This window comes from Prunus mume, linkage group LG1 (assembly GCF_029339155.1).
Source record: "Prunus mume cultivar Tortuosa linkage group LG1, ASM2933915v1, whole genome shotgun sequence".
In the NCBI taxonomy this organism is placed as follows: Eukaryota; Viridiplantae; Streptophyta; class Magnoliopsida; order Rosales; family Rosaceae; genus Prunus; species Prunus mume.
In genome coordinates, this window is record NC_142698.1 from 9,688,000 (window position 1) to 9,760,088 (window position 72,089).

A 72,089-nucleotide genomic window follows, 5' to 3' on the forward strand; every position below is an offset into this window, starting at 1 on the left:
CATGAAATTCACAAGATTAGTTTAGTTTAATTGTAATTAAAGATGAAAGAATTGTTCTTTTGGAATAGAGATGTTACCGAGGTTGAGTACTTAAGTAGTATTCTTGAATTCTATCCCTATCCTCTTTCGGAATTTTCTTGCAAACCTTCTTTTGACCCCATCCTAGTTTTTGCTTTGTTGGCTTTTTTTTGTGTCTTTTTTCGCCTTTCATCTTCATCATCTGATTCTTGCAGACCTACAAGTATGGAATCATGAAGGCTCATTCCTTTTGGGGGATCAGGAATTGGATTTGTGGCATCGGGCTGAGATGCCTCTTTTGTTGACTGCATATTGAAAGGAAACTAATTAGAAACTCCATTTGATAAAACAGAAACTGCAATGCGTTTCCGTTCTGTAAAGCAGATAACAAGTCGCATTGCATATAAAAGCAGCAGCTTGAACTGCAGTAATTGCATACCTCCTTCTGATTTTGAGGATGCTCTTATGTTGATTGCTCCTCGGAAGAGATAAGCTTGAATTGTGGTAGTTCTTCATCATCCTTTTTTGCCTCATTTTTTGGTTTCTTATTTTTTTCATACACATAGCAAGATGCATGAAGCCTCTTTCTTTCTCTGTTCTTCAACCTTTGTACTCTTGAAGGAACATTAGGTGTTGGAGATGTTGCTTCTCTTCTTCTTTCTCCTCTGCTGTCTCTTCTTCTTTCTCTTCAATTGGATGTGTTGGTTGTGTTGTTGGCAAATCCGTCTCCATTTCAAAGATTGTTGGGTCTGCTGACAACAAGCTTTCAATTTCTACCTTGTACTTTTCTTCAACCTCTTTTTTCTTGGCACTTTGCTCCATGTCAATACGAGTTTCCTTGGCTTCCAATTCTGCAATCCTCATTTTTAGATTCTGTATTTCATGAAGCTGAACTGTAGATTCCAATGTCATGGTGGCAGTCACACATTCTTCATTATCTAATTTCTCTATGCATGTTGCCAACTTCGCTTCCAGCTCCTTTGCTCTCTTTTCTGCTTGGATAAATATATCCCACAATTCCTTCATTTTCTTCTCATTGTCTTCATTTATTTCATCCTTCCACAGTTGTAACCTTTCCGGGCAAACGAAGCTAGGATCTTGACGTTGGTGGTACTTGATTTGGTCATCTCGACGTAGTAATATATTCAAACGACATAATAAATAAAACACTGACGTCTTATGGTATAATTACAAAGACAGAGTAGTGATTCCAAATTCAGACCTGTAACGACGTTTTTTAAAACATATCGACGTAGTAATATCATTCACACGACGCAAAATATAACATAAGACGTAATAAGAATTATCAGGGCAATACAGAGTTTAATAAAAATTTAAAACAGAGTGAGTAGGCTTATAATTAATTTTGCTTTGTCTGCCACTTTTGGATCAGGGATGTTACCATCTTTGTCTTGTCTAGCTTTCTTCCATAAGGTAGATCGATCAATTTCTACCCCAGGCATGGTTTCCTCCAATTGATCCTCCAAACCAGCAAATCCTTTTCGAGACAATCGATGATTGTACTCAAGTTTCTCCTTAATATTTGCATGTTGAGAATGCACAGACACAAATTCTTAGGATAACCTTGAAGCCACAAAGGCATCCCATTCTGTTTTCTCTATGATTTTATATAGTTCAGGGGGTTGGCTTAATTTCTCCATCTCTTTGATGTATGGAAGGATATAATGCCTCGTTAGTGTAGACTTGAAATCCTTCCATTTCTTGGCAGCAGAAGATAACACCAGGTTCTTGCCCCCTTGACCTACCACAAAAGCCATGTCAACGGCTTCCCAAATCTGCTCCTTTATATAATTGGGGATTTCAGTCCATTTCTTGTCCACAAGTGGGACTCTGGAGCGTGCCAACACACCAATGTAAGACTGCATCTCAGTATGTGCAGGGCCACATCCTTTCCCCCTTTTATTGTACTCAACAACTGGCTTGATTTTCTGAAATTTTCTCTTCACAACACGAGGCATTGTGCTTATACCTTGACCTGACTTTGAATCCTCAAAAATTGTTGTCGTGCTGGCTGGTCCTGTCTCAGCAAATGAAACAAACTTCATATTCTTCAAGGACTTGTCTTGAGGAGTTACCATTCCAAGCTCCTTACCTCCATTTTTTTTTCGAGCCAGAGTCCTTACTTTGGTCTTGAGAAACCATGGTTACAGACAAATCAAACCTGCAAGTGAAAATATTTCAGGAAAAAATTAAGAACACAAACGACGATTATTCATAAAACACGACGTTTGATAAGATTTTACACGACGCAATAACATAACATCAAACGTAATAAATTTTTAAAACGATGGTACTTAAACAACGACGAAACAATATATAAGATGATGTAATAAGAACTTATTACGGCGATATTTACACTCCGTCGTGATATTTAAATTCAAACGACGTTAAATTAATATAACGTCGTGGTATTAACATTCACACGACGTGAATAATAAGATGTCGTCGTCTATATAAGATTCCAAACCCTTCTTTATTTGTCTGTGAATGTTTGATTGCAGGTTTGATTTCTCTGAACCATGATTTTTGTTTTTCCTAATTTGATAAAATAAAAAGACAAAGAAAGAAGGTTTTGGAATCTTATATAGACGACGGTGCCTTAATATAACGTCGTGGTATTAACATTCACACGACGTGAATAATAAGTTACCGTCGTCTATATAAGATCTCAAACCCTACTTTCTTTTTCTTTGTATTTTATCAAATTAGGAAAAATAAAAACCATGGTTCAAAGAAATCAAACCTGCAATCAAACAAGCAAATAAAAAAACGATGGTCATTTTAAAAACAACTTAGATCAATTTTCAGACGACGCTAGGACGACTGACGAACCGTCATGGTCAACATATTTAACCATGTAAATAAGAAGCTACTGTCGTCTTATTTAGTTGAAGTAGTTGTGTTCAAAGTTGGAAACTTTCCCTCTTTGTCTGTATATTTTATCAAACTTGGAAAGAATTAAAATGATTTTGGCCAGAAAAAAGGTAAAAAGATTTTCAAAACAAAAACCGTATGAGCATGCAAAACAGCAACAAAAATAGTGAGAAATGGAATCTTATCTTTTGCGTGCAATGAAAGCTTCCTCTCGGAGTTTGGTGTTTAAGTTCAGAGAAGACGACGAAGACGAGAAAAGATGATGAGATACACGATTTTCGACAAGGAAAAAGACGAAAAGTTTTCTCTAGAGATTGAAATTTTTATCGGGTTTGGAAACAGTGCATGTGTAAGTCGGTAGACGAAAAGTTGAATATATACACAAATCGTTTCATAAAAATAAGACGGCGGTTTACAGAGAACGATGACGTATAAATAAAAAAACTATGACGATAATTTGGACTTAGGATGTGGTAAATAAATACGACAGTAGTGTTATAGGTACCGTCAGAGTAAACTCCAAAATAAAAGTCGATAAATTAATATCTCGCGTCATGGTACAAGGATTTAACACGTCGTTTTTTATAATATACCGACGTGGATATTTATAATATACAACGTATATTAAATAATAACCAACGTTGATTTTACAATTAAACGGCGGTTTGTGCGTAATGACCGCCGTGGGTTTTAAAAATTTATTGTATAAATTTGTTGCTTTCTTTCAATTTCAGTTTTCATTTATTGTTCCAAGTTCTTCCTCTCTGACAGACACTCTCTCTCACCTCTCAAAGACAATAATTTGGATGTCTTTCTCAAAGAGAAATGGAGCTTACTCTCAAACAAATCTATGTCCACAAGAAGAAGCTTGTCATCTAGCCTTCTCACTTCCGTGATCAGGCCTGATAGGAGACTTAGTGCTTCTGAATACTCCTTGCTTTCCATCAAAAGAGATGCAAGCCGGCCTCCACTACGAAGGAAAGTTCGCTTCTCAAGACGGGTCCACTGTGCCATTTCTTTGCAAAGGGAAATTTGAAGATCAGATGTGCCTGATCCTCTGCTCGATTTTCTTGGCTAAGAAGATCAATCAGATTTGTGATAGCCTGTTCCTTATCCGTAGAGGTTCAGAAGAAGAAGATGGGTTTTCAAGAATGCAATAAAGAATAGAAATGGCTTCAGATGGCCTCTAAAGCTTGAGCAATCGAATTTGTAAAGACATTGTCAATGCTTTGAACTATCCAAGTCCTGCAGAAAGAGAACAGACCAAACTATTAAAATTGAAACAACGACGGTTTTTTGTTCTACCATCGTCTTTTTTGGTCGTCTTTTTTGGTCGTCTTTTTTGTCGTCATAGTATATTAAAGTAAGATGGCGGTAGGTTTATAATTACCGATGTAGATTATTTTTGTTAAACGTCGTTAAGTGTAATATAATCGACGTGGATTTTATTTTTTAATTATAAATAGAGTTTTTTTTCCCGAGTTCTTTTAGTTTTAGTTTTCAATTACAGTGCGTTATAAATAGAGTTTTTTTTCCCGAGGAAATTTAAAATGACGGAAATTAATGTTCTAGAATTTGTAAAGTTTCTTGTTTGGGAGACTGATTTAAATCAAATACGAATATAAAAACAACGACGGTTTTTTGTTCTACTGTCGTCTTTTTTCACAAAGACGACGCAATGTTTGTTTCTCAACGTGGATTCGTTTTGTTAAACGTAGTTAGGTGTAATTTAACCGACGTGGATTCGTTTTGTTAAACGTCGTTAAGTGTAATTTAACCGACGTGGATTTGATTTTTTAATTATAAATAGAGTTTTTTTTTCACGAGTTCTTTCAGTTTTAGTTTTCAATTAGGGTTTCAACTTCTTCTTGCCATTTTCTCTATCTCACCTCACCTTTTAGGAGGCAATTGTTTGGATGTTGGTGTGTGTGTATGTTTTGTGTATCTGATTCGCAAACATACACACATCACCAATTTTCAAAAAATTGTCTATCTGATTGCAAATCTGTGGCTGCTGTCATGAAATTTTAGGAGGCAATTGTTTGGATGTTGATGTGTGTGTGTGTTTGTGTAGATACACAAATGCACACACATCATCAACTTCCAAAAAATTGTCTCTCTGATTGCAAATCTGAGGCTGCCGTCGTCAAATTTCAGAGGCAATTTTTTGGATGTTAATGTGTATGTGCGTTTGTGTATCTCAAAGACACAAATACACATACATCATTAACCTCTAAAATATTGTCTTTCTGGTAAGATTATGATGAGGAACAGAGTTCCATATGGTAAGATTTCGTAACCCTTGGGATCTCAGAAAAATCTGATTATGTCGGCGGTTTTCTATATAAATCGTCGTGGTTATTTCAATTATTGTCATTAAGTTGATCTACCGACGTAGGATAACAAGATCCAAGAAATAAATTGTTAACAAAAATTCTTATTAAGACGACGGTTTAAATATAAGGTATGACGTATAAAGTGAATAAATACGACGTTAAATTTTATAATATGTCGTTAAATGAAAAACCCAACGTGGTGAGAGTTAAAGATACCGTCGTAGAACTATATGAGAAAGACGTCGATATATTTATCTTTGCGTAGTTGTACATTAATTTAATATGGCGGTATTTTGTATTACACCGCTGTGGATTTATTTGTAATTATACGGCTCCTTATACGAAAACTTGGTCGTGTTAATTTCTAAGTAAAAACGGCGGCTTTTTTTGATATCGTCGTCTTTACTTTCTACGTCGGTCTATTCATAACTTTTGCTGTTCTTTGTTGGTTTAGATTTTACTCTTTGGAAATACAATTTCAATAAGACGTCGGTTTTTTAATTAGGTGCGTCGTTTTTTAGGAACAAACATTGGAATCTCCATTTTTTAGGTGTCTAAGGTGTTATTACACGGCGGTTTTATAGAACCGTCGTCTTTTAAAAAAACAACGACTGTTTTCCCTTAGACCGTCGTTTTTTTTAGTCGTCTTTGTCACTTTTTGTAGTAGTGTAGATACACAATTTGTGTTGCCATGTTTGCCAAAATATAAGGGTCATCATCATACCAAGTTCTGTTAATGTTCACAGATAGTAAGCCATGATCGATTTTAACACTTCCCGGCCTATTTGGGTTGGTGTCAAACCATCGACACTTAAACATGATCACTTGGTATCGATCTTTGTAAAGCAATTGCATGACAGTTGTGAGTTTGCCATAGAAATCAATGTCCATACTTTCGCCTCCACCTGGGACATGGACACCGCTGTTTTGCGTACACAACTTGTCATCTCGTGCAACCCCCAAAAATTTGATGCTGTTAACATTACAACCTGAGAACAATTTAGTGCGAATCGGGCCGAACACCAAGTTATATAACTCATCACTGTAAGTGGGGGAATTCGATGATTTCAACTTATTCACCTAATATTATACAAAACCATTCACATGTTAGTATGACAAAATTAAATACAACAATTTATATTTCTCAAATAACAAACACTTATAACTTACAGAATCCAAAAACCATTGTGGAAATAATTCACGGTGTTTCTGGGCAACCAAATCTGATGGATGTTCTCGCTTCATCATCTCTTCATGCTCATATAAGTATGCCATGATCTCATCACAATTGTTCAGTACGAACCAATGCGCTACCTCCATGTCATTTTTAGAAAACGACTCTCCTCGTCTAGGATCTCCAAAGGGTCGTGCGCTTTGGGTAAAAACAGAAAGTTTTTCATTTCTCATACCTCCATCATTATTGCGCTGAGGACGAGTGAAAGCCGTCTCCACATCTTTTAAATACATTCCACAGAAAGTAAGCGACTCATATTGAACCCAAGCCTCTATAATTGATCCTTCGGGTTTCGCGCTGTTGCGTACACTTTTTTTAGCTCTCCGAGAAGCCTGCCAAAATAAAATGATATGATACAAATTAGCAAGCATGTGATAATGATGCATACACAAACAATAAGGATTATATACCTTTCTATTGGATACATCTAGCGATAGTTGACAGGACTAGCAAGCAATGCCTCTTCTGGCAAGTGAACCATCACGTGCATCATACTTGTGAAGAAAGTTGGAGGAAATATCATCTCAAACTTGCATAGGACTTGGACAATGTCATGGGGCAACTGAAACATGTCCGTCTTTCGCAATGTTTTTGCCGTCAGTTGGGAAAAAAATCTGGACAACAAAATGATTGGCTTCACTACATCTTCCGGCAATAGGTGTCAAATACACACAGGAAGTAGGCGTTGCATAAACACATGGCAGTCATGGCTCTTAAGTTCAGTAAATTTACCCCCGTCAACATTCACGCAACTTGCGATATTAGAAGCATACCCATCGGGAAACTTTACAGACGATACAAACTTTAGAAACTCTTTCTTGTCATTCGGTTTCATAGAAAAGAATGCAAGATCCTTTCTAGGTTTATCACTGTCCCTATTCATTTATAAACCCCTTCGTATGCCCATTCTTTCCAAATCAAGACGAGCTTTGATCGTGTCCTTTGTCTTGCCCTCGATATCTAGAATCGTGCCCACTAATGTGTCGAATACATTTTTCTCAACATGCATCACATCTATATTGTGCCTCAATTTGAGTTTTGACCAATATGGGAGCTCAAAAAACATAGGCTTGTGCGTCCAGTTCATATGTGTAGAAGGTCTGATCCGACTCACCGCACCGGACCATTCTCTAGGTCTAAGGCGGCGCTCTGTGTTCCCGTCGAACTTTTTATCTTTTTCCCTCTACTCATGGTCCCATGACAACCATCTCCAATGACTAAGGTAACAAACTTTTCCAGCGTGCCAACCAGAAGTTACATCTTCCTTGCATACAGGACATGCCATATAACCCTTTATGCTTCACCCAGAAACCATTGCATATGTTGGGAAATCATTCACAGTCCACATAACTGCTGCCCGCAAAATGAACATCTTCCCAGTTGATTTATCGTACGTGCGAACACCGTTTGTCCATAAATCCTTCACTCATCAACCAGTGGCCTTAAGTAAACATCGATTGACCTGCCAGGATCCTCGCTATCAAAACAGTCATCATCATGTATTCTTTTTTCATGCATTTCCAAGGCGGAAAATTATATGGGAATACGAAAATCGGCCAAGTGTTGTGGTGTTGGTTTAGAACCCCATACGGATTGAATCCGTCAGCTGGCAAGTCTCAATCTAACATTTCGGGATCAGCAGCAAACTCGGGAACGCTTCGATCGAACTCTTTCCATGCCTCCCCCTCTGCAGGATGCCGCATCACACCATCGTCTACCCATTTTTCCTTATGTCATCTCATGTCTGTGGCAGTATGCGTCCACATATACAATCGCTGCAACCTAGGTTTCAGCGAGATAACGCATGACTTTTTGAGGGATCTTAGTCGTTCTATTCTGAGATGTCATTTTGAACCTCGACTCATTGCATATAGGGCATGTATTCAATGTTTCATGGTCTTTGTAGAATAACATGCAATTATTTTTGCAAGCGTGAATTTTTTTATAACCCAATCCCAGATCATTCAACACCTTCTGTGCGTGTTTATAGTCTTTCGGCAAACAATTGTTCGTTGGAAGCATTCTCTTGAAAACCCCCAAAAAGTAATCGAAACACAAGTTCGGCATACGATACTTTATTTTTTCGCGCATTAGCTCCACAATAGCCGTGAGAACGGAAAAGCTCTCACACCCCGGGTATAACTCTTAGTTGGCATTTTTTAATAATTTTTCATATTGTTCAAACTCCGTACTGTCTATTGGTGTAGGCACGTCATCTTCCTCTTCTTGATTGATGTTGGTCGATGCAAATGGAAACACATCCTGTATATAATATCCATGACTTGATCATTAGAATCCACAATAGGTTCAACATTGTCCACTCTTGTGGCATTTAAAGACGAAGCATGGTCTAATTGTTCCCCGTGAAGGTTCCAAATGCTATATGTCTCAATCATTCCATTCCTTACTAAATGAAATCCAACATTTTCAATTGTCTCCCACAACGTGTTGTTACACCTCCTACAAGGACAACGGATTCTAGTTGCACCCGGGTTGTGTCTATGTGCAAACTCAATAAAATCCTCAATTCCATCCAAGTATTCGTCTGTGTATTTGTTCGAGATCTGTATCCATCTTCTGTTCATAATTCCTGAAACCAGAATCACAACACAACAATCACAACAACTTCATACGAAGTTATAATGTCACCTTATGCCTCCGGTAAGGGCCTTATCCCATTCTGGAATGCATAGTCCTGCCACGTAACCTACGGCTACATGAGATTAGATTTCGACGTGAATGAATTTCACCAGCATCTCGATACAGTTCTTGAGGTGGCCATAGATATAAATACCTACGTACCACCCGAAGAACGTACAGAGATGACAACGAAATCTCCACAATCGAAACCTAATCATGTAGTCGTAGATTACGTGACAAACCACAATCGAAACCTAATCCTGTAGCCGTAGATTACGTGACAACACTATGCATTACCAAACTATCCAAATAATGGGACAATTCAAGAATTAATTGGACCGCAGTCATGCTTTATGTATCCATGCACGAAATCCAACTAATCTCGAACGGGAAACTAAGTGTTACTAAAAAATAATAATAAAAGTACGAAGTTAATTTCAATTAACTTCATACATCACAACACATTGTGCTATGACACACACAATTTAACAACATAATATAAATATAATTTCACAACAAAAAATATAAATATAACAAACTAAGTTCAACATAATGTAAATAATTTAATATAAAATGAATAACATACCTTCTCAATCGTTCTCCACAATTGCAAATTACAAATGTTTATAATGAGAACAAAATTAATACCGTTAGTACAAATTTACATTAATACTTTTAAACAAACGACAAATAATACTTACCCAATGAGCGTATTGAATTCCCAGCAAAGACAAAGACGCATGATTTCTAAAAATTTCTTTGCATTCTGACTCTGCAATGGCGGAATGCAGATATGTAGAATAAGGAGTTTGCGCGACGAAGTATCATTTTTGTCGCGCAAAATATCATCGCGCAAAACAACTTTTTCGTCTCATAAAATAACTTTTTTCGTCGCAAAGACTCAACATCAGAATTTTGCGCGACGAAAGATATCATTCGTTGCGCAAATCTCGTTGCGCAAACCCTAAACGGCGACACGCATACGCAAATCTCCGTCGCTCGAGAACTTGCCGACATCACACTTTGCGCGACGAACCCTATGTATGTCGCGTAATCATTTGCCGCCAAAAAATAACCTTTTTTCGTCGCCCAAAGACCTGTCAACATCGGAATTTTGAGCGACAATAAAATATCGTTCGTCGGGCAAATATCCGTCGCGCAAACCTTTAATGGCGTCGCGCATACGCAAATTTCCGTCGCCCGAGAACTTGCCGACATCACAGTTTGCGCGACGAACCCTATGTCCATCGCGCAAGCATTTGCCGCGAAAAATCCGTATCACGCTTTTTCCCGCCCACTTTACGCGACGAAATTTATAACCGTTGCGCCAGGATTTCTTGCGCGACAAACTATATCGTCGCGCAAATGTATGGCGCCAAAAAAAATAACCCGGTTTTTCTTCCCACTTTGCGCGACAATTCGTTTGTTTGTCGTGCTAAGCATCTTTGCGTGACTAAATATTTCGTCACGCAAGATTTTGTAGTTTTGCACGACGAATTTGTTATTCCGTCGTATCAGTGATTTTTGCGCAACGAATTTGGCTTCGTCGCGCAAAGTCTCGTCGCGCAAATAGTAAAATGTAGTAGTGGTTATAATCAGAGAATCTAAAAGAGTAAAAGTCTTTTTTGTCACTCAACTACTCCCCACATGCCCTAAATTTAACGAAAAAATTGACAGAAGTAACGGTGGGACTAGTTATTCAAACAAAACTAAAGTTAAAAGACCACGGGTACCATTTTGGAAAGGGTAAACAACCGAAAATCCCCCTGAACTATAACGCTTTTCGAAATGTCCACCATGAATTATTTTTTTAGCCAATTTAACTATCAGACTATTTTAAATGGTCAATTTACCCCCTACCGTTAGTTTTCATCCATTTTTCTGTTTAAATGTCACATATTAGGCACGTGACTCGCGATTCAATTAAAATTTAAAAATTTTAAGTTTAAAATAATTAAATTGTTAAAACTACAAAACTTTAAAAAAATAAAAAATAAAAAATAAAAGAGAAAGGGGTAGAGCTTGATCGACATTGGGGCTTTTTGAGAATCGACTATTACGGTGTGAAAACGCTCCGTTTCGTCGGTGTATGGGGCTAGAGGGCTTGGCGGAGAGGACTTTTCGGATTTGTATATGGGAGTATGATGGGGAGGCTTCGATGTTCTACTGAAACGGCAAAGGTTTCGATCGAGATAGGATTGGCGAAGTTCGCGAAGTCCTGTTGTTTTTCTGGCGAGCCCAAGAAGCCGGGCCAGACCATATCAAACGGGTATAAGAACTAAGATTTGATGCTCAATCTTCAACTGGGTATTAGGTACTTTTTTTTATTTTTCTGATTTTTCGATTTTACAAGTCGTGGAGTGATTTTTTGCTTATGGGTTTTCTGTATCAATAGAGGCTGGTGTTTGATGTTGTGGTGTTTTTGGTTCTTCTTATTTGATTGTGAGTGTTGTTTGGGCTTTGTTATAAACATCTGCTGTGCAGACACAGCTTTACCGTATGACTGAGCACTTCTTAAGGAAAGCAAATCTTCCTGTGATCCGTAGAACTGTAAATACGGAGTTAGTTGTTGCAGATGCAATTCTGTCACGTCTCACAGCTTCCACAAAGGCTTCATGAAGTTCTTGTGTCCATCTCATTTTGGTGGTTGGGGCAGACCTGGAGAGAGAGAGGGAGAGAAGAAAGAAAAGAGAGAGAGGAAGAAGGAAAAGGAAAAAGAACGAAGAAAAAGAAAGAGAGAAGAAATCATTATTTTACATTTTCTTTATTATTTTTTGGTATTGTTCTTGTAAAATGATGAACTTACCCTTCAAAATTTAACGGCAGGGGTTAAGTTGACCATTTCAAATAATTTGAAGGTTAAATTGGCTGAAAAAATAATTCGGGATGGACATTTCGACAAGGGTTATAGTTCAGGGAGGGTTTTTGGCCGTTTACCTTTTTAGAAATTGAGGTACTCAAATGCAAATCGGGTCAAAATTGGATGACTAATAAAACGATTAACCCTATTGGTATCGATTGCTTTGGCTTCTCCAATAATATATATAATTAGTAGTTTAAACATTTCACTCAAACAAACCCTACTATTCTAATTCAAAACTTTAAAATAAAGAAAAATAAATCAGTTTTCCAATCTCTGCACTCACAGCCGTCGGCTAAAAAAACACCAATGGAAACCCAAGGGGGATTAGCCTATTGCACAAATGCAAAGCAACCCAGCCAAACTTCGACAATTAGGTTTGTGAAAAACACCAAGTGAAACATATAATAAAACCAATACTATATAATTAGGAACAAATTACCGATAACTATTTTATTGGTCTAAATAAGGGTTCTATTATCATAAATAACTAGCTATATGCTCCCTAAATTTGTTAAATTCTCATTGTAGTTGAGAATATAAAGCCAAAGAAAACAAACCCAGAACGTATGAACAAAGAATTAAGGAACTTAATCCTAATCATATCACTTTAAGCTGTTCCAACTTCAACTAAGGCCTACGTCAACCCTTTTTTTCTTCAAATCTAATCCAAAAAACCCATAAGTTCTCAACAAAAAAAGAAGAAAAAAGTTGAATTTAAATTGTGGGCATTGATTCATACCACTTGAGAATTAAGCAACAACATAGAAAAAAAAAAAAATCCATTGAGATTAATTGATAAATCCCATCGATTGGAGAAGTTCATCGAAACTAAAATAATTTCGAGAATCTTATTTGAAACCTTAATAAAACGTTTGAGATTACCTACCCAAACTTTGAGGAATTTGGTTTTTAATATTTTTTTTTTCCTTTTATCGAGTAAGAAATAATTAACATTGTTGAAAATGGAGTGCAAGTTAGAAAATTAAGTATAAAGAAAAAGAAATAATATAAAAGTAAAGTAAAAAGAAATTAATATAAAGTAAGAGTAGAATAGGAAAGAGAAAGAAAAAAAAGAATAAAATTGATAAAAAAAATATTTTTTTTAAAAAATGTAAGTGAACAAAAGAGCAGTAGGAAAATGAAAAAAAAAAAAACCTCTAGAAACTATATTTGGAGTAACATACAAAAAATTGTGAATGTTATGTAGATATATATATATATATATATATATATATAAATTCAAAAATAAAATAAAATAGAACATACAAAATTCAAAAATAAAAAATAAAAAAAGAAAGGAAACACATGCACTAATATCATTAAGTGGGGTCCAATGTATGCGTGGATAAGGTTTGTGTATGAGAGAGGTAGCAAAATTGTGTGTTGTGGAGAAACGAAAAAAAGTCGTGTCATGATTACAAGGGTATTAGAGATAATTTTAGAAATAAATAACCATGATTCAGCTTTATTGAAAAAAGGACCGTGAAGTAAAATTTCAAAAGTACTGTCCTTAATCAAGTGGGGTCTCATTTTGGAGTTATTAATCATTTTCTCACTTTATATTCAGGCATTTTATTTGTTTACAACAAAAAGATGCAAAAAAGATCCTTTCAAAATTCAAACCTAGGGGCAAAATCATCCAAGTAAGCTAAAATTTCTCAATCCAGAAGAAATTTCGGTGAGGTTTGTCTAAGATCATTATATTTTACGTGTAGTTAAGATCGTTCGGTGAGGTTTGTCTAACCTGCCAGTGCACGTTTTTTGACTCTATAACAGTTCCTATTAGCGCCTGAGTGCCCATCATCACAGCTCCAATTGGCGTCTTTTTACACATTATAAAGTATAATTATCCTTAAGTAATAGCACATCATGGACAAACATAAAACATTTGCTCAATTAGATCTGCACTTCCAAGTGCCCAAAGTTTTTTTTTTATTTTTATTTTTTTATTTTTTTATTTTTAAATAAGTAAGTACCTATTCATGAAAGGGGAAAAAAACAATATTGCATCATGTGCATCTTGCACGTATAGAAATACCACTGTCATTGTGTTTTTGATGTTTTAAGTTTTTAATGCACACAACAAAGAAAGTTTGCATTAAAATATTTTAGTGTTTATTGTCAAAATGTGGGCCTTGTATTGTTAGTTTAGTTGAATTAAATTACTATATTTAAGCAAAAAATCATGTGCAGAAAAATTAATTTTTACATTTGGTTAAAATAAATAAAAACACATCAGATGGGAGAGGGCTGAGTATAGTTATACCATCCCTGTCCTCGTCCTCACTCCCCATCCTCGTCCTCGTCCTCGTCCCCAGTATGAAATTTCAGGGAATCCGTCCCCGTCCTCATCGGGGGATTATATCCCAAATCCGGCCCGAATCTCCGATTATATATTTAAACAAATATAAAAAATGTACATATTACACTTCAATTTCACCTTAAACTATCATTTAACTTAAATTAAATTCAATTGAACTATAAAATTTCACTCAACTACTCAAATTCATTTCAATTCAATTTGAGAAAAATAATAAAATAATATATTTTTTTTAGAGAAAACGGGGTAAAAATTAATGAAACTAATACAACATAGTGTTTTCATCAACAATTCATCATCAAGATGAATGTCCACACTCAATTGGAAAACCCAAAAAACTTGCGCAAGAGAGGGATATGTGGCTGTACATACAGCTACTAAATTACAACTGCCATGCTACTTTAATAGACTAATCTAACTTAACTTAATATTATTTAATTAGTTATTTATACATTAAAACTTTTTAATTGTTATATTATATTATGTTATATATTTATTAATTTAAAATAAATATATCATTTATTCAATAAATTTTATTGAGTCGAATCTAGAGATGCGGATAACAATACCATCATGTCCTAACTAGATATTTTTTTAACTGAGATCCCCGTGCCCCCTCCCATTTTGCCCGTGCCCCCTCCCATTTTCCCCGTGCCCACTTTTTCAGCAATAAACAGACCCATAGCAAGATGGAATCTACTTTTTCGAGATTTCAGAGCAATAACCATAGCAAGATTTCTAAGCAATAATTTATCATCTCTCTCTCTTCTAGTACATCTGAGCTGAGCCCCAACCCACCACCACACAATCGAATTAATTCTAGATGTGTTGTTTTGATTAAGCTAGCATATACCAAAATAAGGCCATTATGGCGTCAGTTTCAGCAGACCTCTTCATTGGCAAATTTGTAGCAATTCTCGACAGTGAAGCAGCCTCCATAGCGGGTGTTGCTGATCAAGTTGATGAGATTAAGCGGGAGCTGGAATTCATGAAAGCCTTCTTAGCGGATGCTGACGGGCGCAACAAAGCACACACACAAGTAGAGGAGGTGTGGATCAGAAGCGTTCGAGACTTGGCCAATGATGTTAAAAACATCATTGATGAATTCATGTATCACGTGTACGAGCAGCAAATTGGCGGTCGATTTGCCCCGTGGATCCACAAAACCATTCAGTTTCCAAAGCACCTTTGGTATAAGCGTAAAATAGTCAAAAAGTTGCAGAAAATTGCGATTGCAATTAGAGCTATTCCAGAGAGAAATCAAAGATATGGTGGTGGTGCAGCTGTAGAAGGAAAAAGTACTTCTTCTGAGGATATTCTCAGATGGGTGCAGAATCAAGCGGAGTCTTCTCTTTATCAGAAGGAGGATGAACTTGTCGGGATTGGAGGCCATAAGAACATGTTACTGGGATGGCTGAGGGATGAAGCCAAGCACCAAACTGTTGTGTCCGTGGTCGGGATGGGAGGATCAGGGAAGACAACTCTAGTTGCAAGGACCTTCACCGACGACGTTGTGAAGAGCCATTTCGAATGCTATGCGTGGATTACTGTTTCCCAGTCTTATGTGATTGAAGACTTACTTAGAAGATTGATCAAAGAATTCCACAAAGCAAAGAAGGAAGCGGTCCCTGCAGACATGAATGCCATGAGTTATAACGAATTGCTGGAGATTTTGGTGAACTACTTGGAGACTAAAAGGTACCTAGTTGTATTGGATGACGTGTGGGATGTCCACCTTTGGGACAAAATAAGGTTTTCATTTCCAGATAAACAACTTGGAAGTCGAGTCATGCTTACAACTCGAAGAGAAGACATAGCATTCTCTTCTTTTGGAGTTGAAAGCTGTGTTCACAAGATTCAACCGCTGGAAAAAGGTGATTCGTGGGAGCTCTTCAGCATGAAAGCATTCTCAAGTTATCCAAACAAATCTTGTTCACCTGAACTTCTGCCTTTAGCTCGGGAACTTGTGGAGAAGTGTGAAGGCCTACCTCTTGCGATCGTAGCCTTGAGTGGTCTTATGTCTTCTAAGAAGTCACTTACAGAGTGGAGCACAGTCTACAACAGCTTAAATTGGCATTTAACAAACAATCCTTTGCTAGAACCTATGAAAAGCATCTTGTTGTTTAGTTTTAATGATTTGCCATACCGATTGAAGCAATGCTTTCTATATTGTTCCCTTTTCCCTGAAGATCATGTGATCGTAAATAATAGGCTCATCTCATTGTGGATCGCTGAAGGATTTGTTGAACATGTCGAAGGGCTCACGCCAGAAAAAGTTGCAAATGGCTATCTTATGGAACTCATTTTTCGTAACATGCTACAGCAAAGGTTTCGAGGACCCCTCCCAGCATGTAAGATGCATGATCTTTTGAGGGAGATTGCTCTGTCAATAGCAAAACAAGAAAAGTTTTGCGCTGTACATGACGGCGGGAGTGAAACAACAGAAGAAACTGGGGCACTCCGTTTGTCAATTCAAACAACTAATGGAGAAATTGGATCATGCACAGGTATATCACGGCTTCGTTCGTTTCTCGTCTTTGCCACTGCCGTATCCTCATTCTCTTTCCCAAATAAATTACCTTTTGACCTTAAATTGTTGACGGTTCTAGATTTGGAGGATGTCCCAATTGATAATTTGCCAGACAATCTAACGTCCTTATTTAATTTAAAATTTTTAAATTTGAGTAGAACTCCAATTAGGGAGCTTCCAGAATCCATTGGAAAGCTCCGCAACCTTCAGACCTTGAACATCACGCTGACAAAAATAGTTGCACTTCCAAGAGGGATTTCCAAGTTGATAAACTTGCGCCATTTACTTGTGGGCAGGTTCATTTTCGGAAATTTTATTGGGGTAAGAATACCATCAAGTATTAGTAAGATGAAGAAATTGCAATCTTTGGCATATATTGAATCAGAAGGAAATAGTATTAGACTTGTTGGAAAGATGACCCAGCTTAAGAACCTTGGCATTACAAATGTGAAAGAAAGAGACGCGGAGGACCTATGTGCCTCAATTCAAGAGATGAAGGTGCTTTCCTCCTTGGGTTTAATTGTAGCAGAGGGAGAGGAATTTCTTCGAGTTGACGCATTGTCTTCACCGCCTCCCTACCTTGATGTACTTGACTTGGTCGGCAAACTGGAAAAGGTACCACATTGGTTTTGTTCTCTCCAGTCTCTCACAAAATTGAATCTGCATGGGTCCAGACTTGAAGAAGATTTACTACCTCATATTGAAGCTTTACCCTCTTTACATTTTCTTTTCCTTGATGATGCCTCTGATAGGAAAGAGTTATGTTTCAGCAGAGGCTTTGTGAAGCTTCGATTTTTGCGGTTGGGGAATTTCGCATTATTAAATAAGATAACTATAGAAAAAGGGGCGATGCCAAATCTCAGGGTCTTATACATTCATAGTTGCATGATGTTAGAAACATTGCCACAGGGTATTGAGCACCTTACTGAACTACAACAATACAGATTTGATAATGTTTCAGAGAAGTTTAGAGAGTCCATAAAAGAAGGAGGTGTGGATCATCCAAGGATGCTACTCGTCGAAGATAGATGTAAGAAATATACGTAAGTATCTTTTATCCTTTCATTGACTTTCCTAAACTTAATGATTTGGAATATTACACTTGTGTTCAAGAAATTGTTCTCGTTCACATCTCTGTTAATGGATGTAAAGCCATATAAATTGTTTGTTAATTACAATATTGCTTTTGTCTTTTTATATAATTTGTAATTGATTCTGTACTCTTAGCTAAAGATAGATGATAATTTTCTTCTGATGCCTATGCTTACTTTTATAAACTTTTTCATTTGTATGATTCAAACTCTAAAGAGGGGGGATCAAAATGAATATCTACAAGCTCTAATATGAGGTTATATAATTTTTCTTCACAAGTGGAATGCATTCACAAACCTTTAAGAAGCTCACACAAAGCATGGTTTGATTGGCAGATTGAAAAGCTTCACAAGTGGAGATGGCGCTCACGTCTCAGATATCCTCGGATGTATATAATTTAGAATTATGGTGGAGGTATGGGTAGGGGTGGGCATCTTAAACCGAAATACCGAAACCGTACTCTAACCGCACCGTACCATACCGATTTCATACCGTTTCATTTGGTATGGGGAGATATTCGGTACCGTACCGTACCGTACCAATAGAGCATGGTATGGTAGCGGTATCAAGATTTTGGTACCGGTCAATACCGTACTGTACCGAATAGTATAACTTTATGTTTTTTTCATTTATGTTTGGATTGTGTTTGTATTTTTGTAAGCCATAAAGCATAATTTTAACTATTTTGGTTTGTAAGCCATAAGGCATGAGTTTTAACCATTTGGGTTTGATGAATTTGTTGATGGATAAATATTGATTTGGTTGATTTGGATATTGAATATGTTGATTAGGATTTGGATATTGAATATATTGATGGATATTGAATATGTTGATTAGGATTTGGATATTGAATATGTTGAATCTTTGAATTTGTAACTTAGGCATCACTTATTTTGGTGTTGAATATTGAATTGGTTCATTTTTTAGTTGTATCATTTTGGTACCTAAATGGTACCGATATCGATTTGGCACGGTACGGTACGATACCAATTTTGGCAAACTATAATCCCATACCATACCATACCGATTTAAATTTTCAGTATCGGTAGCGGTACGGGCTCAATACCGTACCATACGGTACCGTGCCCACCCCTAGGTATGGGTGCAAAGGAAGTCTAGGACCATTTGTTAGATAGGGATTGTGTATAACTTTTGGTCCTATATTTTCTGTAGGATTTTTACTGATAGCTGAGGGTGTTCTGTTGTAAGATTGTACTGTTTTGAGGGATAATATTTTTTATCTGTTTCTTATTCAGGAGTAGTAGTTCATGACTTTTGACATGTTCGTTTGTTAAAACTTTGAATGGTTTTGAAGATAAGCAAACAATTTATTTCTATTTTCACTGAAATTATCTGTTTGGTGATTGATTGTTGACTGATACAAGTGTATTTTTGGGTCAGCTCATTTTTGGCTTTGAGTTTAGACCCGACCCGACCTGAGAACCGATGCCTTACTCAGTTTGGCCCAAGGTTCGCATAAAATTAGACCCGACTCGAACCGTGCCTAGGCCTATATTCTGTAATAAAAACCTAGTCTTTTATTAATGACAATTATGAAATGAACAAGTTCAATTTATTTCCGCCAATTTTTCATTTCACATTTCATTCAATTATCATAGATGGGCAGAATAGACAAAAACGAACCAACATATTTACATCAACTACTCAAAAAGTCAAGTAACAGTTCTATCCATCTCTCCTTCGATCCTAGGATATGTTTGTATTGCTTGTGAATCCCACATAGTTGAATAAAACTTCTTTAACCATTTGCCATTGATTGGCACTGCATGGGCTTCTCCATCTTGATCTTGTAACATGTATGCCCCTAATCCAAGGACTTGTTTGATTACAAAAGGGCCTTCTCAAGTGGGTGACCATTTTCCATAACCAGCCACGTGGGCTCTAATAGGCAGAACTGCTCTCCAGATAATCTCTCCCTCTTCAAAGCTCTTGTTTTTAATTCTTTTATTATAAGCTTTTTTCACAACTTCTTTTCATGCTAAGAGTTTGTTGAGGGTATCAATTCTGCTTGTATTCAATCCTTCCAATTCTAGTAGTATTGTTTGTGAATAGTCTTCTCCAACTAAGTTATGCTACTAGGCAATTCTGATGGACTGGATTATGGTTTCCATGTGCAGAATCGCATCATGTCCATAGGTTAGAGCATATGAGGTCATGCCAATTGCCTCTCTATTTGAAGTTCTATAGGCTCATAAGGTTTCCGACAATTTTTCATGTCATTGCCTTCGATTTTCACTACTACAAAAAGTGAAAAAGACGACCAGAAAAACACGACGGTCTAAGTGAAAACCTTCGTTGTTTTTTAAAAGACGACGGTTTTATAAAACCGCCGTGTAATAACACCTTAGACAACTAAAAAATGGAGATTCAAATGGCTGTTCCTAAAACACGACGTACTTAATTAAAAAACCGACGTCTTATTGAAATAGGATTTTCAAGTGGTAAAATCATAGCCAACAAATAACGGCGGAAGTTATGAACCGACCGACGTAGAAAGTAAATATGACGATTTCAAAAAGCCGCCGTTTTTACCCAGAAATTAACACGACCAAGTTTTCGTATAAGGCGCCGTATAATTACAAATAAATCCACGGCGGTAAAATACAAAATACCGCCGTATCAAATTAATGTACAACTACGGCAAAGATAAATATAACGACGTCTTTCTCGTATTTCTACGACGATATCTTTAAATCTCACCAAGTTGGGGTTTTCATTTAACGACGTATTATACAATTTAACGTCGTATTTGTCCACTTTATACGTCATACATTATATTTAAACCGTCGTCTGAATAAGAATTTTTTTTAACAATTTATTTCTTGGATTTTGTTATCCTACGTCGGTAGATCTACTTAATGACAAGAATTGTAATAACCACGACGGTTTATATAGAAAACCGCCGACATAATCAGATTTTTCTGAGATCACAAGGGTTAGGAAATCTTATAAGATGGAACTCTGTTGCTCATCATAATCTTACCAGAAAGATAATATTTTAGAGGTTAATGATGTATGTGTATTTGTGTCTTTGAGATACATAAAAGCACATACACATTAACATCAAAAATTGCTTCGAAATTTGACGGCACCTCAGTTTGCAATCGAGAGACAATTTTTGGAAGTGGATGATGTGTGTGCGTTTGTGTATCTACACAAACGCACACACACATCAACATCCAAACAATTGCCTCCTAAAACTTCACGACGGCAGCCACAGATTTGCAATCAGAGAGACAATTTTTTGAAAATTGGTGATGTGTGTATGTTTGTGAATCAGATACACAAACATACACACAAACCAACATTCAAACAATTGTCTCCCAAGAGATGAGGTGAGACAGAGAAAGGGGCAAGAAGAAGTTGAAACCCTAATCGAATACTAAAACGAAAGCACCCGTGAAAAAATCCTATTTATAATTAAAAAACCAAATCAACGTCGGTTATATTACACATAACGACGTTTAACAAAAATAATCCACGTCGGTTAACAAATACATTACGTCGTTTTAGTCTTACTTAAGACGACAAGAAAAGACGACGGTATAACAAAAAACAGTCGTTGTTTTTATATTTGTATTTGATTTAAATCAGTCACCCACAAAAGAAATTTACAAATTCTAGAACATTAATTTCCTCGGGAAAAAAAACTCTATTTATAAGGCACTGTTTTTGAAAAATAAATTGAAAGAAAAAGGGAAAAAAAATTATATTTATAATTATAAAAATAAAATCCACGTCGGTTATATTATACATAACGACGTTTGAAAACGAATCCACGTCGCGAAAAAAATATTGCGTCGTTTTAGTTTAAAAAAGACGACGGTATAACAACAAACAGTCGTTGTTTTTATATTGGTATTTGATTTAAATCAGTCCCCCAGAAAAGAAACTTTACAAATTCTAGAACATTAATTTCTCGGGAAAAAAACTTTATTTATAAGGCACTCGTTTTTGAAAAATAAACTGAAAGAATAAGGGAAAAAAAATTATATTTATAATTATAAAAATAAAATCCACGTCGGTTATATTACACATAACGACGTTTGAAAACGAATCCACGTCGCAAAAAAATATTGCGTCGTTTTAGTTTAAAAAGACGACGGTATAACAACAAACAGTCGTTGTTTTTATATTGGTATTTGATTTAAATCAGTCCCCCAGAAAAGAAACTTTACAAATTCTAGAACATTAATTTCCTCGGGAAAAAAAACTCTATTTATAAGGCACTATTTTTGAAAAATAAACTGAAAGAAAAGGGAAAAAAATTATATTTATAATTATAAAAATAAAATCCACGTCGGTTATATTACACATAACGACGTTTGAAAAATGAATCCACGTCGCGAAAAAAATATTGCGTCGTTTTAGTTTAAAAAGACGACGGTATAACAACAAACAGTCGTTGTTTTTATATTGGTATTTGATTTAAATCAATCCCCCAGAAAAGAAACTTCACAAATTCTAGAACATTAATTTCCTCGGGAAAAAAAACTTTATTTATAAGGCACTGTTTTTGAAAAATAAACTGAAAGAATAAGGGAAAAAAATTATACTTATAATTATAAAAAAATCCACGTCGGTTATATTACACATAACGACGTTTGAAAACGAATCCACGTCGCGAAAAAAATATTGCGTCGTTTTAGTTTAAAAAGACGACGGTATAACAACAAACAGTCGTTGTTTTTATATTGGTATTTGATTTAAATCAGTCCCCCAGAAAAGAAACTTTACAAATTCTAGAACTTTAATTTCCTCGGGAAAAAAAACTCTATTTATAAGGCACTTTTTTGAAAAATAAACTGAAAGAACAAGGGAAAAAAAATTCTATTTATAATTATAAAAATACAATCCACGTCGGTTATATTACACATAAGACGTTTTAAAACGAATACACGTCGCGAAAAAAATTATTACGTCGTCTTAGTTTACAAAAAGACGTCGGTAGAACATAAAACCGTCGTTGTTTCAATTTCTTTAACCATTCTCTTTCTGAAGCCATTTCTATTCTTTATCGCATTCTTGAAAACCCATCTTCTTCTTCAGAAGCTCTACGGATAACCCATCTTCTTCACTAATGCCAATAACCCATCTTCTTCTATCACAAACCTGACGGATCTTCTTAGCCAAGAAAATCGAGCGAGGTGACATCGATCTTGATTTCCAGAAGCGAACTTTCCTTCGACAAATGAGTGGAGGCCAGCTTGCATCTCTTTGATGGAAAGCAAGGAGTATTCAGAAGCACTAAGTCTCCTATCAGGATTGACAAGCTTCCTCTTGTGGACATAGATTTGTTGGAGAGTAAGCTGCCGTTTCTCTTTGAGAAAGACATCCATATTATTGTCTTCGAGATGTGAGAGAGAGTATCTTTGAGAGAGGAAGAACTTGGAAACCTAAATGAAAACTGAAACTGAAAGAAAGCGACAAATTTATACAATAAATTTTTAAAACCCACGGCGGTCCTTACAAAAAACCGCCGTCTATTTACAAAATTCCACGTCGGTATATTACAACAAAATGACGTATATTATAAAAATAAACGTCAATAAATTACAAAAAACCGTCGTGTTAAATATTTCTACCATGACGCGAGATATTGATTTATCGACTTTTATTTAGGAGTTTACTACGGCGGTACCTACAACACTACTGTCGTATTTATTTACCACGTCCTAAGTTCAAATTATCGTCGTAGTTTGTCTATTAATACGTCGTCGTTCTATGTAAACCGCCGTCTTATTACTATGAAACGGTCTGTATACATATACAACTTTTCGTCTACTTGACTTACACATGCATTGTTTCCAAACCCGAGAAAAAATTTCAATCTTCCAGAGAAAACTTTTCGTCTTTTTTCCTTGTCAAAGCACTGTCAGAGTATCTCATCGTCTTCCTCTCGTCTTCGTTGTCGTCTCTGAACTTAAACACCAAACTCCGAGAGAAAGCTTTCACTGCATGCAAAAGGTAAGCTTTCATTTCTCACTATTTTTGTTGCTATTTTGCATGCTCATACGGTTTTTGTTTTGAAAATCTTTTTACCTTTTTTCTGGCGAAAATCATTTTTATTCTTTCCAAGTTTGATAAAATATACACAGACAGAGAGGGAAAGTTTCCAACTTTGAACACAACTAATTCAACTAAATAAGACGACGGTAGCTTCTTATTTACGTGGTTAAATATGTAGACCACGACGGTTCGTCAGTTGTCCTAGCGTCGTCCTAAAATTGATCTAAGTTGTTTTTAAAATGACGGTCAATTTTTTATTTGCTTGTTTAATTGCAGGTTTGATTTCTCGAATCATGGTTTTCGTTTTTCCTAATTTGATAAAATACAAAGACAAAGAAAGTAGGGTTTGGTATCTTATATAGACGACGGTATCTTATTATTGACGCCGTGTGAATGTTCATACCACGGCGTTATACAAAGATACCGTCGTCTATAAAAGATGCCAAACCTTTCTTTCTTTTTCTTTGTATTTTATCAAATTAGGAAAAACAAAAACCATGTTTCAGAGAAATTAAACCTGCAATCAAACATTCACAGAGAAAGAAAAATGTTTTTGGTTTCTTATAAATACGACGGTAGCTTATTATTTACGTCGTATGAATAACCATAACATGATGTTATATTAATATTTACGTCGTGTGAATTTGAATATCACGACGTCGTGTAAATATCGCCGTAATAAGTTCTTATTACGTCTTCTTTAATATTGTTTCGTCGTTGTTTAAGTACTCTCGTTTTAAACATTTATTACGTCTAATGTTATGTTATTACGTCGTATAAAATCTTATCATACGTCGTATTTTATAAATAACCGTCGTTTGTGTTCTAATTTTTTTCCTGAAATATTTTCACTTGCAGGTTTGTTTTTTCTATAACCATAGTTTCTCAAGACCAAAGTAAGGACTCTGGCTCCAAAAAAAATGGAGGTAAGGAGCTTGGAATGGTAACTCCTCAAGACAAGCCCTTGAAGAAGATGAAGTTTGTTTCATCTGCTGAGACAGAACCAACCAGCACAACAACAATTTCTGAGGATTCAAAGTCAGGTCGAGGTATGAGCACAATGCCTCGTGTTGTGAAGAGAAAATTGCAGAAAATCAAACCAGTTGTTGAGTACAATAAAAGGGGGAAAGGATGTGGCCCTGCACATACTGAGATGCAGTCATACATTGGTGTGTTGGCAAGCTCCAGAGTCCCACTTGTGGACAAGAAATGGGCTGAAATCCCCAAGGATATAAAGGAGCAGATTTGGGAAGCCGTTGACATGGATTTTGTGGTAAGTCAAGGGGGCAAGACCTCGGTGTTATCTTCTGCTGCCAAGAAATGGAAGGATTTCAAGTCTACACTGACGAGGCATTATATCCTTCCATACATCAAGGAGAGGGAGAAATTAAGCCAACCCCCTGAAGTATATAAATTCATAGAGAAAGCAGAATTGGATGCCTTTGTAGCTTCAAGGTTATCCAAAGAATTTGAGTCTGTGCATTCTCAACATTCACAGATTAGGGAGAAACTTGAGTACAATCATCGATTGTCTTGAAAAGGATATGCTGGTTGGAGGATCAATTGGAGGAAACCACGCCTGGGGTAGAAATTGATCGATCTACCTTATGGAAGAAAGCTAGACAGGACAAACATGGTAACATCCCGAATCCAAAGGTGGCAGAGAAAGCAAAATTAATTGTAAGCCTACACACTCTGTTTTAAATTTTTATTAAACTGTGTATAATTCTTATTACGTCTTATGTTATATTTTTCCGTCGTGTGAATGATTTTACTACATCGAAATATTTTAAAAAACGTCGTGAAAGATCTAAATCTGGAATCACAACTTTGTTTTCTGTAATTATAGCATAAGACGTCGGTGGTTAATTTTTTCGTCATGTGAATGATATTACTACGACGAAATGTTTTCAAAAACGTCGTGAAAGATCTAAATCTGGAATCACAACTCTGTTTTCTGTAATTATAGCATGAGACGTCGGTGGTTAATTTTTTCGTCGTGTGAATGATATTACTACGACGAAATGTTTTCAAAAACGTCGTGAAAGATCTAAATCTGGAATCACAACTCTGTTTTCTGTAATTATAGCATAAGGCGTCGGTGGTTTATTTATTGCGTCGTTTGAAACAACTAACCACGTCGTTATTTAAGTAACGTCGTTATAAATATATTATAACGTCGATTTCTATGTTGTTGCGTCGTGTGAAATTATATAATGCGTCGTTTGTTTAGAAATAACCGTCGTGTGTTTTCTTTTGCTGAATTTTTTATATGTCTTTGTTTTAGGATGAATTGCAAAAACAAGTGGCTGAAGGCAGTCTTAGTGTAACTGGTAATAATGATGTGTTGACCTTGACTTTGGGTCCCGAGCATCCAAGGAGAGTAAGAGGGGTAGGTGCTGAGATTTCCCCTAGGCAATTCTTCAATTTACCTAGACAACAGAGGGTAAAGTTTGCCGATCAATTGAAGGAAAGTGTAGGAATTGTCCTTCAAAAAGAGACTAAGAAGATGGAAGCTAGATCAAGGGAAGAGGCTTTAAGGATGGAGGCTAGAACCAAACAATTGGTAGAGGCTGAGAGGGAACATATACTAAGTCAGCTTTCCCAACTCATCCCCAATTTTGATCCAAGCATGCTTAAACCGAAAACTAGCCCCTGTCAAAACCAAGGTCTAGAGCAAAGTCCCAAAAATCCAATGTCTGATAAAGCAAGTTGTTCTGGGGCTGATGTGAGATCCCTACATTTAGAGGATGATACTGCCAAAAATGGGGAACAGAAGGAAGAAACGGTAACATATCTGAACTTTGAATTCTCTGTTTTAAAAAAACATTAGACGTCGTTATTATGAAGAAACCCATCGTTTTAAAACCATACCACGACGATTTTATAAATAAACCGTCGTTTTTATTCAAATACCACGTCGTATTTAGTTTACTTGTTTTACACGCCATTAGACGTCGTACTTTGTGGTTTTTAGACGACGGTTTTAGTCATTACCGACGTAATAGACAATTACCACGACGTTTATTATTTACCATCGTTTAATAATTTTAAGACGTCCATAATTCTTACATACCGTCTTATGTTATGCCTTACCACGACGTTTTGATTTAATTTTTTTACTTTCTGTACAATCTGTCTTATATATATATATATATTTCTTTATTACTTAAAACAGAAATCTGGGGCTTTAGAAAATCAAGATGAAGAGAAGAAAGAAGAAAAAAAAGATGAAGAGAAGAAGGGAGAAAAAAAAGATGAAGAGAAGAAGGAAGAAAAAAAGGAAGACAAAAATGATGAAGAGAAGAAAGAAGAAAAACAAGATGAAGAAAAGCATGACGAAGAGGTATATTCTCATAACTTTGCCTCTTTTATTTGTTTTTCAAATTTCAGACGTCGATATTTTTCTTTAAACCGTCGTTTGTTTTCAAATTAGACGTCGGAATTTATTTTCTATGACGTAATAAATTGTTTAAAACGACGGTTTTTTATTACCGTCGTTTAAATTATTATCAGACGACGTTTTTTAATTTAAACCGTCGTTTTTATTGAATTACCACGTCATTTTATTTTGCTTTATTTCTTTAAACAGGGTAATGAAGTGGTTGATTATTCAAATGTGGAGGTGCCATCTTCCTTACAATCCCTTTGTCGTTATGTGGAAACGACACTAAAGCCTCAGGAGAAGATCATGACCTTCACAATTGAGAAGGAGGTGTTTGGTGCAGATCGCAGTACCTTCGTCTTGCATGAAGATATTACACAGTTTGCAGGCATGGAAGAAATTGGGGCTACTGTGGTTGCAGTATATATGTGGTTTGTCCTTATCAATCATTATAGCATAAGACGTCGGTGGTTTATTTATTGCGTCGTTTTAAACCACTAACCACGTCGTTCTTTTTTTACCGTCGTGATAAATTGGTTATAACGTCTGCTTTATTTCAGTTCGTCGTGTGAAATTGTATAATACGTCGTTTGTTTATAAATAACCGTCGTTTGTTTTATATATTTAGGTGCTTATATGATCGTTTGAGAGATGCAAATATGTGCAGCATGGTTGGCTTTATCGACCCTGCTCAAGTTAGTGCCAACGCTGGGTCACTAACTGACAGATCACGAATTGTAGCTAGTCGACTTCAGAAAATAGATGGTGAACAAATTTTCATGATGCCTTACAATCCAGGGTTAGTCTCCTTAAAAGGATTTTGTTTGTATGATTTTCACTAACTTACCACTTATAAAACTGTTTAACTAATTTTGTGTCGTTTGAAACATCTAACCACGTCGGTTCTTTATTTATTGAGTCGTTTGAAACAACTAACCACGTCGGTAGTTAATTACCGTCGTGATAAATTTATAATGACGTCGATGGCTACGTTATTACGTCGTGTGAAACTATATAATACGTCGGTTTTTATAAATAACCGTCGTTTGTTTTCTTGTGCTGACTTTTTATATTAACAGTCGTTTTTTATTTTAATTTTGTGCAGCCGTCATTGGGTCTTGCTGATTGTGAGAGCAAAGAGGGAAACCGTCTATTTTCTGGATCCTCTGCCTGGAAATCGTGTGGTTGATGAGGAGGGCAAAACATCGTGAACAGTGCTTTAAAAATTTATAATTCCCGATAGGCAGACCAGGCCGTAAAGCACCAATTTGGAAAACTCGCCAGGCACACCAAAGCAACCTAGCAAAGTGTCGAATGCGGGTATTATGTGATGCGCTTCATGAGGGACATCATCATGGATCCTTCCTTGGAGTTTGAGAAGAAGGTAAGAAGAAAATTTTCAGAAACATTTTATGTGGTTTTTTGTATTATCAACGACGGTCCTTTAAAATTACCGTCGTTGAATCGATAGACTACGTCGGTTATGAAAAAAAGCGTCGTCTGTGACTAAATTTCTTTTTATTTTGTAAAGCTTAATAATCATTGTTTATGGATTGCAGTTTGCCAAGGGAAAAGAGCAAGTGCCATACCCCCAAGCAGCCATTGATGAAGTCCGGAATGAATGGGCAGAGTTTGTTTGCCTTCATATGGAATAGAGGATTTTTGGAACACTTGATATTTTTATATGTACAAATTTTGTCTATAATATACATCCTTTTTTTCCCTGAAAATTTGTTGAGGTTTTCATAACATAAAAGAAAAAACAAATTGCGTAACCGACGTGTAATAACTTTCCAATGACATAATTATGTAAAAAACCGACGTAAAATGATATTTAGATGTGATATGCCGTTTGTACGTACATGAGACGTCGTTTAGTGAAACATCCGCCATGGTTTCTCTTTTAAACGACGTCCTTTTTACAATTGAGTCGTTTATTATTATTTACAACGTCGTGGTTTGTTGTTGATAAAATAATATTTTATTATTTTTAATTCAAAATATTCAAAATAAATCCATAAAATTCAACTTCAACTCCTATGAAGTCATTGATATATTTTCTTTCCCCTTAACCCCAAAAAAATGCAGTTTGAGTAATAAAAGTTTAAAATGACCAACCAAAATAAAATTGTTTTGATGAGTCATAACATCACTTATATAGTTTGATGGTTTAGGGTTTAGGGTTTGGGGTTTAGGGTTGTTATTTATTAGGGTTTAGGGTTAAAGTATAATTTTTGGGGTTTAGGGTTTATGTTTGTTATATATTAGGCTGTAAAACCATAAACAATTTTATAAAATTAAATTTTACAAATATATAATTTATGCTTTTAAAGTTTAGGGTATTACTTTTAACGACGGTGATTGAGTCGTGGAATATTGAGTTTACGTCGAATAGTGAAAAATCCGTCATGGTTTCTCTTTTAAACGACGTTTTTTTTACACGTGAGTCGTTTATTATAATTTACAACGTCATTAGTTATTTAACCCCGACGTGGTTTGTTGTTGATATAATAATATTTTATTATTTTTAATTCAAAATATTGAAAATAAATTTAAAATAAATCCAAAAAATTCAACTTCAACTCCTATGAAGTCATTGATATATTTTCTTCCCCCTAAACCCCAAAAAAATGCAATTTGGGTAATAAAAGTTTAAAATGACCAACCAAAATAAATTTTTTTTGATGAGTCATAACATCACTTATATAGTTTGATGGTTTAGGGTTTAGGATTTGGGGTTTAGGGTTGTTATTTATTAGGGTTTAGGGTTAAAGTATAATTTTTGGGGTTTAGGGTTTATGTTTGTTATATATTAGGCTGTAAAACCATAAACAATTTTATAAAATTAAATTTTACAAATATATAATTTATGGTTTTAAAGTTTAGGGTATTACTTTTAACGACGGTGATTGAGTCGTGGAATATTGAGTTTACGTCGGATAGTGAAAAATCCGCCATGGTTTTTCTTTTAAACGACGTTTTTTTTACACGTGAGTCGTTTATTATAATTTACAACGTCGTTAGTTACTTAACCCCGACGTGGTTTGTTGTTCATATAAGAATATTTTATTATCTTTAATTCAAAATTTTAAAAATAAATTTAAAATAAATCCAAAAAATTCAACTTCAACTCCTATGAAGTCATTGATATATTTTCTTCCCCCTAAACCCCAAAAAAATGCAGTTTGAGTAATAAAAGTTTAAAATGACCAACCAAAATAAAATTGTTTTGATGAGTCATAACATCACTTATATAGTTTGATGGTTTAGGGTTTAGGGTTGTTATTTATTAGGGTTTAGGGTTAAAGTATAATTTTTGGGGTTTAGGATTTATGTTTGTTATATATTAGGCTGTAAAACCATAAACAATTTTATAAAATTAAATTTTATAAATATATAATTGATGGTTTTAAAGTTTAGGGTATTACTTTTAACGACGGTGATTGAGTCGTGGAATATTGAGTTTACGTCGGATAGTGAAAAATCCGCCATGGTTTCTCTTTTAAACGACGTTTTGTTTACACGTGAGTCGTTTATTATTATTTACAACATCGTTAATTACTTAACCCCGACGTGGTTTTTCATAGTTTTGACGACTTCTGTTTGATTTTGTGTCGTACATAGTTTTACCACGACGTCTTTAATGTAATAAGCGTCATGTTTAATGTGAAATTTTAACGACGTTTGTTTTTTCGGTCGATGTTTTAAAGAGCGCGCTTTCTAAAAATATTCGCGAGACCTAAAATTTTCAGATTTGGCTCTTAGTTTTATACTTCTAACCCTGAACCCTAAAATTTTCAGATTTCGCGCAACATAACATTTCGCTCTCTCACTTCATCTCTAATTCAAAGTTGGGCTCTCCAGGCTGTGTAAAATCCAATTTGGTCATAATCTGTGAGCTCTGCCAACCTGTAAGTACAAACCCTCTCTTCCCCTTGTAAATTCATTGAATGATATTACGTTGTTTTGTTAAAGGGTTTTAGATATATGTTTTGCGATATTTTAATAATGTTGTTGGAGGTATGGGTTCATGGATTTTCTGTTTAATGTTTTCTTGATCACTCTCTGTTATGTTGAATAGGGAATGGATTTCATTTGGTCGGATCTTTTAATCACTCTCTGTTATGTTGAATTGGGAATGGATTTATTGTTTTCATGCTTAGTATATGTTGGTTTCATGTATATGTTTGTTTCATGCTTGGTTTCATGTATATGTTGGTTTCATGCTTGGTTTCATGTATATGTTGTGTTCTTAATAGGGTTTTGGGATCTTGAAAATAAACTGGATATCGACGCGTTTTCAGGCATACGACGACGGTTTTTACTTTAAACCGTCGTTTGTATTACTTATACACGACGGTGTTATTTAACTACCGTCGTGGTTATAATTAGACGACGTTTGTTGAAAATCCGTCGTCTATATATGTCAAATACGTCTGTTTTTGTTTAAAAACCGTCGTCTCTGTTGTATATTACTTGCTATTAGACTTTATATAATCTGCTATAGTGATGGTCATTGCTTGTCTTTTCACTTTATTATATATAATAGGGTATAATGTCGGAGATGGATAAGTCATGGATGCACTCGGATAGAAGATCGAAGGCATATCCGTTGTCCATGTGTTAAATGTGTTAATTTGAAATTGTTTGGGGTTGGAATTATAAGGGATCACTTATACTTTAATCGAGTTGACCAAAGCTATAAGAATTGGACATTTCACGGAGAACCTTGGGAAGCAACTACTAATGCTAGTAGAAATGTTGAAGAAGATGATGACCATAGTAGGTACAGTTTTGTGTCTGAAGAAATAGAGATGGATGATAATGATTTTGGTGATTTTGGATTTGATCCTTACGAGTTTGCCAATGTGATTGGGGATGGAGATCAACCATTGTACCCTGGTTGTAGAAAGTACACGAAGTTATCGGCATTAGTGAAGTTGTATAATTTGAAGGCAAAACATGGGATGATTGATGTCTGTTTTACAGAATTATTGATACTTTAAGGCGATTTGCTTCCAGAAGGAAATACAATACCGGCCTCTATGTATGAGGCAAAAAAGACTTTGTGTGCATTGGGGCTGAGTTATGAGAAAATGCACGCATGCCCCAATGATTGCATCTTGTATAGGAAGGAGTATGAGGATTTAACTCATTGTCCTACTTGTGGTATCTCAAGGTGGAAGGAAGGCAAAGATTCAATCTTGAAAGAGGGTGTGCCAACGAAAGTGGTGTGGTATTTTCCTCCAATTTCAAGGTTTAAAAGGATGTTTCGATCACATAAGACCGCTAAGAGTTTGACTTGGCATGCTGCTAGAAAATCAATTGACGGTTATATGTCTCATCCGGCGGATTCCCCGTCTTGGAAACTTCTTGATGATAAATGGCCCGAGTTTGGTAATGAGCCGAGAAACTTGAGATTGGCTCTTTCATCTGATGGATTCAATCCCCACACTCAGAGCTGCATTAATGTGGACAATTAATGATTTCCCCGCCTATGGAAACTTATATGGTTGTGTTGTTAAAGGATATAAAGCTTGTCCAATATGCGGCAATGATACACCTAGTCACAGGTTGAAAAATGGCCACAAAATTTGTTACATTGGGCATAGAAAATGGTTACCAATCAATCATCCATATAGGAGGCAACGTGCAGCTTTTAATGGGAAACCTGAATATGGCACGCCTCCGAGCCATTAACCAAGAAGAAGTGCTGCATATGGTTGAAGATGGTGACAGAGTTTGTTGGAAGAAGAAATCAATATTCTTTGATCTCGAGTATTGGAAATACCTTCCTGTGAGGCATTTCCTAGATGTTATGCACATTGAGAAGAATGTTTGCGATAGTATCATTGGTACATTGCTGGAGATCCCTGGAAAAAATAAAGATGGGATTGCTGCTCGATTAGATTTATTGAACATGGGGGTCAAAACTGATTTGCAACCCGAGTATGGAGAAAGACGTACTCGTTTGCCTCCCGGGCCTTGGAATTTGTCAAGAGCAGAGAAGAGAGAGGTTTGCAATTCTTTCTATGGTATGAAGGTCCCTGAAGGTTATTCTTCAAATATAAAAAATCTTGTATCTTTACAAGATTCAAGACTTCTTGGCCTTAAATCACATGATTGTCATACCTTAATGCAACAATTGCTCCCTGTGGCAATTCGTTCTGTTTTGGAGAAGCCTGCAAGGTATGCAATAACTCGTTTGTGCTTCTTCTTCAATGCTATATGTGCAAAGACTGTTGATGTTTCCAAGTTAGATAAGTTGGAAGAAGATGTAGTAGTTACTTTGTGTTTGCTTGAGAAGTACTTTCCCCCTTCATTCTTTGATATCATAGTTCATCTAGTAGTACATCTTGTCAGAGAAGTTCGTCTATGTGGGCCAGTATATTTTAGATGGATGTATCCGTTTGAAAGATATATGAAAGTGCTAAAGGGGTATGTTCAGAATCGTACTCGTCCTCGAAGGTTGCATTGCTGAGCGGTATATAGTGAAGAAGTGTAGAGTTTTGTACCGAGCATTTATCTGATGTTAGTACAGTTGGAGTGCCTTCAAGCCAAAAGATGGGAGTTTCAAAGCCATTATCAGGTTGCACAGTGAGCGTAGTTGATCGGGACCTGTTGAACCAAGCATATCTATATGTCTTGGAGAATACGGAGGAAGTCCTACCTTATATCGAGTACGTATGAGTTTTATTCTTTAAGTTTCCATTTTAAATTATTTCCTATGTTTATCTTATATGTTTGGGACCGTAATACTTGAATTTTGTGTGTCATGTAGGCAACATATGATCCACATCAAGACCGCTTATCCAAAATTTAGAAAGAGAACAAAGTGGCTGCAGGATAAGCACAATAACACTTTCATTCAATGGCTACGCTTCAAGGTATATGTTATTGAATAACATATTGGACTTTTAATTTTCTTCTTTCTATGTTAGATTGAATTAAGTTATGATTAATTTGCAGGTTCAAAGTGAACTTAATGAGGAAGACAATCATGGCGTATCAGAAAATTTAAGGTGGCTAGCAGCTGGTCCAAACATGGCAGTGCCATTATATAGGAGCTATCTTATTAAAGGTATTAAATTCAACATCAAGGCACAAGATGATGTGCGGACAACTCAAAATAGTGGAGTTTATTTACTTGCACATACTATGCAAGTTGCTAGTGCCAAGGATAAAAACCCAATTATCTCAAATATGGGTTTCTATGGTGTCATTCAAGAAATTTGGGACATTGACTACCAAAAGTTTACAATCCCAGTCTTTAGGTGTGATTGGATTGATAATACTTCTGTTCTTGTAGTGGACGAACTTGGATTTACCCTTGTAGATTTGAGTAAAATTGGACATAGGAATGACCAATTTGTTTTGGCTTCTCAAGTCAAACAAGTATTTTTTGTTGACGACCCGATGCATCGTGGTTGGTCGGTAGTGTTATCAATGCCTAATAGAGAATATAATGATGTTATTGGTGATGATGTCTTAGGCGATGTGAGAATTGAGTGTGAGCCATTTACTAGAGGGATGCCAAATGTTGACACATTTGATGAAGTGATGGTTGAGTTAGGAAGTCAAAATATTCGAGATGGGTGTGAAGATATATGGGTTGAATGATGCTTTATGTAATTGGCAGTGTATGACATTAATTTTGTAATATATTGTAATGTGATTTCTTCACTTTCATTATACAGGTTTTGGCCACAAAACAATCAGTACAAAAATTACTGGTTCCAGATTACAAACACGACGGTTTTGATAAAAATGTGAAAAACAAACGTCTGTTCTAATAAATAATGACGTTTTGGAGCATTCAACGACTGCAATATATTTACCGACGTCTTAAAGCAATGTAACAATGAAGAACCACGACGCTATTGTGAAACAGTTATCCAGGATAACACGTCGGACAAGCATAAAGAACCGTCATGTAATTCAAAATAACACGACTCCAATCCCATAATACCGACGTCTAAAAGACGAGAACTTTAACCTGAACGTTACAAAAGACGACGTCGTCATGAATTTACTACGTCGTCTGTTCTTTCATAAAAAAAGTGGAAAAGGATGAATTCACGACGGTATTTGAAGTCCATTAAATTTGTCGACGTTAAGATATATGAATTAAACGACGTTAATTTTTTTAATGAAGACGTATAAATTATTAAACACGACGGTCTTTTTCATGGTAATGACGTTGTATATAGACGACAACGTCGTCCTTATAAATTACTGTGTCGTAATTAATGACCCCATCATTTTTTCCACGTCGTTTATTTTCAAAATATGACGTATAAATTCTGTAATACGGCTCTCATTTATTTAGAACCGACGTTGTTTATTCATTTCAATGTCGTCTCTGTAAATACATGCGTCGTAAGTAATGACCCTGGCATCTATTTCCACGTCATAATTCATAGAAAAATCGAAGTGAAAATTTTATTTTATGACGGTTGTTGGAAATGTTGTGACGTAGTAGGTGTCAATAACGTCGTCTATTATGATTGTAAAGACGTCATATTTATATTTGTCGTTAAATATTTATTTAACGGCGTTAAGTTTTAGTTCTCGTCGTTGTATGTTTATCTTGCGGCCATGTTCTGTTAATATATGTCATATGTTTTCTTTTTAACGACGTTTTTTTGTTGGAGTTGGTCGTCTATTCTCATCCTCGATTGTTTTTTATGTCTTTTTGCAGTACAAAAACGTTGGTTTTAATTTGTTGATGACGTTTTTTGTTTTAACAACGACGGTTATTCACCGTCGTGGTTTTGTTATGGAAAAGATGTCGGTGGATTCAACGACCATTTGAAAACAGAATACACGACGGTGAATTCTCGTCGTGTTTTTCCTTTTTTGTAGTAGTGGAGGCTCTAAATTCTTCAACGGGAAGAGAAGTTTCTTTTATGAAGTTGAAAGCATTGCTTAAGATGTAATTGAGAGCTTGTGAATATGGTATTTTGTATAGGATGTTGAGGGATTAAGTGGGTAATTGGTAGATTTTGGGCTCTGGACAGCTATTGCCAAGCTCCATGGATAAGTTGGTGTACTGCTTTTGAATTCTTTAGGACCCTAAAAAGAACAATTTCCAGCAATTTATGGGTTCATTGTATTGTAGCTATTAATTAATTCGTTTATTTGGTAAAATATATAGTTTCATCTCTGAGTTTTTTTTTTTTTTTTTTGGTGGACATTTCTGAGTTCTTTGGATTCCTATTCAATTGGGTATAATTGTATCTTTGTGGAATTTGACATTTTTTTTGTGTGCCCGAAATCAGGTTTAATTGTGAACATCCAATTAAAAACCAATTAATAATGAGGGAACAGCGTGCATATGTTAGCTGTTAATTTGTTTTTTCTTTTGTTGGCATTACCTGTTTAACCAATATTATATGTGGAGTAATCGATTCGGGTAACTTAATTATATGCTAGAAAGTTGACTTACCCATCACAGCACATGGACTACACATCCTCACAATCTCTCTCTCTCTCTCTCTCTCTCTCTCTCTCTAGTGCGTCAGAGCCCAACCATGGCAGAATGCTTTTTCGAAAATGCATATACCATTCATTGCTCCCCAGATTCAATTTCAGATATCTTCTTTTGATTAAGGTTATACCAAAATAAGGCCATTATGGCGTCTGCTGCAACAGACCTCTTCCTTGGCAAATTTGTTGCCATTCTAGAGAGTGAAGCAGCCTCCATAGCGGGTGTTCATGATCAAGTTGATGAGATTAAGCAGGAGCTTGTATTCATGAAATCCTTCTTAGAGGATGCTGACGGCGGAGAGCAGGCACACACACAAGTAGAGAAAGCGTGGGTCGCAAGCGTTCGAGACTTGGCCAATGATGTTGAAAACACCATTGATGAGTTCATGTATCACGTGTACGAGCAACGAAATGGCAGACGATTTGCCAGGTGGATCCACAAAACCATTCACTTTCCAAAGCACCTTTGGTATAAGCGTCGAATAGCCAACAAGTTACAGAAAATCACAATGGCGATTAGAGCTATTCCAGAGAGAAATCAGAGATATCGTGGTGCTGCAGCTGTAGAAGTAAAAAGTACTTCTGAGGATATTCGAAGATGGGTGCAGAACCAAGCGGAGTCTTCTCTTTATCATCAGGAGGATGAACTTGTCGGGATTGAAGGCGATAAGAACATGTTACTGCGATGGCTGATGGATGAAGCGAAGCACCAAACTGTTGTGTCCGTGGTAGGGATGGGAGGATCAGGGAAGACAACTTTAGTTGCAAGGACCTTCAAAGATGACATTGTGAAGAGACATTTCGAATGCTATGCGTGGATTACTGTTTCCCAGTCTTATGTGATTGAAGGCTTACTTAGAAGATTGATCAAAGAATTCCACAAAGAAAAGAAGGAAGAGGTCCCTGCAGACATGAATGCCATGAGTTATAACGAATTGCTGGAGATTTTGGTGAACTACTTGGAGACTAAAAGGTACCTAGTTGTGTTGGATGACGTGTGGGATGTCCACCTTTGGGAGAAATTAAGGTTTTCATTTCCAGATAAACAACTTGGAAGTCGAGTCATGCTTACAACTCGAAGAGAAGACATAGCATCCTCTTCTTTTGGAGTTGAAAGCCATGTTCACAAGATTCAACCGTTGGAAAGGGGTGATGCGTGGGAGCTATTCAGCATGAAAGCATTCTCAAGTTATCAGAACAAATCTTGTTCACCTGAACTTCTGCCTTTAGCTCGGGAACTTGTGGAAAAGTGTGAAGGCCTACCACTAGCGATCGTTGCCTTAAGTGGTCTCATGTCTTCTAAGAAGTCACTTACAGAATGGAGCACAGTCTACAACAGCTTAAATTGGCATCTAACAAACAATTCTTTGTTAGAACCTATGAAGATGCGCATCTTGTTGTTTAGTTTTAATGATTTGCCATACCGACTGAAGCAATGCTTTCTATATTGTTCCCTTTTCCCTGAAGATTATGTGATCATAAATAATAGGCTCATTAGATTGTGGATCGCTGAAGGATTTGTTGAACATGTCGAAGGGCTCACGCCAGAAGAAGTTGCAAATAGCTATCTTATGGAACTCATTTTTCGTAACATGCTACAGCAAAGGTTTCGAGGATCCCTCCCATCATGTAAGATGCATGATCTTTTGCGGGAGATTGCTCTGTCTATAGCAAAAAAAGAAAAGTTTGGCGATGTACATGAGGGGAGTGAAACAGTAGAAGAAACTGGGGCACTCCGTTTGTCAATTCAAACAACTAATGAAGAAATTGGAGCAGGCATAGGTATGTCACGACTCCGTTCATTTCTCGTCTTTGCCACTGTCGTATCCTCGTTCTCTTTCTCAAATAAATTACCTTTTGACCTTAAATTGTTGAAGGTTCTAGATTTGGAGGATGTCCCAATAGATAATCTGCCAGACAGAGTAACATGCTTATTCAATTTAAAATATTTAAGTTTGTTGGGAACTCTAATTAAGGAGCTTCCAGAATCCATTGGACAGCTCCGCAACCTTCAGACCTTGAACATCATGGAGACAAAAATAGAGGCCCTTCCAAGAGGGATTTCCAAGTTGCTAAACTTACGCCATTTACTTGTGGGCAGGTTCATTTCCAGAAAGATGATTGGGGTAAGAATACCATCAAGTATTGGTAAGATGAAGAAATTGCAATCTTTGGCGTATATTGAATCAGAAGGACGCGTTATTAGACTTATTGGAAGTATGACCCAGCTTACGTTCCTTGGCATTACAAATGTGAAAGAAAGAGACGAGGAGGACCTATGTGCCTTAATTCAAGAGATGAAGGTCCTTTCCCGCTTGTTTTTATTTGCAGCCGATGGAGAGGAATTTCTTCGAGTCGACGCATTGTCTTCACCGCCTCCCTACCTTGATATACTTTACTTGAGCGGCAAACTGGAAAAGGTACCACATTGGTTTTGTTCACTCCACTCTCTCACATATTTGGATCTGCGTGAGTCCAGACTTGAAGAAGATTTACTACCTCATATTGAAGCATTGCCCTCTCTACATACTCTTTGGCTTGTGAATGCCTCTGTTAGGAAAGAGTTATGTTTCAACAGAGGCTTTGTGAAGCTTCGGCAATTGCGGTTTCTGAGTCTCGCATTATTAAATAAGATAACTATAGAAAAAGGGGCGATGCCGAATCTCGAGTTCTTAGGCATTCGTAGGTGCTTGACATTAGAAACATTGCCACAGGGTATTGAGCACCTTACTAAACTACAAGGATACAGATTTGATAATGTTTCAGAGAAGTTTAGAGAGTCCATAAAAGAAGGAGGTGTGGATCATGCAAGGATGCAACTCGTCGACGAGAGATGTGAGAAATATGCGTAAGTATCTTTTATCCTTTCATTGACTTTCCTAAACTTAATGATTTGGAATATTGCACTAGTGTTCAAGAAATTGCTCTCATTCACATCTCTGTTAATGGATGTAAAGCCATATAGATTGTTTGTTAATTACAATATTGCTTTTGTCTTTTTATATATTTTGCAGAGACAAGTCCTGGGATTGAAGATTTTACCCATGAGTTTAGGGGTGGGAAGAACTTTTCGTCTTGTTTTGACCCCAAGACTGATCTAGATTGGCTTCTTATTTGCTCTTTTTGAAAATCAAATGTCTTTTTGTGTGTTTTAATTTGCATGTAATAAAATTCGAGTTTGCATCTGTCATTTCAGCAATTGGCAGATGTATCTCGATGATAAGCTTTTAAGATTTGGACCATGGATTCTTTTATATTCTCTTCTATGTTAATTGTGTTTGTATTTTCAGGTTTTTTCTTTGGGGTCAGATTTTGAACTTTCAGATTGGCTAAATATAAAATACAGAATCTTAATTGCTTTCCATGAGAAGTTCTATAACACAGGAATGTCAATGGAGAGGTATCTCAAGTCAATTATGCATTGTTATGTGAATGGTTTATTTTGTTGGTCCTCTCTTAGAAATTGTTTTCAGTGGACAACATATATAAATTGTAGCTTCCTTTATGGTTTGTCCGTAAATAATGTGGTTTAGCTAGGTTCAGTAATTCATGGGTTAGCAAAGTAAAAAAAAAAGAGCTCTAGGAAACCTTATTTGGAGTAACATACAAAAGATTGTGTAACCATTAATATTATATAGATATAATAATAAAAAATTCAAAAATAAATATAACATACAAAATCCAAAAAAAGAATACTGTCTGGCTTTCTTGTTTTACTTTCTTTCTTTTTTCCTTCTTGTCTGGCTATTCCTTATAATTATGTACATGTATGTTGTTATTTAGAGAGAGAGGGAGGGAGAGAAAGGCAAAGTGTACAAACTAGAATAATTGATATCTCTCTAGCAATCCAAGCCTTGAGTGTTGGTCATTTAAGCTGCTTATATCTTGCTCTCTGGCTCTGGCCTTTTACTAAATCAGGCTCTTTCCTTTTTGTGTAACTTCAGAAACAGAGAAGATGATCTTCTAAGAATTAAGTAGGATTTTCAAAACCAATTTTTCAATTTGATCCCTGCGCTACATAAAATATAAAATATAAATAAATAAACGTCAATTTTTGTGTGTGGTTTTCTAATTATAATATAGTAATTACTCCTTTCATGATAACCGCTCTTCTAAGATATACGAATTCCTGTCAGTTTTATTTGGCTGCTTATGTGTAAGAGCATCTCATGTTCATATAAAATATTGGTTAACCTAGGGTACGCGTTACACCTACCTATTAAAAGACAAGAATCGTGATGATAGGATAGGAACAATGAGTTGAACAAATACCCCAATATATAATGACTATCAGGAGAATTAGGTAACGTGGTTAGCTGGTTAGCTAATATGATTAGAAAATATGTTTTATCTAATCGCTTCTTATAAGGTTTTTCTGTGTAGGGAAGGTTGGAATTTTTTTTTTTTTTTTTCCAAAGTCGAAAGATAACTTTATTAAAAGTGGATGAAAACGTGAATTGAATTGTTAGACGTTGATTTCTCTTCTTTAGACAATTGATAAATTTGGTCGTAGTGCCTTTTTGGAAAGCTTGTGGATAACTTGATTTACTACAAAAACACCTGCTCCATCATTAATCTTAAATCATTACATATAGAGTGCTGATGGAGTTCTTGTAGAGGCTGGGTAGGTTTTTTTAAAATATTTTATTTTTATAAAGACATCTTTTTAATTATTTCATTTGTAAATATGTACTATTATAGTTTTTAAATTTATTTAAATAGGGTGTATTAGGGGTATTTTTGGTAGTTAAATAGGGTGTACTTAGTTAATTTTATATTTTGATTTAAATATTATGGTGTACTTAGATCATAGGATGTACTTTAATTTTAGGGTTTGTTTAGCAACACTTTTTATCTAATCGCTTCTTATAAGGTTTTTCTTTGTGGGAAGATTGGATTGTTAGATGTTGATTCCTCTTCTATAGAGTAGTTTAAATTATCGTCCAGTAAATTTAGACTACAGAAAATTAGGTTTTTTTTTTTTTTTCTATAACTGTACTCAATTTCCTTGCTTTCAGTCCATCACATTATTTTGTTGTGGGTCAAATCCCTAAACAAATTTCAAAACTTGATTGGCCAGATTTTATGGGAACTTCAAAATACCTCCTATTTTTTGTGATTTATTTGTCAACAGAGTTTTGTGGAATTCAATGCCAATTGGTCTTTGACTTAATATAAGGTTTTGAATTTTCCAATACCTAAAATTGAATACAAAATAATCTACATATTATCACCACTAAGGATTCTTAGGTATTTTGGGTTCTATTGTGGTTGTTTTAGGGCTTCTCCAGTTTTCTTTACTCATTCTTTGTACCGTCTCTCTCACTTTTCTCTGATTGTCTCTCTCGGTTCTTCTTGGTGTATTGGGTACGACATTTTTTTTTTTGTTGCTCTTTTGTTCTCCGTGGGGGTAGATGTGTCGACTTCCTTTATGGGTTCCCAAGGAGGCAGTCGCTGGTGAGGGATCTCCATCTTAATAATATGGAAGTGATCACCGCCTCTTCTGCTCAAGGGAATGACAAGTATGTGGCACCAAACGGGAATTAGAAGAGATTGAAAACTAGTGTTAGGCATCTGATTGTTAGTGGCATGGCTTTTTCTGGTAAGTGTAGTTTTTGTATCAAGGATTTTGTTGACAAGGTGAAGGAGACCAGCCTCGAGGGGTCTCCAAGGTCTCCTTAATAATTTTATTGTGGAACGTTCTTGGGCTTAGCAACCGATGAACATTCCTACTATGAAGATCTTTTTTCGGAAATTTCTTCAGGCTAAGAGGCCAATCTTGATCTCCCTTTCTTGTCAACTAGGGTTCTGGATCAAGAAAACTAGAGGTGGCGGTTGGTGTTTGGCTGGATCTGTTATGATGCTCATAATGCGTTTTGACATTGTACGAAGAACTATGTTGCTATCTTTAGATCATAGGAGGCTTTCTTTGATAGTACATGTGTAGTGATGGATGTGTTTCAATGGTTTTTCGGTTGGGTGATTGGCTGGTAGGGATGGCAACGGGTAAGGTAGGGGCCAGGTATGACAATACCATCCCCATCCCCGCTCTCCATCCCCGCCCTTGTCCCCAACCCATCCCCATTTATTAGGTTTCGAGGAATCCCGTCTCCGTCCCCATCGGGGACTATCCTATACTAGCCCCCAATCCTAGATTTTTTTTTAAAAAAATATTTTTTTTTGCATAAAAATTATTTATCATACATTTAAAAATTAAGTTTCATATTAAATTATCATTCAACACATCCAAATTAACTAGAAAGTTCTACTCAACTATTCAAAATCACATCAATTCAATTTGACAAAACAAATTGTAGGGGTATTTTTGTTCTAGCAGCCTAACGAATGGGCTTGGGCTGCCATAAGAAGAAAAAGAAACAAAATTCCCCAAGTGTCTGAGTTCGAAACCAAACTCCCAAAAGAGTTTTTGAAAAATCGGATGAGACTTTAGAAAAACACTCTTAGGTTCTTTTCACCAATAGCCAAATAAACATGATAAATCGATTAATGGCTTAGCTTGAGGAGCTTGTGGCATGAGAGCGCTTTCACAAGTTTAGCAATTTGAGAGAGAGAGAGAAGCCTAAATTTCTTGCAGAGAACAATGGTTTGAAGTGGGCAGAGGAGGATTAGAACGATTTCTTCCTCAAGGGAGGAAGAAAACGAACAAAGAAGAGGATTGGGTGGCTTCAGTAAATTTTCAGTTGCTTGACAATGCTTGGTCAGGCCCTGAATGGGTTGGTTTTCTGGGTAGCTGAGGCCCTCTTTTATAGCCACAAAGAACCCTAATTTCGTCTTAACTTTTCCTTCCCCTTTTTCATTGTTTCTTCCTACTTCATCTAATTTGGTGAAATCCTCCTATCCAAGGTGCATGGGTAAGGAACCCTTTGTGGTTCCAAGGGTTCCACGTAGCTGGACCTCCCCATGAGAGTGAGGCTGCTTTCCCTCTTGGTTTTCAAAATGAAGCTTGTAATGGAAAAGAAAATGGGTAGAGCTTTTGCCCGATGGGTATTCATCCTACCCTTCATAGATTTCCTTCGGTCTCTACCATAGCTCCTTTGTTGGCCGTTCTTGGAGTTCTAACAGAGGTGGAACTTGGTGCTAGATTTTTATAAGTTGGGCTGGGCTTTTCCCAAAGCTATGGGTCAGTGATATTCTACTCTTCAGCAATTGGTCAGCTTGTTTTCGTCAAGCTGCTTGTTGCGTTTTTAACAAACTATTTGGGCATTCTAATTAACACAGGATTTTCTAAGCAAACCACTATATTCTTCCTAAGGCATTGGGTCATATTCTCTCTCTCATGTTAGCGCATGTGTTTGGGGCCAAGAAATGGGCTTGAATTTTGGTACTCCCAAGTGGCCCAAAATTCTCATTCCTTGATCCCTTAAATGGGCCTTGTGAACGCTTGTACCCATCCACACCACAACCTTCTCAGCAAGCCCGGGGTAATTTTGTGGCTTGGGCCCACTTAAGCTTGTGGCATAGCTTGGTGTTAGAATAATGGCTCTTCTTGCATGACACCTATGCTTGTGCTTGAGTTTTAATATTCCGTAATAGGCTATAATTGGGCGAAGTAACACCTAATGAGTATGTGAGCGTGATTTTTGTAAAGTTGGCATGTTCTTGGCCCTTTATGCACGTGCTTGCTTGGCAGGATGCGTGGCCAGTAGCTTGTATTGGTGCCTCCTACAAATTCCCTTTTGTCTCGATTGCACCTCTTTTGCGTTTAATTATCTGTGTTGGGCCAATAATTAATTTGGGCTTAGCCCCTTGGATTTTTGGGCCTCAACACAAATATATATGATCTTCATCATGATCATCTTACAAATTTTGGGGGATACGGCTAAGGGGGAAAGCATAAATATGTAAACATAAATTTTCATCTTACAAATTTTCATTAGTTGCAACTTGCACATAGAAACATAATATATAATACATGTATATACATTTATGTTTGTTGTTTGTGAAGGGTAGGCTGTGGGGCAATACAGCTAGAGAGAGCTCCTTTGGCAGCGGTAAACACCATTCAAACTGGTGGGGCTGGTGCTCAAATCACCATTGGCAATTCAAGTGTTGAGGCCCAAAAATCCAAGGGGCTAAACCCAAATTAATCTTTGGGCCAACACAGGTGATTGGATGCAAAATAGGCTTAATTGGGATAAAAGAGAATTTGTAAGAGCCGCCAACACAAGCTACAAGCCACGAATCATGCCAAGCAAGCACGTGCAGAAGGGGCCAAGAACATACCGACGTTACTAAATCACGCTCACATGCTCATTCGGTGCTACTTGGCCCAATTATAGCCTATCACGGCATAATAAAACCCCAAGTACGAGCATTGATATCATGCACGAAGAGCCACTACTCTAACACCAAGCTATGCCACGAGCTTAAGTGGGCCCAAGCCACAAAATTAACCGGGGCTTAATGAGAAGGTTGTGGTATGGAATGAAACAAGCAATCACAGGGCCCATTGAGAGTTCAAGGGACGCAAGTTTTTAAGCCACTTGGGGGCGTTAAAACTCAAGCCCGTTCCTATAACCCAAGCACATGGGTTAGCATGAGAGAGAAGAGAAAATTGCCCCATGCTCTAGGAAGACACCAAGTAACCTACCAAAATATTTAGCCCAACCCACATCAATAGAGTGCCCCAAAGAAATTAGCAAAAGCCCTTTGCAGCAGTTTGACGAAAATCCATTAGAAATAATAGGCCAGCAACCCAACGTTACGCACAAGCCTAGTCCAGCAGCTTGTGGAAAAGCTGTCATCGTATTCTACCTCTGATGAAACTCCAAACAAGTCAGACAAAGGGCCAAGGCAAGTACCAGCAGAAATTCATGGGTAAAGGGCAAATACCCATCGGAAAAAAGGCTCCACCCATCTCTTTCCTCATTACAAGCTCTGTTTTGAAAATGTTAAGAAAAAGCAAAGTGGCGCCTCACTCCTGTGGGGAGGTCCAGCTGCGTCAAAATCTTTGGAACCACAATAGTTCCTTTCTCATATGCCTTGATAAGAGAATTGCACCAAAATAGGACTAAGTAGGGAGCTGCCAAGGGAAAAGGAAGAGGAAGACCAGACAAAATTAAGGCTCTTAACACCTATAAAAGCAGGCTTTTGCTACCCAGAAAAACCAACCATGCATAGCCTGACCAAGCTTTGTCAAGCATCCGAGAATTCGCTCAAGGCACCCAATCCCCTCTTTTGTTCGTTCTTCTTCTCCCCCTTAGTATAGAATTCGGGCTAATATTCCCCTGCTCACTTCGAGCTCCTTTTTTTTTCTTTTTTTTTTCTTTCTATAAGGAACTCATGCCTCTCTCTCTCTCTCTCTCTCTCTCTCTCTCTCAAATTGCTAAACTTGTGAAAGCTTAGCTCCCATGCCACAAGCTCCTCAGGCTAAGCCATTAATGAATTTATCATATTTTTTTGGGTGTTAATAAAGTGATCCTAAGAGTGTTCTTTTAAAATCTCATCAGATTTTCTAAAAACTCTTTTAGGAGCTTGGTTTCAAACTCAGGCATTTGGGGGATTTTGTTAGGCTACTGGAACAAAAAAACCCCCTAAATAAATTGGCGACTCTGGGGAGCAAGCTGCCATTTTACTGATGCCTCCAAGGAAGAAAACCAGGAGCAATACCATGGCCTCCCAAGATGGACCCGACCATGGTGATTCCGAATCAAGGCAAAATGCCTCCTCTAGAGGACAAGAACATGCAAGTGAGGGAGCTTTCACCCTTGATCTCATCACAGCTATGCAGGCTATGGGGAAACCCAGAGAGAGATGATGGACACTATCAAAGAATTAAAAATGTTGCCTCCAAGCCAAGCGAAGATGACAGTCGTCCGCAAGAAGAATCGCCGCTAGAAAGGGGTCCGAACAAAGGGGACCGTCTTTTGTCACCCAGGAGGATGTCGTTGCCACGCTGGTGAAGGAGCTTAGTCGAAGCCATGAGGATTGTAAGTACATTCCTCGGCCACCGTACCCAGCATGCTTACTCCAGCAACCCTATCCCAAAGGTTACGAAACACCGACCTTTGTTCTTTTCGATGGGAGGAAAGGAAGCCCAAAGGAACATGTCAATTGATTCCTTGATGCTTTGGGACCACACGCCGGTGATTATAATCTTCAACTCCGACAATTCTCAAAGAGCCTCATTGATTGGGCTTATACATGGTACACCACGTTGGCACCAGGCTCTATGCGTTCTTGGGACGATTTGGCAAGCAGGTTTTGTAAAAAATATTTTCTGCACGAGAAAAGGGTCACCACCACGCAGCTCAACAACACTTGCCAAAAGCAAGGGGAGGATCCCGTGGACTTTGTGAGAAGGTTCCGGGACTTTGGCTCTCGATTGCTATGACGAAAAGGATGAAGAGGTACTTGTTGAGATTTGCATCAGGAACATTGTAGCAGACTATAGAGTGTACTTGGAAAATATTGGCATCAGTCAATTTTCCCGGTTGATGGAAACGGTAAGGAAGACGAGCATGTCCAAGCTGGACAAAGAAGTTGGAAGAGTGAGAAGAAGAAATCACATCAGACATTGGCCACAGATGATAAGCCATCTAATGACTACAGCTCACGCAAACGAAAGGATAAGGAGACATACCCGCCATTACCTTGCAAAGATGAAGAGTTTCATGCCATCTTTAACACGATGATTCCTGACGGTGCAATTAAACCCCTCAGGCCCTGCAAGGTTCCCACTAGGGAAGAAAAAAGTAATCCCAGATATTGTCGCTATCACCAGTTTGTAGGACATCCGACTACTGCTTGTCAGAGTTTAAGGAGGATTTTACATGGCAAATTACATGAGGGGGTTCTTGAGCTTCCCTCTGGGAAGCAAACTATTGATGAAGACCCTTTGCCGAAACGAAAGGGGAAAGAGACAGCTGCTGTTATTAAATGTTCGGATGATTTGCTCGATGATGACGAATTGTGCCACCTATGGAGGAATGATCCGAAGCCACCGGAGGTCATTTGGGAGCCTTGTGGAAACATGGATAAAGCTTACTGGTGCAAATACTCGAAACCATCAAGCTACGACATGCCATGGCCACTCGCTGATGGATGGGATGGCTATGCAGACAATGGAGTGTTCATGTTGGACATGCCGGAAGAACAATGCTAGGGAGCCTCGCTCGGACAAAGAGGAAACGGCTCTGTAACATTTCACACTCTTACAGAAGCTGAGGCAACTGTAATGGAATGATATCTAGGCTTGAAGCAAGGACCCATAGCTTCACAAGTCCTCCAGAGGAATCCAAAAGTTAAGTCGCTCTTTGACCAACTTGGTTTCGGGCCTCAAGCGAGGGAAGTAGCTGCTGTAGCCCTCATGAATATTTCTGCAGAATCCAAAACCTCAAAGGTCATTCTTGAAAAATGACAATGCTATTGTTTTCACAGACGAATACATGGAAGTTCCATACCCGGATCATAGGAGGCCACTGTACTGGAGAGGCGATCAATGATGTGTTTATACGGAGGGCTTTGGTAGACACGGTTCTTCACAACATTTTGCCTCTGTCTATACTTACAAAGCTGGTATTCCACTATCCAAGATCGCAGTCCCTGCATAAGCATTAGCGGCTTTGGGAATCAAAGTGAAGTTACAGTTGGATACATGCAAATAAATTTGAAGGTAGGGCCAATCCGGTCACTTACCAAGTTCTATGTGGTGGACGTAGATGTGGCTTATCACGCTTTGCTGGGAAGGCCATGGCTCAACAAGCATAAACTGGTGGTCTCTACTTACCATTATTGTGTAAAATGGAGGATTAGGCTAATGCCACTTCGTATACCTGGGAACCAAGCACCGTTCAACCAAAATGAAGCTCACTACTCCGAGGCGTAGTTCTACATCAATGCACAAAGCGCCGAAGCAACCCATCTAAGGATTTCGGGACTTACTGTCGTCGTGGACCGAAATTCGTGATCTAAGCAACGAAGAACTCATAACCATCGTTGATCGAGAAAGAAAGAGACACTCGGAGGTCAACAACCATGCCTAGATCATCCCGAATGCTCAAAGGTGATGCTGCGATGGACGATCAGATACCGCTTATGACGGATTGGGGCTTGACCGTATCCTACCGGAAAGCCCCGAGTATGGAGGAGAAGCTATGCAAGCAGACGGCCGTAAGAGTCCAAATGACAAAGCACCGCTTGTGCCTTCCAAGATCCAATGACAAAGACCCAAACACATGCAAGATGACTCAATGGCGTGAGTGAGCAGCTTGAAACAATTGATTTGAGTAATGACCCCTCTGTCCCAAGACCCATCTCTGTCAGTGTTCATTTAACAGGGGAAGAGAAGGAAGCTTTGACATTTTTGTTGAAGGAATTTCGAGATGTATTTGCTTGGAGCTACGAAGAGATGCCCGACCTTAATCCAAATTTGGTAAGTCATACACCGAATATTGAGCTCAGTATAAAACCTGCTGTACACCAAGAAGGAATTTTCATCCTGAAATTGAGAAGCAAATCAAGGTGGAAATTGAAAAGCTGTTAGCTGCTGGATTCATCAAGCCAATCAAACACCCGACATGGCTAGCAAATATTGTGCCTGTGAAGAAGAAAACTGGGGTAATCAGAATATGCACAGACTACCGTGATCTCAATCGAGCCTGGCCAAAAGATGAGTTCCCGCTGCCCAACATGGATATTTTGATCAATTCAACCTTGGGTCAAGGCATGATGTCCTTCATGGACGGATTTAATGGCTATAATCAAATCAAGATGTCTCCCAAGGATGCTGAGAAAATAGCGTTTCGAACGCCATACATAAATTTCTACTACACGGTCATGCTGTTCGGTCTCAAGAACGCTGGTGCTACCTACCAACGGGCCATGACGGTGGTGTTTCATGATATGATGGGAAAATAGGTGGAAGACTACATGGATGACCTTGTAGTAAAATCCAAAACCAGAGGAAGTCATCAAGGAGTTTTGAGGCGGGTACTGGAAAGGTGCCGGTTGTACGAGTTAAAGATGAACCCAAAGAAATGTGCATTCGAGTCTCATCCGAAAGTTTCGGCTTTGTGCACACCAAAGATCGTGATAGATGTGGATTCTGAGAAAACCAAAGCCATATATTCTCTTGCACCACCTAAGAATCCAAAGGAGTTGAAGAGTTTTATCGGAAGGTTGTCAAACATTCGGCGTTTTATTCCAGGCCTTGCTGCCATGGTGAGTGTTTTCATTCCTCTACTCAAAAAAGGGAAGCTATATATATGGAGCCAGGAATGCCAAGAAGCTTACCGACGGGTGCAACAACTAATCACTAAGCTACCCACGATGAGGGCACCTATTCCGGGGCTTCCACTCAAGCTTTACTTGGCTGCAACGAATGCTGCAGTCTGAGCATTGCTTGCCTACGATGGCCATGACGAGGAGGAAAGCCCCATTTATTATGTAAGCCGACAGCTAAGGTACCCAAAAACGGAACTCTTATGCCTTGCTCTTATTTATGCTGCGCAAGCGCTATGCACACTACTTCCTTGCTCACAAGCTACACTCATAGTAAGATCCGACCCCGAAGATATCACCACGAGGCCGTGTTATCTGGTCGTCTCGTACGTTGGTTGTTACAACTATCTGAATTCGATATCACATGCGCAACTCCTAAGGCCATTAAGGGACAAGCCGTAATTGACATGCTAGCTTTATTTCCCGAAGTAGAGCAATCAACTCTTTCCGAGGAAGTCTTGGGAGAGCTGCCGAAAATGGTTGCTACGCATGAGGAGGAGTTATGGACCCTCTACTTTGATGGGTCTTCCACATCAAAAGGTAGAGGGGCAGGTGTGGTGCTCATTAATCTCGATGGGCAAGCTACGACTCTCTCATTCAAGCTAGACTTTCCATGCAAGAACAATGTGGCAGAGTACGAAGCTTTTATTATGGGATTGTCCACAGCAAGAGAAATGGGTGCAGAAAGGGTGAAGATCATCGGCGATTCGAACCTAGTACTAAGCCAATTGCAAGGAAGCTTTGCTGTAAAGGAAGCAACCTTGGCACCATATGAGACAGCTGCTGAAAGGCTCATTAATTCTTTCAAGCAAATTGTGATGGAGCACATTCAAGGAGTCACCAATAGGTACGCTGATGCTTTGGCCACATTGGGATCAAAGCTCTCATTTATACAAGAGCAGCCCAACATCATCATAATAAGGAGAAGTACACCAATGATCGAAGCAATGGCCCATGAGGACCTGCTGGAAGAGGATGATTGGAGAAAGCCACTGAAGAAAAAATTAGGTGAAGGGAGTAGCATTAAAGACTTGAAAGATTATGTGATTATCTTTGGGGAACTCTACAGACGTCTGCCGGGAGGTGTTCTAACCCGGTGCGTTGGGGTGGAGGAAGCAAGAAGGAGGTTGCAAGAGGTACACAATGCCACTTGCAGCTTGGAACCAGTAATCAGCCTGTACCGGCACTTGCAACGCAAAGGTTATTATTGGCCAAAGATGAAGAAGCAAGCAGCTGAGCTACAATCCAATTGTCCCACCTGTTCTATGATACCCTCCACGGAGGAGTCATTCACCGTTTCATTTGCAGAAGATTAGAGGACTCCATACTTGGCATTATTTATTGGAGGAACTCTGCCGACCAACTCCAAGCTTGCCTACAAGCTTAAAAAGACCGTAAAAAGGTATTTCGTTGATGGGTCAACTCTCTACCGGAAAGGGTTTAATGGTGAGCCGCTAAAATGGTTGGGAGAATCGGAGGCACGTCAAGCCATGCAAGAAATACATGTTGGAGAGTGCGGAGAGCACCAAGGAATGAAGAAACTTCACCGACAGCTACTAAGCATTGGATATTATTGGCCTACCATGAAGAAGGATGCACATGACTTTGTTAAGAGATGCCACACATGCCAAATCCATGCTAATTTAAGTCACAAACCTCCTACATTGCAACAAGACATGCACACTCCCTGGCCTTTCCATACTTGGGGGCTTGATTTAATTGGGGCAATCCATCCCCCTTCCGATGGCTACATATGAATCCTTACCACTACGGAATATTTCATAAAATGGGTCGAGGCAATTCCCTTTCGGAAGGCCACGGGAGCTGCTGTCTCGAACTTCATTTGGAAATGCATTGTGTGCAAATTCGGAATCCCATACAAGATAGTCACCGACAATGGCACGCCTTTTGTTAACAAGCAAGTGAGTTCAACTCTTAGTGGGTACGGTATCAAGCATCGACGCTCTACACCTTATTACCCGCAAGGAAACGGACAAGCAGAAGCTACCAATAAAACGATACTGAGGATTTTGAGCAAGATGGTATATGAGTACCAAGGGAGTTGGAGCATTCACCTGCTGGATGCTTTGTGGGCTTACCGCACCTCACCAAGGAGTGCTACAAGTTTTTCACCTTACTCACTTGTGTATTGGGTCTAAGGCTATTTCACCTGTGGAAATCACCATTCCAACAGCCAAAATAGCGGCTGTCAATGATCTTGAATGGGATGCGAAGACATGCTCAGATTGGCGTTTGCTAGACCTCGAAGCGGTTGATGAGAGAAGGATGGAAGCAGAAAGAAGGATGGCACTGTACCACAAGATCTGCTGCCCAAGCATATAACAGACCGCGTTTCAAGCCTTCAAGCAAGGAGATCTCGTGCTAAAAGTCGTTGAACATGTGAGAAGGCAAGTGTCGGGACCTTCCAAGTTTGCCCCACAATGGGAGGGTCCATTCGCAGTCAAGGAGGCACATAGCAGCGGTTATTATCGCTTGATCTCTGTCAAAGAAGGCATGCTAATGGATCCCATCAATGGAAAATGGCTCAAGCCCTACTACTGCTAAGTAGGCATAATATCTTATTTTCATGTTATCGCATTTCCTTTTGTTTAAAAAAATATTGTCTCCTTCTATATGCTCGCTTTTGTTTTGAAAAGCTTTTGTAAGAATGTACCGTCATGGTAACATGGGATTTGAAATGAAAATGAATGAGTATTTTGAAAAGAAAATTGTCTCTGGAAGTTTGCCCTTTTTCGTGTCTTGAATTCCTTTTTGAGCATGCGCTGCAGCTATATATACGCGGTATTTCAAAAAAAATAATAAATATAGAAGAAAATATTACTCAGTGAAAGACATGCCAAGCAAAGCCATTCGAATGGGATCCTAGGTCAGTAGCAGATTTCGCACTTTAACAAAATGAAAAGAAACACGCTAGGCTAGACACTCGCAAAAGGAAGCTAGCATGCTCATAAGGTCCAAGAACCTTCAAAGAAGATAGGCAGAGTGTCAAAAGGCCATCCTAACAAAATTTTGGCAACAACCACCATACTTCAAAAGGATACCCAATCTATAGAAAAAAAAAACTCAAGCAAAGGATTCCACCAACCAGGCATTTTATACATGTTAAACAAAAGTTACAATGTGTTTCTGGCAAAAAAAAAAGGGGGACATAGGTTCCGGGAGCTATAACACAATAGCACTACAATGCCAAGCTGCCACCGTACAAGTTTTGCAACATAAGTAAGATCAAGCTATACAAGCTAAGAAGTAATGTGTGCTTTAATCTCAAATGAAACTCTAGAATGTGTCAAGCTAGTCAATCCTACACCAAGCAAAATACGACCTACAAGACAGAACAAAGAAGAATGTCAGGACAAATCAGGGTAACATTGAACATATGTAGAATAAAGGAGGGACGAGAAGTCACGAACCTCAAAGTACCATCAAGGATGGCTAGAAAAGAATAGATGAGGCCCTGTGAGAAGATCTTGTCACTGCTTCCATCACGCAGCAAGACTTTCTGGGAGACACCTTGGGTAAAGGAGGCCACGCACTTCCTAAGCCGGTTTTCCACCACGCTTGAAGACCAAAGCCTCGCCGCTACTCCTTATTTCATCAGTGGCCGGGATTTGACTTCATGTTATGAACAGCCCGTGCCCCAAATACGGCACGTGCCAAATCCTTCACCATGTTCAGACGAGACTCTTCTCGAAAGCCCAGAGTCATAGCCTCACAAACTGCATCCCGCTAGCAAAGGAGCCGTGATCGCTGATGTCCAAAGCACACGGTATCCATCCCATGGAGCACCAAGCCGAGGGTCCGGAAAGCAAAGACATCGCGAGAAGGAAGAAGTAATACCAGCATGTCCGTGAAATCCCCGTATTGTCTAGAAATTTCTCCAAAGCCGCGACCGCCTTGGGATAAACAAGAATTTCCCTGGAAGGGTGCATAACCATTGAACCGATGATGAGCGCGTGGTTCATCCGCGGATCGAAGACCTGAGCACCACTCAAAGAAGGCCATGAATGCAGTAAATGATTCCTCCCACTCCAGCAAGACATGTTAGGAGGGTGTTCTGCAGCAAAGATTCCCAAAGAACGGTAATGATAGCCTAGGCGCTTCAAGGCTAGCATTGTCGTTGAACCGCCGAAGAAGTGCTAGGGGATTAGGCCCTGACGCTCGGAGAAGTGGTTGAATATGGGATGGAACGGGCAGGGTCTCATGGACGGCAAAAGTGTTGCTTCGGAGGGTCAGCCGGAAGGGTTGGCAAATAGCAGGGTCAAGGTCCTCCGAGAAAATGCCAAGATAGGTGGTAAAGGGCTCGTGACTTGGAAAGTAGGTGTTTCATCCCGAGAGTTCGTTGGTGTCATGGTTGGAGAAGATCCTGCAAGGGCTGCCTCAACCAGTGTATTGAATGTGTTGAAGGGAGAAGGCACTACAGGCACAATTTCCAAGTTCGAAGGGACATACTTAGCCTGCAAAAAAAAAAAAATGTGCATGCAAGGATCAGTACAAGATAATTGACAGGTGATGGGCATTGGCAAATGAGTAGGAGAAGAAGGTAAACAGAATATTATCGCACAGATACCTCGGGGGACTCCGGGCAGGTCGAATGGCTACAAGAAGGCTTGAGCCCTCAAGCAATGTCAGAACCTGCAACATAAGCATGCATTGAGTGAACAGATTATGGTGTGAAGAAGGAAAAGATGACAGAATTTAAAATGCGCTGGGCTGATGAGCCACTAAATGGCGCGTATTACTACCAACGGACCCAAAGAAAGCATCTAAACCACTTGTCCTCCTGCATAGTCGCTGGAATAAGTAAATGCATCCTCATTGCAATCATTATTGTAGTCCCTGCCAGAATCTTCACGCATGTCACTGATGTCATCAACGCTTCTTTGCTCTGGAACATTAGCCTCGAATTCTATGGGGTCGCCATCATCACTATCATCACAACTCGTCACCACGGTTGGAGTTCCGCACTTCAACGCTATCGTGCATGTTCCAAGAGATCTTGCGTGTAGAATGCATGCTACGACGCTTAGGGTCACTTGAGGAGATACCGTGTGTCGCTTCTTTTCTCTTTGGGGTTGTAAAATATATATATATATATATATGATAAATAAGTATGTACCTAAGTATCATACACGCATAACAAGTAAAGAAGGCACAGAGAAGTATTGAAGTGGGGTACTTACAACTAAAAGGTGAGGTTTCCAGTTTGCCAGCATTTACTTGGGCTATTAGATACAACAAAGCCAAGGTCGCGGACTTCAGGAGTTGCTTTTAGTCCGAGGGGGCCACTTAATGCTACCCTTGGGATGAACCTCCAGGTTTACCAGTACTGCTCCTTCCTACACTTTGCTTCCTTTCCGATTCCGGGCCGGACTGTGTCACAGCTTTTCCAGAGCTATGGGGACTCTGCGTCCTTGGCTTTGAGCTTGTCTTGGGAAATTCTCCGACGACGTCACCTGACTTGGAAATAAAGGGCAAATTGCGCTTTTTGCTTAAAGGGATGGCCTTCTCTTCCGACACCAAACCTGCAAGGCGGGCTGTTGTAAGAGGCAATCTGTCCCCGGGAAAGGATTGGAACTCACGGAAGGAAGTGAGGCAACGGTTCCAGTAAGCTTGGTAGCCTCTGGAGAAGCCACCAACCCTCGCCTTGCTCGCTAAAACGATGGGCCTGCAACTGGCTGGTATGTGGTAATTGCTCCAGAAGATCCTATGTAGTGCAAAGGGGTCACCATGATTGGGACTACTGGGAACCTCTTGGTCAAGCCCAAACTGCCGCCTAACTCGGTGTGGAGAGTACGTCATGGAAATCTCTGTGCGATTATCCCCAAGAATAGGTAAGGGGATGGGAGCAACGTTCAACAAAGCGCATTTCGAATCGCCACTCGCGATATGGCTACCGGAACTTCAACAAGATCACCGACGCCAAGCATGGAAGGGCACAAAAGTGAAGATCTCGCCGAGGTACCGTAGGGACTAAGACAAAATTTCGACATTATCCAAGAGCCTTTAAGAAATTCTGGCCTTTCCGCTACATCCTCTTGAACCACCTGCAAACTAATGGGAGATTGTCCGCATGAAAGAACCATTGCCCCAGTCAGCCAACTTCATAGCGTGCGAATGAGGGAGTGAATGCACATCCAACCCTTTGAGACTCTCCCACAAGAACACCTGCAAGAAACCAGAATTTAGAAGGGTATCCACGCCCATGGTTCCTGATGCATTCTTTTCCAGAAGCTGGGTTTGATTGAGTAGATGGTATAGATGTCCCAAGAACATGAGGGCTAAGGAGATGGTGTTGTCTCGGGCTATGGCCAAAGCCAAGGGAAATACACCCTCGTGCAAGCAGTCCCGAGAAAGTCATAGAGCACGAACCGCCCAAGCCACAGAGCTATAAATGCAGCCAACCGGCAGGGACCCTGTCTGTTTGCATTCACAAAATATTGTATCCAAGCATCAACCAAGTGAAGTGCCGAGAAGTGGGAGCGCTCTTGCAAGACTGCAAGCTTGTCCATTTCTTCTAGAGTGAGGGCAATGCCGAAAGGACTACGGCCGCACAGCAGAAGGCGAGAGATATTCGCCACGCTCTTCAAGGGTAGGGTAAATTCTCCCATGAGCACACAAAGGTGTGAGTAGCAGCGCCCACCGGACCACGTGACGAAGCATCTTCGCTTAGATGTAGATGTCCCACAATTTGGAAAGGAAGATGGCATCAAGGACCTGTGCTCTGCGTAGGATGTTGCATGTGGATGGATCCTGCAGCCACTTGGCCGACCCATTCACCAACCCTTACCGATGCCGCAAGGATATTGGAAGAATAGGGAACGATTGGAAAGAGGACCTTTTCAATGCAGCATCCGGATATGGAGGCAGGATCAATTATAGGAGTGGTCTCAGGGGATGGCTCATCACCGACAACGGGATTCTCACGGGCATCTTCAAGCAACAGGAGCGGCCCTCCCGCCTTAAGATTATCATCCATGGAGTAGAGGTGGTCTAGCATAATCGGTGGAAGGTCAATAGATGCCATGGTAAGTCCACTAAGTCACAGACACTTGCAAAAAGGAAGAAAGAACAAAATGCATAAGTTCCAGCACCTTCACGAATGTTGAACACAAGCACATCTCTGTAATGTCATGCCAGGACCATGTCAAGAAAGAAGAAGAAAAACCGATTCAATATCATCATGCAAATCTGTCCTATGAGAGGGAAAAAAAGATCGTCTGATGCTAAACAAAAAAAAAAAAAAAAAAAAAAAGAGGAGAAAAACAAGCCACAGGGGTAAATTATGCGAAGAAAGCCATGGAGTGGCTGGTTTACATAGTGCATGTTCATGTTCTTTCCACCATGCTTCGACACCATCTAGAGGTTTTGTGATTAAACAAGGCAAGATATCACCTCAAGCGCACTTAAAATCCCAAATCAATGGTCCATGCCCGAAATTCAAGCTTAGGAACGAATTGAAGAAATTTGAGGGATTTTAAAGAGGAACCGTGGCTTTTCCCAGATGTTAAGCTGGTTTCTCCAAGCATAACCAACCAGCAGAAGGTTGCCTCCTTGCGACTTCTCACTTTTTGGGTTTGGGTTGTGTGTGAAAGGAAAGCAACGATAACTTGAAGAAAGGAGGCAGGTGGCTTGGTCTCTTGCACGCATAGAGGAAAGATGTTAGAGAATGAAAAGGAAAAGAAAAGAAAAAATGAAATAAAATAAAATAGATTTGATGGAAGGCGTACCTAGGGAATACGAGAGACTTCTGGAAAATAATCATGGCAGCACACACGCTGGGGAAGAGGCGAGAAGGTCACATCACAAAGATGGATTTGATTTTGCTTTTGGGCCAGGTTTGATTATTTGACCCATCTCAAAGCTGCTCATGGCTCCAATAATCAATGGGGCTAATGTTGAGGCCCAAAAATCCAAGGGGCTAAACCTAAATTAATCTTTGGCCCAACACAGGCGATTGGATGCAAAATAGGCTCAATCGAGATAAAAGAGAATTTGTAAGAGCCGCTAACACAAGCTACAAGCCACGAATCATGCCAAGCAAGCACGCGCAAAAGGGGCCAAGAACATACCGACGTTACTAAACCACGCTCACATGCTCATTCGGTGCTACTTGGCCCAATTATAGCCTATCACGGCATAATAAAACCCCAAGCACGAGCATAAATATCATGCACAAAGAGCCACTACTCAAACACCAAGCTATGCCACGAGCTTAAGTGGGCCCAAGCCACAAAATTAACCGGGGCTTACTGAGAAAGTTGTGGTATGGAAGGAAACAACCAATCATAGGGCCCATTGAGGGTTCAAAGGACGCAAGTTTTTAAGCCACTTGAGGGCTTTAAAACTCAAGCCCGCTCCTATAACCCAAGCACATGGGTTAGCATGAGAGAGAAGAGAAAATTGCCCCATGCTCTAGGAAGACACCAAGTAACCTACCAAAATACTTAGCCCAACCCATATCAATAGAGTGCCCCAAAGAAATTAGCAAAAGCCCTTTTCAGCAGTTTGACAAAAATCCACTAGAAATAATAGGCCAGCAACCCAACGTTACGCACAAGCCCAGTCCAGCAGCTTGTGGAAAAGCTGTCATCGTGTTCTTCCTCTGATGAGACTCCAAACAAGTTAGACAAAGGGCCAAGGCAAGTACCAGCAGAAATTTATGGATAAAGGGCAAATACCCATCGAACAAAAGGCTCCACCCATCTCTTTCCCCATTACAAGCTCTGTTTTGAAAACGTTGAGAAAAAGCAAAGTGGCGCCTCACTCCTATGGGGAGGTCCAGCTGCGTCAAAATCGTTGGAACCACAATAGTTCCTTTCCCATATGCCTTGATAAGAGAATTGCACCAAAATAGGACTAAGTAGGGAGCTGCCAAGGGAAAAGGAAGAGGAAGACCAGACAAAATTAGGGCTCTTAAAGCCTATAAAAGCGTGCTTTTGCTACCCACGAAAAAACCAACCATGCATATCCTTTACAAGCTTTGTCAAGCATCCGAGAATACGCCAAGGCACCCAATCCTCTTTCGCTCGCTCTTCTTCTCCCCTTAGTATAGAATCGGCTAATATTCCTCCTGCTCACTCGGCTCCTTTTTTTTTTTTCTATATGAACTCATGCCTCTCTCTCTCTCTCTCTCTCTCAAATTGCTAACTTAGAAAGCTTAGCCCCATGCCAAAGGCTCTCCAGTGCTAAGCCATTAGTGAATTTATCATGCTTATTTGGGTGTTAGTAAAGTGATCCTAAGAGTGTTCTTTAAAATCTCATGATTTTCTAAAACTCTTTGGGAGCTTTTTCAACTCGCATTTGGGGATTTTGTTCGTCATCTTCTTACAAAGAGCCCAAGCCCATTCACAGTCGCTGAACAAAAACCCCTACATCAAGCACCGAAGTCTAAGCCTTATGGTTGACTTAAGTCGTGTCGGCAAGAAGGAGATGCGACTGCTAGAGCGGAGGGAGAGAGAGAGAGAGGGGGTGCGGCTGGAGACATGGCCGGTCTTGAGATTTTGAAGGCCCTGTACAAACCTTAAATTGGGACCTCACATAAGCTAACACAAATTTACACCATTACGTAATGTCATACAATAAATGTTTTTTATTTCCTTAAAGTGATCAAAGTACGCCTACTCCCAAGAGCAAAATTGAAATTTCACAAAAGAATTAAATCGATTAAATTGGGTCAGGCATGTTACACCTTTTGAATAATCACCATGATTGTGATGATGAGTCTTTGTCATCATAGATCATGTTCATATATTAAATATTTTTTAACACCTAATTTATTTTGTATCAATATTCCAAGAACGTCATTAATTGGATGCAATTTTTTTGGTCGAGTTAGTTGGATGCATTATTTTTGCAAAATTGAATATCTGAGCATATATAAAAACAATCTTGTACATTTTTAATTGAGGTGAGCCCTATATATGGAAGCCTTATCTCTATGGGCACTTGAAAACAAAATCTACATGAGTAATTGAAGAGCTCGGGTCAAGTCAATGGTGGGGACGTACGCACGTGACAAACAATATCTGCACATAGGAACATAGATACTATTGGGGTAATTAGAATATTCTTGTTTAATAATATATATATATATATATATATATTCAGTGTCATCATTTGAGGAATGAGGTTGTAACAACCCAAACCTAAAATTAATATTTAACTATTAATTTATTAGAGGAAAACACTAAAATGCCCTTAGAATTTTTATTAGGTCAAAGGTTGACTTTTTGACCAAGAAGGAAATTGGGGATTTCAATTATACCGTTGCGTAGAGCGCGATTAAACGAGTCCAGACACGAGGGACTAATCGAATTATAACGAAGAAATTACGGCCAAAATACGCCAAGGGCAAAAGGTAATTTTGGAAAATTAGATTTAAAACCCGCTTTCTCTTCCCCAGAGACTCGACTTCGATGCCCTTCTCCAGCCGGGTTTTCCAAGCCACCGCCGCCGCACACCCCACCTCCAACCTGGGACCGATCGAATGAACCGGAAGTTGTCCTCCTCCATTCTGGCCAAGCCAAATTGTCGAAACCACGAATACGCTGGATTTTGCGTAACCCGATCGATTTCGAGAAATCTTCAGCGCCGCTCCGCCATCCGCCACCATTTCCGATGAGTGAGGTATGGTTTCTCACCTATTTCTTGAGCTCTAGCTGCCTGTTGGATAGGAATTGGTTGATTTCACATGTAGGAGAACGATTTGGAAACCTAGGTTTTGGCAGATTTTCGCGCTACTATTCCGGCCATTTCCGGCCACTTTTTGGGGTAGGTCCAAGAACAAAAGTGGCTCTAAATGGGGTGTTATACCTAGGATAGGAGTCTTGAGCCTAGATGTTGAGTTTCCTACATGCGCATCGCTTAGGATCACGCATAGCCAGCGCGTGTGGCGGCTCGTGGGCAGTAAGATGGGGACCACAGTCAGTACTAGAATGATCTCCTAGTCCTCACGAGCACGTAGGATTTCGCGGATCTTAATTCGGATATCGTTTGAACCCCGAACGGATCTCGCCTACTGTGCGATTTCCGGGTTCACTATGTTTGAACCGTTGGATCGTAGTCATTTCCAAGTATGTTAACCCAGACTTTCCTCAGATCGATCGATTTGACGGATCGAAAACGGAGTCCCAGCATTCGAAATGTCAGCCCTAGAGTGGGTTACAGAAACAAACCACTTGCAGGTCCGAACAGAGAAAGAACTACGTGTGGCTTGATCCTCGTAAAGTTACGTAGGCAGCCTACAGCTACTGTGCGCAGCCACAGATAGGGCCCCGTAGTTTGTGTTATCGCTTGGCATTTTGGTTTGATGTACCATACGACTTAAGGCTGGGCCGCACTGTGATTCACCCGATTCCAAAGTAGAATTTGGGCAGACGTTCAATTGGTATGTGAGCCTTAGGTTAACTTCCAGAGACACTGTAGACATTTTTGCATCCGATTTTGAATTGCCTGACAATTATTAGGTTGTTTTTTTTCCAATTGTTATTTTATTTTATTGCATTGGTGTGACTGAGAAAACAGATATCCAGAAGGATTTGAAAAATTTGTTGAGGTTTTCATACAAAAATTTTGTTATATATGTTATTGTATATACACACCTATGTCGAGAATTGAGGTTAGCAAAGTGAGTAGTTAATTATCTGTTCTTTATCCCCTATTTATATTTGTTCGGGTAATTTATTGTGTTGTCGGAGTATGCAGTAGTTGATGCACATATTCAGGAGTTGAAAAGGAAGAAATTTAATTTAATTTAATTTAATTTTTTTTTTTGGTTTTCATCAGATTTTGGTACATATAAATATATGTATATATTGTTGCATATATGAATATCTTTTAAGTTCAGTTGAAAACCAATTTATCGAAAGTTTGTGTAAATAGCAGATATGGTTTTCAAACCCACCGTGAGGGTACCCCCCAGTTGCCTTGAGACAGTCAGTTATTTTGCTCCACGAGTTCGTGGACGCCTGAACCGTGATGCCAGCAGGCTACCGCTTATTTTGCCCCACGAGTTCGGGACGCCGACCGTGGTGCAAAGTTGCGTGCTCTGATTGAGAGGTTGTCTCCGAGACCTGCTACTTATGGATCAGCCGACTACGGCCCCCGAAGTCGCTGGCTATGGCTCGGGTTGACTTTGTGTCACCGAGACTCGCCAGGAATTGATTGCTATCGTGAATTGATGGATATCAGGAATTGACGGATCAGTTATGGGGGTATGCCTAGGTGGAGAGAATTTCAGTTTTGAGATCCTTTAAACTAAATTAAGGATTTTATACAGTTACCACTATTTACTTCAGTATCACAATTGTTTTACAAACATATATATATATACACACATATATATATATACACATATATGTTTATTTATAAATCTTAAGTGAGGTCGATATAAAGATATTCAGAGCTTGCCTATTTTCTCTTAATCCAGTTTGTTTTAATTTATCTATGATTTTAATTGTTATTATTGGATATGGTATTAAATATGTTGCCCCACGAATCTTACAGTTATCCAGACCATGGGAGTTGTAATTGCGGATCAGTTGACCAGATGTCTCCTGAGTCCAGTCAGAATTACTGAATATGATGAGTTATATTTTCAGTATTTTTCAGTAGAATTATTATTTGATAAGTCATGCATGAATAAGAATGCACAAGTTAGCATGTTGAATTGCCAGAGTATCTTTGTTGATCATGAAGTTGAGATGAATTTTATTAGCAGATTGATTTATTGGAATTGTTGTGGCCTGAGGCCAAAATATTATGATGCTTGATTATTTGGATATGATTTAATGCATGCTGGCAGATGAGTTATATATATATATATATATATATCCTTGTTTTACAGGCCGAATATTTTTGGGAATGCTCAGTTTACAGGGGAGACTCAATTTTCTTGTAGAGGTCGTGACTTGCATTTCGCTTAATTATAGTTAAGAAGGGCAAATTAGTCTTTTGTGCCCAACGTTAGCTAGGTGTCAGATATAAATGTATGACCTTCAGATTTTATTGATTATCCTATAGATACAGTTATTGAGATGCAAGTAGTGAGTACAGTACTAGAGGGACAGGCTTGAGAACCCTGCAATGTATAGGCTTAGTACTTTACCCTCCGAAGGGAAAGTAAATTTCGAGGACAAAATTTTATAAGGGGGGAAGATTGTAACAACCCAAACCTAAAATTAATATTTAACTACTAATTTATTAGAGGAAAAGACTAAAATGCCCTTAGAATTTTTATTAGGTCAAAGGTTGACTTTTTGACCAAGAAGGAAATTGGGGATTTCAATTATACCGTTGCGTAGAGCGCGACGAAACGAGTCCGTAGACACGTAGTGGACTCGAATCGGAATTATAACGAAGAAATTACGGTCAAAATACGCTCAAGGGCAAAAAGGTAATTTTGGAAAATTAGATTTTAAAACCCGCTTCTTCTGCACCGACTTCGATGTTCTTCCAGCCGGTGGCTTCCAAGCCACCGCCACGCCACACCCCACCTCCAACCTTGGGACCGGATCGAAATGAACCGAAGTTGTCCTCCTCCATTCCTGCCAAGCCCAAATTAAGCCGAACCGCCGAATACGCCGATTTTGCAGAAACCCGATCGATTTCGAGAAACCAGCGCTCTCCGTCATCCGCCACCATTTCGGCGAGTGAGGTATGGTTTTCACCTATTTCTTGAGCTCTAGCTGCCTGTTGGATAGGAATTGGTTGATTTCACATGTAGGAGAACGATTTGGAAACCTAGGTTTTGGCAGATTTTCGGGCTACTATTCCGGCCATTTCCGGCCACTTTTTGGGGTAGGTCCAAGAACAAAAGTGGCTCTAAATGGGGTGTTATACCTAGGATAGGAGTCTTGAGCCTAGATGTTGAGTTTTTCCGGCGATGCGTTATCGGGATCACGCACGCCAGCGCGCGGTGGCGCTCGGGCAGTAAGATGGGGACCACAGTCAGTACTAGAATGATCTCCTAGTCCTCACGAGCATGTAGGATTTCGCGGATCTTAATTCGGATATCGTTTGAACCCCGAACGGATCTCGCCATCGTGGGCGATTTCCGTTCACTATGTTTGAACTGGATCGTAGTCATTTCAAGTATGTTAACTAGACTTTCCCGTGATCGTATCGATTTGACGGATCGTAAACGGAGTCCTGTTACCCAGAAATGTCAGCCCTAGAGTGGGTTACAGAAACAAACCAATGGCAGTCCTAATGAGGAAAGAACTACGGTGGCTTGATCCTCGTAGGTTACGTGAGGCAGCCTACGCTACTAAAGCAGCCACAGATAGGGCCCCGAGTTTGTGTTATCGCCTGTGGCATTTTGGTCATTTACGACCCACAGCACTAGGTGTCAGCGCAGACAGATTCGACCCGATTCCAAAGTGGAATTTGGGTCAGGACGTTTCAGAGGTGCTTAGTCGTTGGAATATTTTAATGAAATCATGTGGTTGAGATTGATTTAAGTGTTTAAACTTGTTTGCGTCTAATGACTTGCCAAAAATCCACATGTACGGACGCTTTATTGCGTCCAAGTGTTATAATATGGATGAGTGATATGGTTAATATTTCCCACTTTTATGATATAATATCAATAAATATCCACTTATATATTCTAACAAACGAGTTATACCATGTGACATACTCTCACACTACGTACACTATAATTACTCGCACTTAAAGCATCCACAATGGGGTCCTTAAACCACCTCCTTAGACAAATTTTAGGGAGGCATTGGAAAAATACAACTCCAACCATGCTTTCCATTCACCTCCTAAAATAAAGTGACCTCTAGGAACTCCTAAATCTGAGGAGAGAGAAATGACTCCTAATGGCTTCTTATAATTTAATGTTGTTTTGTTTTATGCATAGTTTAAACTTTTAATTAATACAAACTATTTTTTAAAATAGAGATGAGAACCAATCATATTGAATTAAGAAATAACTATAGTATTTATGACTTTCTAACTTAGGGAGTATGATTGGAGTTCCTAAAATAACATTTGTGTGTTTTTAGCTAAATTTTAAATAAAGAATAGGTGCATCACCTTTGCCTACATAATTACTGACTAATTTCTTGTGATCGGGTATTTATTATTTCAGTATGTGGTTGTGAAAGTAGCTGGGATATTGAATGTTGGTGTTGACATCAGACAAGTTGCTTTAAACAGTGGTTGCAACATTATGTGATTGATAGATAGCAGAGCAGTTTCATCTTTCAACATTATGTACGTAATAAATTTTCAACTATAATTTTTATACTACTTTATGCAATTGAATCTTCTTCTTTTTTTGTCATTCGATAGGGAGGGAAATGAGGGAGTATTATATTGGGTTGCCTCAAGATTGTCTTTTACATGAATCGAACTTGGGTGCACTGTGCAAAAATCCTCAAGATTGCCTCAAGATTTTCTTAAGTAAAAATCATCATCAATTAGCATACAAATTACAAATTAAATCATCTTTCATTATATAACCAATCAACATGATAATTAAGTAAGGCATTAGTATATATAAATTGAAATTTAGATACATATTTGATTTGAATTCAGATTTATATATGACTATTTGCTTTTGAGTGACATCTATGAATTTTTTTGGTCAATTTTTTGTGTTGAAATCCTTGAAATTGAAAAAAAAAAAATATCAAAGGATTAAAAAAGAGAGCCAAAGAGAGATGATTATTACTTACAGAAAATAATGTGTTTGCCTTTTTATTATTATGATTATTAATTTTTGTTTAAAAAAAATCAAAAAAGAACTAAAACTATGATTTACACAAGTGGTTTTGTCGCGCCCTGAATAAAAGTTGAGGCCCTATAAACCAACACAACTAGAAACGTCTTTGTGTCAAAAATTTGCATATATATATATATATAACATTTGTTAATATATACATATATTATACACATAAAAAATATCGGGGGCCTCAAAAATCAGGGGCCCTATGGTGGCACCACTTGCACACCCTGTATACCTTTTACGGAGACCAAAGAAGATTAGGAAGAAGTAGGTGAGGGAGGTTAACTTAGGGTTAAACATAAATATTATAATTAAATATTTATTTATTTAAATATAAACATATATATTTTTGAGTCAGGTTCAGGGATAGGGACCCAATACCATCCTCGCCTAATACCCGCTTCGGGATTTTTCAAGTTCGGGATCCCTGCACTGATACTGCTTTGCCCTGCATCTCCCAGCTTAAGGTTGGAGGACCCGCCCCCAGGGGATTTCTGCCATCCCTATTGGCTGAATCTATTCTGATACCCAAAATACATTTTTGATTATATACAAAGAACTATGACTCTTTCTCTAGATCACATGAGGACTTTTTTGACAGTACCTACGTAGTGATGAGATGTTGTTTTAAGGGTTTTGTGGTTGGGTTTTAGGTTTGTCTGTTTCGTATAAGTTATTTGACTCTTCTATTTAGTTAATAGTAAGGTGGTATTCTTTCATATCCCGGAGTTTTGTTTTCTCTGGGAATGTTTTATCGATGCCGCCGTTACCATGCTAGTTCTTACCACATAATGTTCCTTTCGGTTTAATGAAATACAATTTTTTCTATAAAAAAAAAGGGAGATATATTTATATTTATAAATGGTTTCCAATCTCCTGAAACCACCTACCCTCCCATTCGAGAACGACTACCTTTTTGCCAGCACCTCCCTCTTTCTTTTTCTTTTTTCCTTTTTTCTTGGACTAAAGGTCATTGCATTCCAAAGGAAGCCAACCATCCAACAACAACAACAAAATAAAAAGAAAAAGAAAAAGGAAGCCAACCAAAACAAGGAGGCAAAAAGCCACAAGAGCAGAACCAGCATCAACAACAGCAAAATAAGACACCAGACCAGCCCTTCCCTCTATTAACACTTATATAAGCTTTATAAAAAATTTATTTTATTTTATGTTATTGACATTAAATAATTAGTTTCAGCTGTATCCGCTAATGAAGTTTAGGTGAAACAGATGCATATCTTAACTGTTAATATTTTGTTTTTCTATGCTGGCATTACTTGTTTATCGATTCAGATAACTTATTATATGTTAGGAAGTGGACATGGAGTAGTCACCATTTCGTATTCACCTGGAGAATGCCCAACAATTGTTTAATCACCGATCGAACACTCCCATTGGTCTTGCTTAACAACCACTTCTAATTAATAAATTATAATCTCTGTTACATCTGAGCTCAACCCCATTGCAATCTTATTGCTGTTCAACCTTCTCTCGCTTCCATGTATTTTGATCCAATCATTTTCATACACGATTCAAATGCTTTTCACTGAAATGCTTCTGGAATTTCCATACACGATTGATTGCTCCTAGACCCAATTTTCAGATATGCTTTTGATTAAGCATATACTAGAATAAGACAATTATGGCATCAGCTGCAACAGATCTCTTCATTGGCAAATTTGTAGCCATTCTCGAGAGTGAAGCCGCCTCCATAGCGGGTGTTCGTGATCAAGTTTATGAGATTAAGCAGGAGCTGCTATTCATGAAAGCCTTCTTAGCGGATGCTGACGGGGGCAACAAAGCACACACACAAGTAGAGGAAGTGTGGATCACAAGCGTTCGAGACTTGGCCAATGATGTTGAAAACATCATTGATGAATTCATGTATCACGTGTACGAGCAGCAAATTGGTGGTCGATTTGCCAGATGGATCCACAAAACCATTCAGTTTCCAAAGCACCTTTGGTATAAGCGTAAAATAGCCAACAAGTTACAGAACATTGTGATTGCAATTAGAGCTATTCCAGAGAGAAATCAAAGATATGGTGGTGGTGCAGCTGTAGAAGGAAAAAGTACTTCTTCTGAGGATATTCTCAGATGGGTGCAGAATCAAGCGGAGTCTTCTCTTTATCAGAAGGAGGATGAACTTTTCGGGATTGAAGGCAATAAGAACATGTTACTGGGATGGCTGAGGGATGAAGCCAAGCACCAAACTGTTGTGTCTGTGGTCGGGATGGGAGGATCAGGGAAGACAACTCTAGTTGCAAGGATCTTCACCGACGACGTTGTGAAGAGCCATTTCGAGTGTTATGCGTGGATTACTGTTTCACAGTCTTATGTGATTGAAGACTTGTTTAGAAGATTGATCAAAGAATTTCACCAAGCAAGGAAGGAAGAGGTTACGGCAGACTTGAATTCCATGAGTTATAGAGAATTGCTAGATATTTTGGTGAAATATTTGGAGGCTAAAAGGTATCTGGTTGTGTTGGATGACGTGTGGGATATCAAACTTTGGGAAGAAATAAGGTTTGCATTTCCAGATAAACAACTTGGAAGTCGAGTCATGCTTACAACTCGAAGAGAAGACATAGCATCCTCTTCTTTTGGAGTTGAAAGCCATGTTCACAAGATTCAACCGCTGGAAAGGGGTGATGCGTGGGAGCTCTTCAGCATGAAAGCATTCTCAAGTTATCCAAACAAATCTTGTTCAACAGAAATTCTGCCGTTAGCTCGGGAACTTGTGGAGAAGTGTGAAGGCCTACCTCTTGCGATCGTAGCCTTGAGCGGTCTTATGTCTTCTAAGAAGTCACTTACAGAGTGGAGCACAGTCTACAACAGCTTAAATTGGCATTTAACAAACAATCCTTTACTAGAACCTATGAAAAGCATCTTGTTGTGTAGTTTTAATGATTTGCCATACCGATTGAAGCAATGCTTTCTATATTGTTCCCTTTTCCCTGAAGATTATGTGATCATAAATCTTAGGCTCATCACATTGTGGATCGCTGAAGGATTTGTTGAACATGTCGAAGGGCTCACGCCAGAAGAAGTTGCAAATAGCTATCTTATGGAACTCATTTTTCGTAACATGCTACAGGAAATATTTCTAGGATCCCTCCCAGCATGTAAGATGCATGATCTTTTGCGGGAGATTGCTCTGTCTATAGCAAAAAAAGAAAAGCTTTGCGCTGTACATGATGGGAGTGAAACAGTAGAAGAAACTGGGGCACTCCGTTTGTCAATTCAAATAACTAATGGAGAAATTGGATCATGCACAGGTACATCACGGCTTCGTACATTTCTCGTCTTTGGCAGTGGCGTATCCTCATTCTCTTCCCAAATCAATTACCTTTGGCCTTAAATTGTTGAAGGTTCTAGATTTGGAGGATGCCCCACTTGATTATCTGCCAGACAAGCTAACGTCCTTTTTTAATTTAAAATATTTAAATCTGAGTGGAACTCCAATTACAGAGCTTCCAGAATCCATTGGAAAGCTCCGCAACCTTCAGACCTTGAACATCATGCTGACAACAATAGTTGCACTTCCAAGAGGGATTTCAAGTTGATAAACTTGCCATTTACTTGTGGGCAGGTTCATTTCGAAATTTTATTGGGGTAAGAATACCATTAAGTATTAGTAAGATGAAGAAATTGCAAACTTTGGCATATATTGAATCAGAAGGAAACATTATTAGACTTATTGGAAGTATGACCCAGCTTACGCTCCTTGGCATTACAAATGTGAAAGAAAGAGACGAGGAGGACCTATGTGCCTCAATTCAAGAGATGAAGGTCCTTTCCCGCTTGTTTTTATTTGTAGCCGATGGAGAGGAATTTCTTCGACTTGACGCATTGTCTTCACCGCCTCCCTACCTTGAAAGACTTGACTTGAGCGGCAAACTGGAAAAGGTACCACATTGGTTTTGTTCACTCCACTCCCTCACATATATGAATTTGCAAGAGTCCAGACTTGAAGAAGATTTATTACGTCATATTGAAGCATTACCCTCTTTACATGTGCTTTCCCTGGATGATGCCTCGGTTAGGAAAGAGTTATGTTTCAGCAGAGGCTTTGTGAAGCTTTGGTATTTGCGGTTGCGGAATCTCGCATTATTAAATAAGATAACCATAGAAAAAGGGGCGATGCCAAATCTCGAGGTCTTAGACATTCATAGTTGCATGACGTTGGAAACATTGCCACAGGGTGTTGAGCACCTTACTAAACTAAAACGATACAGATTTGATGGTGTTTCAGAGAAGTTTAGAGAGTCCATAGAAGAAGGAGGTGTGGATCATGCAAGGATGCTACTCGTCGACGAGAGATGTAAGAAATATACGTAAGTATCTTTTATCCTTTCATTGACTTTCCTAAACTTAATGATTTGGAATATTGCACTTGTGTTCAAGAAATTCTCGTTCACATCTCTGTTAATGGATGTAAAGCCATAGAAATTGTTTGTTAATTACAATATTGCTTTTGTCTTTTTATATATTTTGCAGAAACTAGTCCTGGGATTGAAGATTTTACCCATGAGTTTGGGGTTGGGAAGAACTTGTTCGTTATGTTTTGACCCCAAGACTGATCTAGATTGGCTTCTTATTTGCTCTTTTGAAAATCAAATAATACCCAAGTTGATGTTCATAAAATTGCAGTTGATGTTTTTGTGTGTGTTTTAATTTGCCTGTAATAAAATTCGAGTTTTCATCTGTCACTTCAGCAATTGGCAGGTATGTTGATGATTAGAATTTAAGATTTGGACCATGGATTCTTTTATATTCGGCGTGTTTGTATTTCTCCTATGTTAATTGTGTTTGTACTTTCAGATTGGCTCAATAAATAATACAGAATCTTAATTGCTTTCCATGAGAAGTTCTATAACACAGGAATGTCAATGTAGCGGTACCTCAAGCTAACTTAAGCTAATTACGCACTACTATGTGAGAAAACTAATGCACATTATAATGCGTGATTGTTTTGAAATCCTGCCACAATGACATCCATAGGTAAATTTTTCAACCCCCTTATCAATCCTATAGAGGAACCTGTTAGAATCTTCTCCCCAAAGTCAGCTCTTCTGCGGCAGTTGACCTCCCCCTGCCCCTGCCCTATTTTCTCCCCCAAATGTGACAAGGATGCGCTTAAATTTTTGATCTTATCTAAGGAATGAAATGTAGTTTTTATTATCTATATATCTTTTGCAGAGAATGGTAAAACATTCAAAATACCAGAAAATGCCCTTGGTTAATGCAAACATTAAGAATTGAAATTATTAATTAAATGAGGATAATATGGTAAATTCACACATTTTCATATTTAAAAAAATTTAAATTAAAAAAAAAAGATAATTAATCTTATTTTTATGTAACACAACTACTCATTTTTTTTAAATTCTAAAATAAATTATTATTATTCTTTTTAAAAAAAACCTCTCGCAGGCGTGGAAGCACGTGCAGAGAGGCTAATTTTTTAAATCAAACAAAACTATATACATTTAAAACATGTTTGACAAAGAAAATAAAAAGACATTCGTTTTAGACAGTAGCCGCTTCCACGTGGAACCGTAGGTGGGGGGCTAATAACGGTTTTAACCGAAACTCCAGGGAGGCCTGGCTTTGCTAAGAGAGTCAGACAGAGACCTCATCCTTCTCTAGCTTAAATGTAGCCTCACTTCTTCATCACAAACTTCTTCTTCCCATTAACCAACCCCAATTTTTCTCACACAGGCAAAAACACAAGCACAAAACAAACACTCTGTTCCCCTCTGATCTCTCTGCCTCTCAGAGCCATGGATGAAGAATACGACGTCATAGTGCTCGGAACGGGCCTCAAAGAATGCATTCTCAGCGGCCTCTTCACCTCTCAGTGGATGGTCTCAAGGTAAAGCTTATGGAACTTTTTCCTTTTTCAATCAGAATAAATTTTGCTTTAGCTAGATCATTCATTGATAAGAATGTTTAGGCTGCTAGCTGATGTTAATATGGTATTTACCTGAAATAGGTACTGCATATGGATAGGAATGACTACTATGGAGGAGAGTCCACCTCTCTTAATCTCAACCAGATATAATTATATACATGTATGTTGTAATTCAGAGAGAGAGGGAGGGAGAGAGGCGAAGTGTACAAACTAGAAGAAGTGATATCTCTCTAGCAATCCAAGCCTTGAGTGTTGGTCGTTTGAGCTGCTTATATCTTGCTCTCTGGCTCTGCTCTTTTACTGAATCCGGCTCTTTCCTTTTTGTGTAACTTCAGAAACAG

At 38.5% G+C, this 72,089-nt stretch overlaps 3 protein-coding genes and 2 pseudogenes across 5 annotated transcripts; 4 read left to right on the plus strand and 1 right to left on the minus strand.

The window, feature by feature from the left end:
- Positions 1-345: 345 nt before the first annotated feature.
- Positions 346-3,927, minus strand: LOC148920970 (uncharacterized; annotated as a pseudogene).
- An 11,015-nt stretch (positions 3,928-14,942) lies between these two features.
- LOC107880424 (disease resistance protein RPM1-like) lies at positions 14,943-18,727 on the plus strand. 3 transcript variants are annotated; one of them, XR_016123306.1, is made up of 3 exons: positions 14,943-16,813; positions 17,133-17,879; positions 18,264-18,342. XR_016123306.1 is itself a non-coding variant. In XM_089044147.1 (2 exons), the coding sequence occupies exons 1-2, from the start codon at positions 15,175-15,177 to the stop codon at positions 18,322-18,324; spliced, it is 2,766 nt and encodes a 921-aa protein (XP_088900273.1). In that variant the 5' UTR covers positions 14,943-15,174; the 3' UTR covers positions 18,325-18,727. The 3 variants fall into 3 exon arrangements, 2 of the variants coding, with proteins under 2 accessions (XP_088900273.1, XP_088900274.1); XM_089044147.1 differs by having other exon boundaries at positions 14,943-17,879; positions 18,264-18,727; XM_089044148.1 differs by having other exon boundaries at positions 14,943-17,879; positions 18,208-18,346.
- An 18,100-nt stretch (positions 18,728-36,827) lies between these two features.
- LOC103343405 (disease resistance protein RPM1-like) lies at positions 36,828-40,127 on the plus strand. Its single transcript, XM_089050393.1, has 2 exons — positions 36,828-39,680; positions 39,847-40,127. Exons 1-2 carry the CDS (start codon positions 36,979-36,981, stop codon positions 39,863-39,865), a joined length of 2,721 nt encoding a protein of 906 aa, XP_088906519.1. The 5' UTR covers positions 36,828-36,978; the 3' UTR covers positions 39,866-40,127.
- A 10,183-nt stretch (positions 40,128-50,310) lies between these two features.
- Positions 50,311-51,390, plus strand: LOC148920971 (uncharacterized). Its single transcript, XM_089047622.1, has one exon. It carries the CDS (start codon positions 50,311-50,313, stop codon positions 51,388-51,390), a length of 1,080 nt encoding a protein of 359 aa, XP_088903748.1.
- A 16,083-nt stretch (positions 51,391-67,473) lies between these two features.
- Positions 67,474-70,695, plus strand: LOC148920972 (disease resistance protein RPM1-like; annotated as a pseudogene).
- Positions 70,696-72,089: the final 1,394 nt, after the last annotated feature.

Coding starts and splice junctions, on each gene's coding strand:
- LOC148920971 (XM_089047622.1), top strand. CDS start 50,311: ATGCACACTACTTCCTTGCTCACAAGCTACACTCATAGTAAGATCCGA.
- LOC107880424 (XM_089044147.1), top strand. CDS start 15,175: ATGGCGTCAGTTTCAGCAGACCTCTTCATTGGCAAATTTGTAGCAATT. Junction 17,880..18,263: donor GATAGATGTAAGAAATATAC/GTAAGTATCTTT, acceptor TTTGATTGGCAG/ATTGAAAAGCTTCACAAGTG.
- LOC103343405 (XM_089050393.1), top strand. CDS start 36,979: ATGGCGTCTGCTGCAACAGACCTCTTCCTTGGCAAATTTGTTGCCATT.